At 41.7% G+C, this 72,089-nt stretch overlaps 1 protein-coding gene across 4 annotated transcripts; it reads right to left on the reverse strand.

Moving 5' to 3' along the window:
• Window positions 1-15,038: 15,038 nt before the first annotated feature.
• Window positions 15,039-40,300, reverse strand: slc39a10 (solute carrier family 39 member 10). Of its 4 annotated transcripts, XM_068329973.1 has the most exons (12): window positions 40,105-40,300; window positions 34,853-34,930; window positions 31,820-32,088; window positions 28,916-29,682; window positions 27,361-27,538; window positions 22,390-22,565; window positions 21,295-21,459; window positions 21,071-21,179; window positions 20,694-21,002; window positions 19,810-19,890; window positions 17,812-18,002; window positions 15,039-17,658 (listed from the first exon to the last, which is right to left on the reverse strand). In XM_068329973.1, the coding sequence occupies exons 4-12, from the start codon at window positions 29,657-29,659 to the stop codon at window positions 17,506-17,508; spliced, it is 2,106 nt and encodes a 701-aa protein (XP_068186074.1). In that variant the 5' UTR covers window positions 29,660-29,682; window positions 31,820-32,088; window positions 34,853-34,930; window positions 40,105-40,300; the 3' UTR covers window positions 15,039-17,505. The 4 variants fall into 4 exon arrangements, with proteins under 4 accessions (XP_068186074.1, XP_068186072.1, XP_068186073.1 ...); XM_068329971.1 differs by lacking the exon at window positions 31,820-32,088; XM_068329972.1 differs by lacking the exons at window positions 31,820-32,088; window positions 40,105-40,300 and adding an exon at window positions 37,333-37,401.
• Between the last annotated feature and the right edge of the window lie 31,789 nt (window positions 40,301-72,089).

A 72,089-nucleotide genomic window follows, 5' to 3' on the forward strand; every position in this document is an offset into this window, starting at 1 on the left:
TGGATGGATGGATGCTAACCCTGGCCCATACGCCAGTACCGCCTCAGCTGGCTTATTATCCAATTTGTCAACAACAAGAGTGTCAGCTTTAAGTACAACTGTCTAATGAACGAACCAAAAACCTACTGGCATCAAATAAAGGCTTTCTCTCCACTTGAACACTAATATTCACCATATAAGCTTTGGTAAAATGCAGTGACTTCAAACCTAATTTTAATGCACGACTGTGGATGGGATTGTGACTTAGACGATTAAGATACTACCATATGTGCCTCCATTAGACTAGAGTTCCTGAGAGACTGCTTACCTCCACACTACCTTCACCTCAGCATCCATCTGCTCATACGCACCAAGCTGGTATGAAGATGCACACACTGCAGACAAGTTCTGATTTACAACACCTGATGTTAAACCTGAAAATACAGTCAATATTGTTGGTTACTTAGTTAGGGGGATCCTAATCAATGCCCTGGTTGATAGTTCTTTTTCAGTTGTCTCTATGTTTGAATCTGCTTCTACAGAGCAAAGCGGACTGGCTTGGGTGTTTCTGTGGTGATCCTTGTTTCTGTCCTTCCTCTCCCTGAACAGATTGGGTCTGTTATGTACCCGACTAAAGAAACTTTGGCCAGTGCACAACATGCCTGACGAGGCACCACTAGGTCACATGCCAGGAGAACTAGAGTAGAAAATCTGAAACCTCTCCAAAAATTTGAATTCAATAAGCGCATTAATACGGATGGCTTTTAAAAACTGTAAATATGCTGACTTTCAGACTTGAAATGTTTGAGGAGGTAATATTTAAAAATCAGGTTCTAGTTACCACCACAAAAACCGAATAGCAGATCATTGCATCTTAAACCTCATTATATTAGGATCCTGAAGACTCCAAAGTCTACTGAGCAATGGCAAACAGAAGCAGACGTTGTGTTTGAGGAGCGAAAGCCGTTATAAGAGTGCAAATCTTGTATCAGTGTGTTTAATTTTCTTATTTACCATGAAAATCATTCAAAATCTTACTGTTTCTGTTGAGCAGACCTCTCCAAGTGTCCGACCAAAGGAGAGGCTTGTTATGGAGGACCACAAAAGATTTTATTCTCTTTGACATACAGCCAATGTATCTCGCAATGACACAAGATGAGAACATTAACACTGCAGCAAATGTTATGGGAACCACAGTTCAGGTCACACACTACTTACATTAAAATTCAATTTAAAGATGTTTGCCAGAATAATGTGGATGGCAAACCAAATTGAATTCACCCTCAGTATCAAAGACAGGGTGAAGGGTTACAGGAGATACCTGAGCGGGATGTGGAGAGAACAGCAAAGAGACTTACGGAGGAGTGAGGTGGATGAGAACAGCAGCAGGACGAAGAGGTTAAAGCTGGTTTTCACTGGTATTAGAGGTTTAACCTCAGATCTTCAGTCACTCTGCAGCTCAACAGGATGCCCCCCATTATTGTTTCTGCTGGTGTAGGAGAAAAATAAATTTGGAATGAAACAAATCTGGTAACTGGAGGTTGTTCAGAAGTATAGAGGTTTTAATTTATTCCTGCTTTTATTCGTTTATACGCATACTCCAAATAGCTCGAGTGTGGATGAGGGTCTTGACATAGAATCATGAAACAGAAAAAATCCAATGCTACCTCTGGTTTATCAGTTATGGGTATTAACTAAATGCAGACTGAATTCCATAGCAAAGCTAGCAATGTTCTTTTTATAAGAATGATCTAAATGGCTTCCTCTGATTCACTTATGACTTGAGAGCAGGTGAAGAAAAAGGATTTGTCTTGGTAATCTAACTAAGCGCCTTAGTTTTTTTTTAACCTCTGAAATAGGAAATGTATTAATCGGCTAATGCTGACGGCAGATTAGTGCCAATTAAAATGTATCTCGACATACTATATTTGTTCCTCGTGTTTAAAAAGAAGAGAAATTAAAATTCACCTGGAAGACAAAATTAATGCGAATTCCTCGTGGAGCTTGAATGATTTGAAAAATATCATCCAGCCAAGTTTTCTTTTTCTGCATGTTTTCACAAATGAGAAAAAAAGTCATTTAGATAAAGGCCCTGAAAAAAAGAATAGTTCCCTTGTTCCAAAGTTGGAGACAATTCTGAATATTTGTCTTCACAATTGTTAAAAAAAAATGCCAATGAGGTTTACTTATGCTCCAAACTCTGGGTGACTGCCATGTGCCTGCAGGCTAGCTAGCATCAAGCTAAGGGTGTAAAAAAAGTGCCGTTATTGAGCAGATTATAAATGATCACAAAGCAGCAGCAGAAAAGAAGGTGTGGTTTGGATCCACAGAATTTAGGTGTTGTATTTGGAAGATGGCAGCCTCCAAAACCGGTCGGATCTTGTGACCAAATGTTTGCAGCCGACAAACCAGTGTAGAACCCACAAGCAGAGTGAAAGAAAGAACTTCTCTTGTCAGGTGTGGATGATTTAAACAGCACAGCTCTCCATCTTTGAATGATAATGAAATCTAAACATCAAGTTTCATCTAATTAAATTGCTTTTGTTACCATTTTGTTTGTCACATCCACGCAATCTAGACACGGGAACAGCTGTTCAAGAGATGTGTGCTGCACATGCATGCAGCACACATGCTGTCATTCACACACACAGACACACACACACACACACACACACACACACACACACACACACACACACACACACACACACACACACAAACACAGACACACACACACACACACACACACACATGAGCGTGTGTGCACACCGTCTTTGATTTATAATCAGCAGAATCAGCCACAGCACTCCTATCTAATTAAACCTAGTTTGTTCCAGTTGTAAAATTCACATTTATTCAGTCTTGATGCAGGAACAGCTGTTCAGCCAGGTACACAAGTCCTCAGACACACACACACAAACACACTCCTGCTACACGGAGAATTCTCAAGAGGTCTTAAATAGGTGTATCCTCCTCAAAGCACCTGCCAACACACAGCTGGGATCGTCTCTATAAGCAGCCAGGGGAAAAGAATCCCAGAAAGTTCCACAAGCCCTTGCTCACTTCCTCTTGTACACTCGTCCCGCAAATTGATGAAATACACTAGTGTGACACAGAAGCCAGTGGCGTCCATGTTTATCACCTTCCTCATTCTCTAGTGCACATATATTATCTATGCGTCTGCATTATCACCCCATTCCATTACAGATTGCCCCTGTTTCAGGCTTAATTAAATTCCTCCATCTTGAAACAGCTCTATCCAATGAGACCCCCCCCCCCCAGGTACCTTGTCTTCTCCAGGAAGTGATCATAAAATTGAATTCTGCAGTGTTTTTTAAGGGATGAGAAAAATATCATGAGTTGTTTGTGTCAAATGTTTTTTTAGGTTTTCTTGATTGTTTGGTAGGTCGGTTGTTTATGTCTGTGGGTGGGTAGATCTCACAGAATGACCTCATGATCTTCCTCCTGGGTACTGAACCCAAATCATCCTTCCTTCTTTCCTGTCTCCCTCCCTGATGAGTTCACTGGATAAGTCAAACCAGTTTTGGAGACTGCTGGTGATTCGTTATCTGAGACTTGACAAGGTCAGTTCATGTGCAGTTTATTTGGTAGGATGTTCAATTTTAAGCCTTAAAAATTCTCCACAACCTCTAAGTTAGGCCTGTGCACTGTGTGCTCTATTTACGTCTACCAGAGATTATTCCTGCGGTGATGGAATTTGCTTCCAAGTAAACGGATCATCCTCCCATCAAACCACCGATCTTCAACCTGAGGAAGGCCTTTGCTGATAGCCACTGCTGCGCCCCCCCTCGCCCCCCACCATTTTGTTGGAAGGGTGTGGGGGGAATAAAAAAATACAGAAAAACGCTCCGCATCTCTGAAGCCTGCTGCGTGTGCAAACACAAAATGAAAGGAGAAATTGAATCCTTACAATTCTCCAGGCTCCGAAACACATCTTAAAAAGTATTTTAGCTTCCTCTCAGTCAAAGGCGGCTGCGTGAGTGTGTGTAAAGTGTGTGTTTAAGTGTGTGTGCACACGGCTGTTCTGATCGCTCAGGGCTTTACGGTTAACAAGCTGAACTCCCTCTCTCTGGACCAAGGCCGGGGTATGAAAGACACAGGTGTTAAAAAAAGGCTCCCGGGTGGTTCTGCAGAACCGCCACTTGGCCAAATTGTGAGGTCAGAACACACACGCATCCTGTCTGTCCTCCAGGTAGGAAAGGTATTAATGCGTGTCTTAAAGTATACTTATTTGACCCAGATGCCGACGAGTTATCCGTCTACTACTTTCACCATGGCGATGCTTCAGAAAGAAGGTGATCATAGAGGTCCTGAAGGGTCCTCTTGACGGACCCCACCTCCGATCCAGGTTCTTGTGTGTTTGTTTTCATATCTACAACTTTGGGTGTTCTTATCACCCCGCTGTGCATTTTGCAGCATGTTGTGGATCTAATTATTTTGTTAAGACCCCTCCCAGTCACCCCCCTCCCCAGCTCAGGCTGTGTTCACCATCGTATGGCTTCATCCAGGGGAGGGGGGCAGCTGAACACAATGTGTTTTACTTTACTTTCTCTCCTCTCAAGGATTATTTCTACATTTTTGTAATTATTTACTGGATGAAACTTGAAGTCAGTTGTCATGTTATGAAATGGTTATGTAAATGTTTGTGACTGAATCAAGCTGTTAACAATCACTGAACACCTTCCTACACATATTTAACATCTACGCCCGTTACTGAATCACTAGTTTCACAAGTGGTTTCCACTTCACTGAAATACCCACTTATACCGCCTATATCCAAAAACCCTTGTGACATTTTCCTACAAACAGGGGGTACTCCACTACCTGCTCATCTGCCACGTCTTCGAAGAAGTGGCAGCAATGAACTACTGAGGGTATCTTTTTTGAATGGAGTGACATTTTCTTCTTGTGTGACTTGCTGAATTTTTAAGTGAAATCTTCCTCCAGAAATGCCACGGTGGTCTACACCCCACCTTTTCACCTGCTTTTTCATCAGCATCTGCTTCAAGTCTGGCTCTTAGAGTGAATTGTATCAAGGCTTTCTGCTACACATTGTCCAGTTCACCTCCTCTTAAAGAATGCCTTCCTTTCACATTAGTCTTCTGTTGCTGTTTAAAATGCATGAGTTTCTGTTTCCTGAAGGAAGCGCTGTTTGGTGCCCTGGGACGATGCTCCCTTTCAGTTACACCTCAGAGATCATAGAGGAGCCTAGACGTCTGCAGGTTTGGACAATTCTAACTTTTGTTATTTAACGAGTGCATCAAGCTTACAATTGCTTGTTAAATGCTGCATAAATTGAGGTAAAAGCGTTGTATTTAGTCTTGATTATCTACAGGAGTGTTAAATTAATTAAACAATCAGAGTTTATTTCCATTTTAAAAGGGAATCTTGCCTCCAAATCTTTGTTCCAGTAATAACTCTATTTGCATATGTAGAATTACATCCATATTTCACTGAGGAGGAACACTTCCATTGTTATATGCATTGTGATGGATGCAGGTCACAATCAGCCCTCTGGTGAGTAGTATCTTGAAGATGACCACTCTCATTCATTGTGAATATATATTGTTGGTCCTATGCCATTCACAATGAATGAGAAATATAATGAGAAAATTATATTTAGATTACTTACTGGGATCATCTAGCTGCAGAAACTAAGGATGTCTCTGCTGTCTGTGTCATTTATGCACAAGACACTGCTTAACTTCATTGTTCATTCAAATCTCCCATGCGGCCTGAAAGCTGATTAATGTTTTGTTTCTCTGCAAACATAAAAAGTCTAACATGGCCCAAGTTCACTTTGCAAACATTGGAATCAAGCAGTTATTCTGAAAAATCCCAAAGAGATGCAATGAAATGTCTGTCTAGATGTAATAAAATAAATGTTTCAGGTGTCTGACAGGGGATTGAAAATTTAAGAGAGGATATGGATGTCAAAAGTGGCCTGTGCATCTTTAGCGTGTAATAGAGTATAGCTAACAGTTAACAGTATCTGCTCGTAATAATGTCAGTCAAGTGATTTAGGAATGATTGAAGAAATGAATAGATACTGAATTTCTTAGTAACTCTTTTACGAGTTGTGTAACTGAATGTTTTTGCGCCTTTGTTAACAACAGAAAATTGAATTTTCAGTTCTTTATTGGCAAAATCTTTTCTCCACAAACCAACTCATTATGACCGTATGCACAGCAGTAAGGGTTTTTTGTGTCATTGTAAGATTTGGAGAAGCATAAAAGTTTCACAAAGAAGCGATTTAAATACAAATATTGTCTTTTTTAAACACCCTCTGCAGTTCTCCATTTAGAACAGCAGTGCTGAAACAGTCAGTCCACCAATGCCCCCATCAGTTACCCCAAAGGTGCCTGGAGTGTCGTTTCCTTAAAAACTCAAGAAAAGTTACACTCCCTCTAATGTGTTTGTTTTTAAACTCAGCATATTAGAGGAGTTGCAGCTGCTCGCCGCTGTTGTCGAGCTACCTTTAAAAAGTCATTAGAAGATAAAATGTGTGTAACAAGGCACAGCAGGAAGCAACCATCAGTGAGCGTTGATGTATGTGTTAACACAAGTGCAATCCATGGCTGGCCCCATTGTATTTGGCATTTTGTTCTCCAGTGTTGCCCCCCCACATCTTTTATTCATGAAGTCACATTTACATAGTCATTATAATAAATGTCAGCAATCTAAGGAGCCGACTTGTTTTTCAATGGGTGTTATTACTGGGGATGCTTCCCGACGTTTGAGAATGACTACACTCCTCTTCCTCCCTGTTCTGCAGCACGATGGACACAGAGCCGACACCAGGTGGCCGACGCCCAACACACCCACGGATGTTTTTAGCTTGAACGCCAGCGCCGCTATCACTAGGGGTCTGACGTGTAAATCCACATGAACATGTGACGTTAGAATGACCAGGACCTGCAATAAGTAATGCATGCACATGCAAAACATAGGAGGTGATGCAGCTTGCCACTAGCTTGCTGCTAATCTTGAAAACAAAAGGACCAGAGTTTCAGGCAGGAATGCGAGCCTCTGTCACAAGGGTTAGGGCTAGGACCCCTATGCAGGACACCAGTGCAGAGGTTTCAGCCAGATTTAATCAACCAAAATCCAGGAAACACAAGAAAACTCAAGAAATCCAACAAACTAGAACCGTGGGGAAAGGAACAAAACGATCTGACACAGAACCAAAGGAGAACCCGGCTTAAAAAGCCTCAGGTTAATCAGTCTGATCAGGCACAGGTGTGGAGATGAGCAACAGGTGTGGAGACGAGGCTCCGCCCACAGGTTCAGCCCCGCCTCCTGCCACACCCCAGCCCAGCAGAGCAACATGACACAGACACGGAACAGCCTCAAGCCATGATGGCTCAGAGGTTTTCCACCACCAACAGACGGTAAATATCAGACATGAAACAGCATCGGCCTGATTTTCATTGGCACCATAACTTTCAGTGTTCCACACCTCGTGTCTGTTGATGGCACATACATCAGGGGTGACATTCTCACCTGCTAGATGAATGTCATGTCATGTCACATGGACACAAAGCACACATTAAACCTCACACCTCGGTTCTGAAATAACGACTCTAAGAAAAGCAGCCAGGATCAGTATTCATCCTGAGATTTTCCTGACTTTTTAGCATCCTTGCCAGCACTAAATAGTTTATGACCCTCCATTAAAATGCACTCTGCAACATTAATTAGAGAGGAAAAATAAAAATAAATATTTCAGTTGTTGAGAGACTTCAGACGGAACTAAGAAGAAACCCTTCTTATTAGGTTGTCCTCCTTTTGACAGCGATTGTACGACTCACGGTGACTTTGGCGAATCTGTGTGATCCTCCATCATTATCTCTCAGCTCTGCAGAGTTTGACTCAGTGAGCTTGATGAGCATTATATATCATCACTTCCTGGCTTTGGTTAATGTTGGCTGCGAATCAAATTGAAGCGATTTCACATCAAATCCTCCTTGAAGACAACGGGAGTACAGCTTCTCCTGCAAAGTGCATAGGAATATTTATTCTTCTGTGCATACATGTATTTACGGCAAGTTTTGTAGCTTTAACTCTCACTTGTAAAATATTTTTCATGCTTCCAAAACTTTTTATATCCCTCTGAGATTTAAACTTGACATTAAACAAATGTGAGAGATCTAAATATGGAATGAGACCAGACTCTTATGTATACACACCCTGGATTCTAAATCTTTCTATTTAATCTCTTTCTCAAACAAATATGCATTGCACATATGCTGTCACAAAGTATACCGATTTGACTGGATTCGAACAAATAAGAGATTATTTCCCACAGCTTTGCCATTTCTACACTTCTGGCGTCTGGCATGTATTGGTATAAACCCCTTCCCCAATGATTAATAATGGTTCCATTCATGTGTAGACTTCATTAGCTTCTAATTCGTTTTCATCAGTCTCAATGACTAATAAACAGGAAGAGGCTTCAAATGGAATGAAGCAGCTATTTGTCATTCCCCTACTGTAACCCCAATGCCATCAGCCAATGATTATCCATTACCGCTGGCTAGGGAATGAGTGTGAGACAGGTAAACGGTGCCTGTTGGACTCAGAGGGAGGTGCAGGAATCAGAGATTCGGGGGAATGATTATCTGCATGAGGGATTATTGGAATTATTGATAAGATTGTGTCAAATTTATGAGCAAGGGAAGCCTTCGGTGATGTAAGCCAGCCTGTGAAATGTCAAATTAGAAAAGGAAATGTAACATTAACATTGAGTGGCATGACTTATTTTGTGTCCTCCTCAAAAATGAAGTCATTCCAGCAAAACAGATGATGAAAGAAAAGCAAAGTGAAGTGTGAAGTCCTAACATCAGGCTCTGTCTGGGACCGAAATGCCACCAGATGCAAAGAGTCCTGAAAAAAGGGAATACCTAATTTGACAAGTCAAAGACAGCGAAAGATAATTTTCAGATGAACCGTCAACTGGCCTGTGCTTCAGTCCTGCCTCCCCTTCTTATCTGTCTTCTGCTGCTCTGCATCTCTGATCAGCGCCGCCCTTGAGGCGAAGATGCCAAATCCTCAGACGACGAGGTCTTTGAAGTGGAAGCTGTCATCCTCGGCGAGCGGCCCGGACACTTTGACACGGAGGCAATCAGAGCGTGAACTCAGCTCTGGCGGACGAGACGGGTCTCTTTAATGTCCCGGTCGGCTCTGAACATGTTCACATCTACAGTGTGGCCAAACGCTCTGAAATTACAGTAAAACTGTTTCTAATCTTATTTTAAATGAATATTAAGATCAAATGAGGGATCAATCAATCAATAATTCTACATTCCTGTTCAGTAAAAGCAATATTTTGGAACAGGAAGAACTCCTCTACTATATAGGGTTACAGGATTTCATCAGTGTAATCACACTCTGTGTAATATTTATGCAGTCATCTAACATCAAAAAGTCGACCAGTTAACAGTAATCCTTAAAGTTATGGCAATTAAACACAAAGCGTCGGCTTCCCCCTTCAGTCTACGGTATGCAGGTTGTTACTGTTGACAGGTTAAACACTGCAGTTTGTAAAAATACGACTCATTACTTCCTCTTAGAAAGTCTTGTGTTCTGGAACATCAGACAGACCTGAACCCACTCTGCAGTTCCATCGTGTCCTCGTCTGGCTTTCATTTCGACAGACTCAGGCTGTGGCGTGACACCTCCCGCCATGCTAACAGCTCATGGAGACTCCACTGAACGCGTGCTGCACGTCCGTGCTACGAGCTAAACGCTACATTCAACCTGCAGAAAGACTCACAATGCTGCTAATTAGCATGTTTAATGTTAACCAATTGGATAAAATGTCATTTTAGCATGAAATGCCACAAACAACATGCAGCAATCCTGTAAACCTCATCTCTGTACAGTTTCACAGTGATGCCAGTAAATAACATTCATTAAAGGCCACGACCACACAGGAAGGGAGGGAAAGCTGATCCGCTGTCAGGAATCCCTTCAGAGGCTGAAGACTAAACCTAACAGAAAAACACCACTGCAGGTCTGACCAGACCATTTCTCTCTGGACTCCAGCTCACCTCACAGGGAACGCTTTCATTCTATCGTAGGACCATGCCTGGAGGTTAGGGTCCTTCGGAGGGCAACATGGGTTCAATGCCCCTCGTAGCCCTATGCCATGTTTTCAACCCGATGTCTGTCATGTATTTTTTTGTTTTGGGCTGTCCTGTTAACTAAAGGCAAAAGTGGTTGAAACAAATAAACAAACAAACAAACAAATAAACAAACAAACAAACAAACAAACACTAGAAGAACATGGCCACATGAAAATATTCCTGACAGCCATTCAGGCAGCATAACTCCCATCAAATTCAGCCGGTGAGTGGGGATCAAACCGTGTTGACAGAACAACCCCAGAGCAACGCTACGAACAAGTTTGAAAATATGACCTGATATTCCTTCTGGAGTGATTTGAACGTTGAGTTGTGGCTGACAAAGGTGGTGACAAACAGATGTGAAGTTGTCTTAGCCTTTTCCTTCACCGCTTTGTGGGACAAGCGAGACTCAATGGTGAAGAAGATTTCCAAATAAAGTCATCATAGAGCCTGATTATAATTTTATTCAGTGTGTTTTTTTTAAAAATTGCAGTAAAAAAGTAAATCTAAACATTTTGAGATTCCACATCAGCAAACACACGACCCAGAACCAGGCTGCATGAGACTGACTACTTATGTAATTCATGTCGGCTGAAACAGAATGCCTTCTCACGATATACATGTGTGTAACACTGCACCCTAAGCAGACCACATTCAGAGACTGGACCCCCGCTCCCTTCACACCATTTACCAAACGCAGTCGGTGCTGGTTTCCCCCTCCTGTGATGCTGCAGCCACATGGGGGTGAAGTGGGGACAGCAGAGAGTCAGGAAGGGGAATGAGCAGGTCACCCCCCACCCCCCCACCACACACACACACACACACACACACACACACACACACACGCACACACACTACACACACACACACACACACACACACACACACACACACACACACACACACACACACACAGCAAAAAGGTTCCCATTATGTTTCTGTCATGCTGGAGTTTCTCTCATTTGATTCGCTGCTGGTGTTGGGTTTTTAAGTTTTCAAGCAGTGAAGATGCTAATCCCTGGGTTGTTGGGTAATTATGCGGCACGCGAGCGTGTTGGTGTGTTGGTTGATCCAAATCGAGTGGATGCAGAAGTTCTACTCTATTCTCACTTCTGTGGGAGGCTCCATCACTCACTTCCTGGAGTGACTAAATGTACATTTAATTCTGTAAAATGCATAACAAAGAAGCCTCTCAGAAGTGATCATTAATAAAAGAATCACAAAACAGGCAGCAGACGAACGGAGCTCAGCGACATTCAGTGGGACCCACACCCCCAGTTTGACAAGTGCTCTCCAGCAATTCTAGGTCTCGATACCTCATTATTTTATTCTTTTATCACAGTCTGACTCTCTCTTGTTAGTCAGTTTTTTGTAAACTATTTAAATTATGTCATTATGATGATCATATATTTGTTCCACTTATGCAGAAGGAAATGATGTCAATGAACGGTCTCAGTCTCGTCAAAAGGACCTGATAAATCTGCAGTGGGCTAAACGAACTGGTTCTGTCTTTGGCAGAAAAAAACTAGCAATGACCTCATGTGGCGCTTCAATGCAGGAAACACAGACACATGATCTCCTGTATCATGAGAGTGCAAAAGCAAACATCATCGTCTGAAAACAGTTCCTGTGTTTTTCCTTCTGTTTCTCATGGAAAAGCCCTGCGTTCCTCCTGTCGAGCGTTACTTCCTGGAGTGAAGAGAATTCCTTGTGTCCATTTCCCACGGGCTGAACTGAGAAGTCATGAGTTTCTCATCTGAGACCCACTTTGTTGACCTTTATTTATTTGGAAGTTAAACCATTTGACTTCTTGGCGTTGTCTAGGGTTGTCCTCAAGCACCATGCATGCAGGCTGGTGCTAAATTATTTCTGGGATGTAATTCATGGAGTTACATACACTTGGAATAATCCGTCCAGGAGTTCATCACTGTGATATTTACCAGGTGTTCCTTGCTGCAGGCCCTTTACATGCTTCCTCTAACACACATGTGAATTATAATTGTAATTGTGAGCATAGCCCATGTATTCATGTAAAGGCCGGGTGAATAGATGGATGTCCTTTAGAATTTCTTGAGTGAAAGAAGTCCAAATGAAAAACTGTTAGTGCAGAACTTTAAATGGGCTTGGCATTACATCATCCCACACAGAGTGTGTGTCTGTAGCCTCCTTAATATTAGGAGCCCCTCCACAAACAAAAAGTTTACAATTCCATCAAGGCCTGTCTCTGTGATGACTTCAGTGAACTTGGAAAAAGTTGGGCAAGCTCACAAAAATGATCAGCACCTCCTAAAAGAATGGACTGACATGGCTTTAAGCTGTGAGAGGGAACTTTAATCATCCTGCTGTGATGTATAGCTTAAAGCGCTAAATCCTCCTGGACACTAGTGATTAACTGACTGCCTGCATCTATGAATATAAATCTCTCTTTGTCCTGTTTGTTTACTCGGGTCAACGGCTGTACAGCTCATTCTGCAAAAAGTCATTTGTGGCTGCCAAGAGAGACAATTTGTTGAATTGTGAGGTTCGTAAGCACATTTGAATTTAGTCGATGTTGAGATGTGGATCAATGGATGACAATGTGGCCTGGCTGTTGTTGAACTGAACATCATAGATTAAGTACTGTAGCTGAAGCCCAGTACCCCTGCTTTACATTTTGATGGCTTTTTATAGCATTTTAATACGCCTTCCTTACAAAGATCGCAATGAAGTCCCGTCTTCAGGATGTCGGCCCACCTAGAAAAGGTTTTGTAGAACGGGCGACAGGAAGCACCCAGACCGGCTTGTTTTCTCTAACTTTGAGTGACAAAAATACAATCAACCTCAAGAGGATGATAGATTACTACCAGGGGAAGGTGGAGGAGATAAGGGTGCCTTTGGAAGGAAGGTAGTTTAATGCTAAAAGCTGGATCTTAAAATGGCTTTTGACTGGACAAAATTACCCCATTCAGCAAACAATCACCCAGTTTAATGAAGTAGAGAAAAGACACCAGTAAGATGGAGAGCAGCTTGAGGAGGGAAAGAGTCAGAGGGAGATTAAAGAAGAGGGTGAAGGGGATGAAAAGTGGGGTTTCAAAACAGAGGTGAAATGAGTGGAGGTGTGGAAGTGGAAAAACAACAATGACATGGCTGAATGAATATAATAGAAGCAGTAAAGTCCCTCCGCCATGTGATTCTGAGTCCTACCCAGCTGGGGCCCTACATGCCACAAGCTCAAGTCTACACAGAATTACTATTAGTAAAGAAGTAATTGCCATCAATTATGGGTTCAAAGCTTTTGAAAAAAAATCCAAATCATCCAAACCTCAGACAGGAATGTTGGAAGAGATAGAGTCTTTTTAGAATAATGGACTTTTAATGGAGACAGCTGGATAGCAAGACGGCTCTCGATCGAATTTGGGCTCGGTTCTGCAAAGGATGACCTCGTTTAATTTAGGAAGACAAAACACAGTAGAAAGATAAAGTTGTGTTTCAAAGCTGAGGGAGAAATTACCAATGGGCGGTCAGGTCGTGGGGACGGGCCAAGAATATTGAAATCCTCTAAAGGACCCTCTGGGATATTGACAAATATCCCTGCAGGCTAAAGAAGTCAGTCAGGCCTGAATCACAGCAGAACACAGTAGAAAACACTAAGGACAGATTCATGGATCATGGGTAAGAGGTGTGTGCCCCAGCCATCAGGCATACTGTCGGCTTGGATGTGATGAATAGCGCCACGACCCAGAAGAAATTTAAGAACTTTAAATTTAATTTATTCGATCTGCTGGTGAAGTCGATGTGAATCATCAAGGCATGAGAGCCGCGTCTAGACGGCAGGTTAACACAAGTTCTGACAAGCATTTTGACATCAGTTCAGTTGCTAGCAGAATCAAATAATTCTCATTGTAAGTTTTTTTTCTTTTACTGTCGTAGGGTTGGACTCGTTGATGTCAGGACATGGCACACTGTGCTGCCGAGCTCTTATTCAAAGTTTTAAAGTTTTAGGTCTATTGATTCTGCTTCTGTCAATCCCTCTGGGTGTCACAGACAAATCCCAGCTGTTTGTTCCCTCATCACAGAGCAGCGCTGAACACGTGTGACGCCATCATCCGTGTGGACCTGACACCGAGCAGCAGCATCCTGCCTCGTCCTTTCACTAATTAACTGAGCTTGATGTGATGTGGAGTGACGGACAGACCGTCAGGGAGAAGTGATCGGCTTCTTTTTTGAAAATTCTTTTTCTCTTCACTCATCATGAATAATGCAAGACTGACTTTTTAAATATTCACACGTTTCAAGCAAAGTTATGAACAGAATAAGTTTTTGACAAGAGCGGATATTCATTACTTTTGTGTGTACGTGCGTGTGTGTGTGTGTACGTGCGTGTGTGTGTGTGCTATTCCTGACTTTGAAATGCAAATCCTGACTAGATGATTACTTTTCTGGCTCCCACTCCACAAACTGTTTGTTTTTCAGACGCGTTTATCCCTTTTTAAAAGCCCGGACGGCCACTTCTCTGTTAAAGCTATTCTTTTACAGGTGCTAACTTGTAAGTTAATGTTTATTTGATGTATACAACATGGTGATGTTGTGACATTTCTTTAGTTGTCACATAATCAAAACATGCCATTCATTTTATGCTCAGAATTGCTCATTTTAATAACACATTTTTCTCATTTGGATCCCTTCTTCCACTTGTCAACCACTCTGAAAGGAAAACACACCAGTGGCCTCTGGCTGAAGGAGAGTTAATGTTTGACTCAAGCAAAGTTCTGATGACCTTATTTAACCCACTGTTGAGACATTCAATTTTTTTTAAATAAAGACCAAATTAAATATAGATATCTCTCAATTGAATAATCTTTTTTATGAGAAATTGTCATTTTTGTGAACTTAATAAAATATTTTGAAAATGATTACTAATGGTGAAATAATCTTGTTAACATTGTTGTCTCAGGACGTATTCCACTTGGCTGTGGTCAGATTATTTGGAACTAGGTTAAATTTCAGTTAACAGGCAGCTCTAACCACAGATCCTCCTGCAGCAGATGCATCTGGTCGGTTTGTGAATGCAGCACGTCATCAGCTCAGAACATTTGTTCAACCAATTCAAGCAGGAGACAAGTGAAGAGGAGGGGCAGTTCACCGACGGATGGTGAGCAGATGTACACCAGTACAGTGAAGACACGACCATCAGGCCTCGGGAGACTGAGAGTTTAATTTATGTTCATGATGGGAACAATGCACAGACAGGCAAAACAGCAAGGATGTCACATTTTGCATTTTAAATTTAGATTTTTAAACAAATACAACAAAGAAAAATTGACAAACAATCATGGACCTTCATTTAACAGACATTTTTTATACAACAAATAATGAAGAAACACTTTTTTGGGGGGCAAAATGTCAAAGATCTCATCAAACACCTGGCAGTAGAGTTTTGATTTAAATAAGTAAAACCGGACAGAAACGGTAACACTGTGTCAAAAATACCCTTATCTTAAAAAAACCCAAAAAAACCCCACAATGACAAAATCAATATTTTAGAAGACAAACGAATGCACCAAGATGATAATACATTCGGGTTTGTTTCACGTCAGTGTGCACCATCATTAAAAATGAAATGAACACAGTGATTGTAAAAAGAGAGCGGATGCTCCATCACCTGCATCGTTACACAAAAGGCCCACGACACCAGGTACACAACAAGCAGAGAGGCCCTCATCTTCTTACAGCTCATTCAGGAAGCAACCAAGGCTACGAGGATAAGGACAGAAAAATAAACGTACCCTTGATGCAATGCTGGCAGCGTTTCGTTCAGTGAGACACCGACTGACGAGCTGCAGCAGCTTAAAATGCAAAATGATGGATGTCACACAGTGACAGGTTTAAAGCAGCTACACACATTCTCTGTATGCGCCGGCAGCTGGCACAGGGCTAGCTAGCTTAGCATGTAAGCCAATGGAATGTTTGGGGTTGGGTATCAGCAGCCACTGGAAACCAACTGTTTGAGGACAGTCAGCAGTGACACAAATATTACAACAAAGTTTTGTCATTTCAAGTGGAGTGCCAGCACTGATATACTGCTCTGTTGTCCTTTTCTCGGTGTTTCATGATCAGGAACTAATTCAATCACAGAGCTACTAAAAAAACCTCATTTACCATAAACAATTAGCTTTTAGCGGCTCAATTACTGACATTATATTGACCTCATGTTTTTATAGTACATAAAAAAAGTCTGACAACTCAGCCTCATGCTGTAATTAAATGTCCACCTCAGGGCAGTCCAATTATACAAAGTACCTTTTAGGCACCTGAAGTAAATCTACACCATAACTCTCATATGTTTCCAATATGTGAATATGTAAATTTCATATGTTGCAGATGTTAATATGTATGTATATTATTTAACTATTTATGTTTGACCCCCCCCCCCTGCTGCCACGATCGCACAAATTTCCCCACTGTGGGACAATAAAGGTCTTTTATCTTATCTTATCTTATCTTTGGAGAGGACAACTAACTTTTCTGAGTTCACATTTTGAAGCAACTGATTCTTACAAAGAAATATACACCTGTACCAAGATGTGTTTTTATGCAGAAATTGTCAGACTCTCAAAAAAAAGATTTTGTGGCTTTACCTTATGAACAGAAACACCAGACAGCCTAAGCTCAGATTGTGAGATGAAACCGTTTGAGATTCCAAAACCAGAGCAGACATTCAAACAAACTGAACTAAATGGAGCAGGAGTTTTGACGGTCAAGTAAACACTTCCTGTTGTAACGCCTCTGCTGAGAATGTACGGTGACATTGTGAGGGCAAAGCAACATCAGCTGATGAGTTGTTTCCAGACGTGGCGACTAGCTAAAATGAGCTCTGGTCTCCGGTGGCGTGCAGAAAGGTGGAAGAAGGATGGATGACACACGTACCACGGATGTATGAAGCACAGACGATGGGGAAGGAGCACAGAGCACATAAGGTATGAGGTTGGGGGGTGGGGGTGTCACGAGGACAATACGCTACAACAGGGTGGTGACACCTGCCTCTGCAGAAACAAGTGTCCTGCAGCGCCTCACGATCTGCAGCTCTTTTCCCGATGGATTCAAACAAGCGTTTTCTGGCTGGACTCTTAATTCCACGCTTCGTGGAAAGCTGAGCGATCAGAACTGAGAGGCGACGGTTGGCGCCGAGCGGAAACGTCACAGGTCATGAGATAGGCGTCAACTAGCGCAGCTTTTGTCTGAAAAGGAGGCACGTGTGTAATGAAGACTCATCACGTTGCATGCAAGGCTGGGCCGTCACTTTACAGACAAAACATGTTAAGGCCAAAAAGAAAAAAATACTGATTCTACCAGCAATACTTCCCTACCCCCCCACATCCCACACCTTCTCCCACCGAGACTAAAAGCCAAATTCAAAAACGATTTGGTCTTCAAAGATGGCAATGAGCAACATGATGGCGAAGCCAGTCAGCATGCCCATGTTCTGCAGGAAGAAGTGCCCCAGCTGGCAGCGCTTGTGCTCCTCGCTGTCCCCGTGGAGCATTTCAGGCAGCTGTGAAAGAAACAAGGTGGGATCAGAGACCGACTTTCTTTAACAAGACCAGGGGAGCAGAGAGAAGACTAACGGCCCCTGAGAGGGACAAAAGAGCGCGACTTGAGCTGAATTATCTTGCTGGTGCTGTTGACAGTGGTGCGCCAAACCTACCATATCCACCAGAGCCACATAAAGGAACATCCCGGCTGTGATGGCGAAGATCCAGCTGGTGACATTGTGTGTGTACTGGCCCACAGCTGTGCCGATCACCATGCCAACATAGGCCATGAGGGCGGAGAGCACATTGTAGGCGATGGCCTGCTTCACCGTCATCCCCGCTTTCAGCAGCACAGCGAAGTCACCTGTCGGCCAGGTGGGAGAACAAACTCATTCAAACAGCATTCAAGTGTTGGTGCGCCTCCGGCCCCGTCACCAGGACCACGATGGGCTTTTATTTGCCTTTACCAGTCGATTCTGTGACAGCAGTCAACCCTTGGAGCAACTACCCCCTTAAATCTGTCATCAGTACCCATCTTTAAGTAGGCGAGAAGCTCGTTTGATGGAATATTTATTAAACACACTCCTCATGACTACAGATGCGCGCCTCAGCCTCTTTACCCTCTTCAATCACTGCCAGGCTAAATGTGGGAAGAGGCCCAAGTCTCAGCGGAAACGCCCTGGATTTAGAGAGCGATGAATACCGAGACGGGAGTGGCCTACATTTCCTGGACTGTGCAACAAGCGGACTCTTCTCCTTGCTAATTACCATGATTAGTATATAATCACTCCTCCCTCATCCATCGATCAATCCCAGAGAAAACAGGGGGGATGCTGAAGAGTGACAGTCAACACACCTCGCCTCAATGGTGTCTTTTTCCTCAATTAACTCCGTCGTTTCCTGTCTGCTTGGATCCAATCCGTCAGACACGCCTGCTGCCGCCTCATCTACCGCAATTACCACACCCATCACTGCCAATTAGCTTCACTCTGGGTGGTTAAAGAACTCTCATAATCATCTTTGCCATCCAGCTGCCAGTCGCCGAATGGCTTTTTGACTTCAAGAGAAGCCGAGATGTTCACTTCTCAAACTGCTGGGTTCATCTGACAAGCGTCCCCGCAGGGGCGAAGGCACGACAGCGAGCGGTCCCGAAGAACAGGCACCGAATCAACAGGAAATGCAAAATTGCGAATGGAGAAACTAATCTGGCAAATCTGCCTCCGACGTGACTTTCGCTGCAGTTAACCATCTGGAAAATCTAAGAGATGAGAGCTAAAATAGCATTTAAGGGGCAGCCCTGAGCTAACTTTAATACCTGTACTCTAAGTACTCTAAGTTGGCACTTAAAACAGCTACAACACCAACTTTTATGCTGCATTAGTTAAACTCAAATGGGTTTCATCCTCCAACAGAAGCTAATTTTTCCTCGTTTTCTCCTGAATTCCTACAGCCACAATAGTCCAGGACGCTGCCAGACAAACGTAGCAGGAGGGGCAGAGGGGGGTTATTTCTCACAGGCTCACACTCCGCTGTAATTGACACTAGTCTATTCATCAAGCACACAAACGAGGCGTAGAAGCTGCAGCGTGAAAAGCCACATCATTAGTGCTGATCTGCTGAGGATGGTCTTTTTCACCCCCCTCTCTAGCAACCTCTCACTCTCACTACAAGACAAACAGGCAGAGGTGCATGCGTTGCAGTCAAAAAAGAAAAAAAGCACAAGTTTAAATCCAAGTATTCACAGTTCTAACTAAACTGAATCAAAAATGTCCACGGAGGGAACGGATCTGAATGCAGATGAATGTGCCAGTAGCTGCGGCGTCTTGGTGCCTGACTGTAAGAACGACGCCTGCCAGGCAAAGACAGTCATCCCACCGCTGTCAGACAGAAGACATTTATCCGTAAGGAAAAGGAAGTGGGTTTGTTTTTTGAGGAAAGGCTGAGGCGATGACTACTGACACCAACGGGTTCTAACAGGGTCACAAGACCAACACGGATTAACATTTTTGGATCCAGAACATAAATGGTTTCGTAGGAAGCAGTGAATTAGACTGTGTTGTCATGAGCTGAACAAAACGTACACCCTGTACTTGTAGAATGAATGAAATGGTAGGGTCCAACGTGCAGTTTGTTTTGTCGAGGTTTTTCCTCATTTGAAGTGCTCCACTTACCGAGTTCATGAGGTAATTCATGGCAGAAAACAGCCACTGATGTGCTGATGCCTCCCGTCACGTTGGCACTAAACGCTGCGCCTACAGACACGACGGATACGGACCAGGTTAGGGAAAAATGGATGCTAGGAAGGAGAAACTACGAAACTACCACAAGTTTTATAAAAAATGATGGATAAGGACTGACAATTGTGGAATTAAACTCATGATTATAAATAATTTTAGAATATTTTTTTCCAGCTCTTCTCCACAGACAGTGATGTCACCCACACTAAAACTGTCAATTTCTGGAAATTTCATGAAGTTTTACTCCAGACTGAGTTAAAAAACTCTGAATGATATTAAAAAAACATTAATTATCCAGAGAAATTTCCAGCACATTCTAGTTAAACTGCAGCTTCTTGCTGAAAGTATGAATTTGTAATGAATCGTTAAAAATGTGGGAGTTTTGAACGTTTTATTCACGGGTGAACAGGAAACCTCTGAAATATGAAGGTTTGACATTTCTAAGAAGCTGAAGCCAAAACTGCAGCATGTGGTTGATGTGTTAGCCAAGTTTCCTGAAAAATTAATTAAGGATTCTTTTTTAGTTCTGCCCAGAACAAAAACAGATGAATATGTTCTATCTTTATAGGCTGTATTAAAACAGTATTAGCTCTTATCCAGTTGCACAATAATGTCTTAGTCAAACCAGCAAAAATAAGAACTAACTCAGAAAAACTTCTGAATGTTTTATATAGATACTATTTCTGAAAATATTTCTCCACTTGACAGGCAGCCGCTGGGTTTTCATTTGTTTCTGTGGAATGATTTTTCCTCTTTAAAACTTGCCTGAAGTGAACACAGTGCACACAAATCTCAACGATCTCAACAAATCCTCTTACCTATAGCAAGGCCGTCACTAAAATTATGCATGCCGTCGCCCATGATGACCATCCAGGCAATGCTGGCGATACCGGCATCCTTCATCTCCTGATCCGAGAGGCAGTTCCCCCCGTGTGAGTGGCCGTGGCCGTGAGAGTGGCCGTGATGCTTGGCCTTACGTCCGTTCTCTTTCTTGGTGGGTGACTGGTGGTCTTGTGGGCTTGTGAGCGCCAGAGGCGTGTTGTTGGTGGGACAATCGAGTGGCTGGAGCTCCGTTAGCTGTGTGTCGTTGTGACCGTTGTCGCAGGAGGTGGCGGTGCTGTTCGGGTCTGGAGCGGAGACATAACTCAGTGACGGTCGAGGAAACAAAGCGCTGCGGAGACGGAACACTTCTCACCTTCATTGAGGGGCTTCAGGTGTAACCACTCAGCATCTGAGCGACGATTCAACTTGTGATCTGACAACTTCCTGCCAATCTTGCCTTCCTCGCTCATTTTTTTCCTGCCCTGCAACCCCAAGACATAGTTTCATGTTCCACCCACAGCAATTCATTACAAGTACAAATTACAAATAACGGGCTTGCAGCAGCAAAGTTCTGCAGCGGGGTCACTTTTATCTCACCCTGTGGTCTTTGTAGTGCTTAAACATGCCGATACAGTGTTCGATGATGAAGAGGAGGTAGATGCCAGCCAGCGCCGTTAGGCCTTTCCACACTCCATCAAAGGCTGTTGCCAGATTTGTGTCATGGGTCTTCGCGGTCTCGCTGTGGTCGTGATGCCCTTGAGACTGTAGCCAGAAAGAGGAAGAGAGGCGAGAGGGAGGGACGGGTGTGAGGAGGGAGGATCACCAATTCGTCATTACATAGATTTTATTTCCTAGAGTCACAAAGATAAAGCCGCTTAGAGTCGGGAGAACAAACAGAAAGGGCAGCGTGTGGTTGATGATCACTCATAGTTATTTTACGGCACACACACACACACACACACACACACACACACACACACACACACACACACATTGACTTTGTGCCAGAAGATATTTACTGACACCTCGGCCGAGGTTTTGTATGACCGAGGAGATAAAACATCTAAAAGTAGGTCAGACGTCACCACTGGAAGGATTTCTAGTTCACCTGCAGCAACGCGTTCAGTTTCTTAACCAAAAGATTCAAGGTGTGCGACAAGCTGCGAGAAATCAGAATTACCTTGTTACATTAAAATCGCTTTATGTTAATCTTGGTCTTTCATCACAACTTGGTTGCTTTATTTTTCATTAGCATTATGCAAAAGCTACAGGATGGATTGGGTCAGCATCGTGAGGACACACAAAAGCCAAACCACCACTCCCACACACACTCACACCTACGGTCAATGTGGATTGATCGATTCACCTAAGCTTAATGTTTTTGGCGGTGACATAAAGCCAAAGCACCTGGATAGAACCCACGCAGACACGGGGAGAAAAGGAAGGAATCAAACCAGCGCTACCCACTACGCCACCGTCTAAAGCACCAGATCTAAGTATTATCCACTATTGGATAATAGTATTATCACCATCAATATCATCAGTAGTGTTATAACCAGTATTATCCACTATTGAACTGATTTACACAACACTTTGTCGGTCAAGGGTTCGGCAAACAAAAGATGTTGCAGGATTGTTCAAGTGTAGTGTGCATGTGATTAAATCGGTGTGGACAAACTGCGTCATACTCACGTGAGGCAGCAGATGAAGAAGAGCGTCGCCGCTGAGCGTTCCCACCGCCAGCGCCACCAGGAAGGTGAGCAGGAATTTAAAGCAGGACTGTTTCAGGATGGGTACGAGCACCACACCCAGTAGAGACAGCAGACTGATGATGGTGATGGACACGAACCCCCACAGCCAGACCCACGCTGGAGAAACAGGCAGAAAAAAGATGGGCATGGTTATATTTTATGATATTTACTGAACGGCGAAGGTCAAGAACTGAAACAACATCAAACATTTTAGAGATCAACTGCTGCTCCTCCGTCGTAGGAGTGTGTAAAAAAGATGGAGGATGTCAGATGAATGACGGCATAAACAGACTCGGCTTTAAATGGTTCTGCTACTGTTTGAAGACTTTCTTTCCCATCCTGTTCATACACGAAGGAAACTACTCTCCGTAGTGTCCTTGTGATGACACACAATGCCTAAAGCAAAGAATCTGAAGTGACATCTCAGCAGAATTCCATTCGCCTCATTTTTCATTCAGGACCGCAGACACGATGCGTGAAGCAGACAAGGAAAAAGTCAGACAGGTAGACTATCATTTAAACTGTCAGTCCACCTATCAGCCCAGGATTCACTTCAAAACGGCTCCAGACCCGAGTGGAGAAAAAACTTTGTGACTCCTTCATCATAGAGGACAAAGTCTTTAATGTTGTATGAAATTTGGTGTCACTCCAAAGCGGGCGACGTGTTTGCTAAAGCGAAGCCGGGTCCGTCTCTGCAGATAGTCTGAAGGACTTCTATTGACTAGAATGCAGTGTGCATGTCATATACATCGAGCAGACAGTTAGCTTCAGTGAAATGTGCTTGGATTTCTGGAAATAAAGCAGAAAAAAGGGCAGTAGATATCCGTCCGGAGCAAATTTATTTGGTAGGACCAAAGGGTCTGGATCTGGCAAGTATTTAAAAACAAAAGCTGGTATGAAGTCAGAAAGAAAATGATTAATAAGAGTGAAATCGGACCGGCAGACAGACTTGGTTTCTTCGTGTCTGATCGGCCCCAGGTGGCGTGAAGCGATGATCTGAAACGTCTTATTCCTGACAGCGTGGTCGTCACTGAGACTGAATCAAGCTGTTACTGTCCCATTACCCAGCTGTAGGATTAACGACAAAAAAAACAACAAAAAACCTCTCCCCAGGGGGCCATCTTTCCATCAGAAAACAGGAGGCTGGAGTTCCTCTGGGGGAAATATTTTAACCGAAGAGGAAGACCCTGATGCTTAAGAGCTGATCACACAGCCTCTCATTAGAACATTTAAACATTCGTTCCCCAAAAGATCCAAAGCATTAGGCGATTTGACAATGTTGTTCATCCATTCAAAATGTCCTATAGGTGTTCAATTTACATGTCACATCTGGCACTTCAAAGCTTGTTACACGGCTCAAGAAGAATCACTCGATCACACAACAAACTCAGAAGACAGGCCATTCCATTATCACCATCACTCATGACACACTGAACTTCAACCCAAACAAGAAGCAGCGTTTTAACACAGGATTTCCCAATTAGCATTTAAATGCAACACACACATTTTGGGATTTGTAACCGACATGACAAGAATCCACAGACCAAACGGTTTATTCCAGGGTAAAATGTGTCTGGCATTTAAGTTGGTAATTTCAAAACAATTGCTTGGAAATAATCATGCATTATAACCTTTAATGTGTATTTATGCAATACAGTTTAGACTAACGTCTCAAAGATTAGCTTTTCTCTGAGGACCAGAGAGAAGCTCTAGAAGACAACTACCTGGTCGGTGTTAGGGTTGCAAAAGCAGAGGGAGAATCAGTACCTCCTGTCATCACCATATTGAATCATCATCATCACAAGGTCTCTACACACTGACAGTAACGTCACACGGCCCAGTCTGTTCTGAATGTTCCATGCAGGTTGGGGAGACATCATCAGAAAAGGGCAAAGCTAGACAGGATGAATTAATTTTCTCACTGCAGACAGATTTTTCTTAACAACCTTCACATCTCGTTTTCATATCAGCATTTCTGTGTGGATCATTCAGGTAGAGGTGATTCCATTAGCTGCTTTCTTATTTATTTCTTTATTTTGCTTGAGACTGAACAGTGTGCAGCCCTCATGCAGTGCATCTTTTTCTATATCTCATTACCTTGATGCAGTCTTGGCTTTTTTTGTGTGTTTAGATATTGGGGGTGTGCAGGGGTTGCTACGAGGCGATGGAAAGAGGAGACGCAGGAGCAGGAGAGAGGAGGAGAAGACCCACTGGTCTGTAGCTTCTCTCCAATTAAGCATCCCCTGTGAGCCATGGCTTAGAAAAATGGCCCAGGGTGTCGCTTGGGCTCTCCTAATTGGTGCAGCACAAAAAGAGAGGAGTGGGAGCTAGAAAGAAACTAACTGCATACTTCCAGAGTTCCCCCATGGATGGCAGCAGGAGGTAAATGAGAGGCAGCGCCGTGGCGAGCGATGATGCCGATGGTTGAGTCAGGGTGCACCATTACAGACAATCAAATGTCTTACGTTTCCCACTAATGAGGAGCTGTTCTCGTTGTCTTAACGTTTTTGAGCTTTCTTCTTTGTCTGTTTCATAATTTTTACGCTTATTTCTATCTCAGTGGTGGTTCAATGCTGCTTGAGGCTCAAGTGATGCAGCTATCTCTACAGCAGTGTGTGTGTCCAACAAATATATAATGCTTTATAATCAAATACTTAAGAGAGGTCATGTCATTCAAAGTTCAAGAAGAATGTTAAACCTGAAACATGTGGTCATTAAAGTGGGCAGTCTCTGCTGTACAAGAAGATGAAACTGTTCCTTATTCTAGTGCCACAGACAACTAAGTGTGCTCGAGCTAGAAATCCAATAAATTCCACCTACCAGAATGCACTGCACCAGACCAATAAAAACCCCTGATAGTGGGACTGTGAGCTGGGCAGTGCTTGGGATTTCTTGAAACAAGACCTGAAAACAGCTCTAGGGTTCGATTCGAGTCAAGTTTTCACAATACAGGAAGCAATACGGCAGACGCTTCCTGATGGCTTTCTCTACATGGGTAAACGGGGCATTCAGGCACATACGTCCGAGCTAAAACATCTGCAGGAACAGAAACATGGTTCAGTCTATAATAGAGGGGCCTTATTCCATCCTGCAGTCACGTTTCCACAAGGTTCCCTTTAAGAACCGGCGTCGTTAATGGTTCAATTCCACGCTGAGGTTAACAACAGCAACATTCACTTTTGTAGTTCAAATATTTCTCCTCGTAAAAATGGCACTTTCTCCCTTTAATTAAAAATTAACGAGGAACATCATAAGACCTCACACTTGCCATGTTGTCCATTCTTTATGGTGACAGCTCCCACTTGGCCGCTTTAAATGAAAAACCCAAACCTAATTACACTTCAGGTACAATACAAAACATGAAATAACAAGGTGTAACTGTAGTGTGGAGAGACTGATTGTTGTAGAGCGTTCACAATACAATGTTCATCCCAGGGTGTTATCTGTTCCTGGAAATTTGCATTTACTTTATGCACACACACGCTTACACCGCATCACAACTAAGAATGCGAGCTGCTTGTGTGGTCCTCTGTTTCTTTGTGTGCAGAGGCTGTGATTACTGGTTGCGTTTTTGTACTTATATTTTATGGTTCTATCTCCTGACCCGTAACTCATTAACTTTGTGTTTAATAGCGGCTTTGTGATTTGCATTCTCATAAGCTAGAAACACTGTGGTGGTCCCTGAACGGGGTTTAACGCCGACCTTCATTTTACGGCCGGCCTCTTGTCTCTCTCAGGGTTTTTTCTCTTATTATTACTGCTAGAGAGATTTGAAACACAAGCTGAAAGACATGGCTAATAGAAGGTTACCGTTTTCATCATCAGTGAGACAGGTCCACAAAAGACTAATATTTCTCATTCTATTATTGCCGGTACATAATGGGGCCACTCATTTGGTGGCATTGCAACTAAACTGCTAGTAAAGTAATAGATTCTGAAGTCATGAGTGCAGCAGGCAGGTGATTAAATGATGCCGAGTTCAACTCAAGTCACGTGGTGCGTTTTTTGATTTGGACGTCTATCAACTAAAAGAATAACTCTTACTTCTTGGTCTATGAATAGAAGCATCAATTCTTCTAGAAGAAATTAAACTGTTGGTGTTTGAGCAACGTTTCAGAGTCTGGATAAATGTTAAAACCCCGTGACGAGGCTGCTTACACACTTAAAGTGTTATCAGGAATAAAAAGCAGTTATGAACCAAGGAGAAAAATGCGTCTCTGATTAGAAGACTGTGACACATTTCAGATGACCTTACAAAGCCAATGGCAAATATCCAAAACACGATATCAGCTGTGGAAAAGCTCCTGATTCTTTACCTACTATCACTAACTAACCACAGGCCGGATGCTTTCCTGGTTGTCAATGCATTAAAAGTGAGAAAATGCTGCAAAAAATGTAGGTTTAAGTGAATTATGATGGATATAATTCTTGGTTCATAGTTATTATTGCTAGGACTTGTAACTTGATTAGTTCAAATAAACCCTCTATTGCACAGTTCTGCCCAGAGACAGAACCATCTGGTCAACTATCCTGATGGCATCAAGCTGCAAACAGTAGTTTCCTTTTCATGAAGCGTTTCCTTTAGCCACCGGCCGCAGAAACAGGCAGACTGAACTGTTTTCACTACAAGCTATTATAACATGTTTTTATGGAAGTTTGACTATTATTATATGGTTTCTGAGGATTAAATGAAATGATGAGAGGAAAACTGCTTGTCCCCGCATGCCATATTCTTCCTGTCAGATGGAAAAACATATTTTCTTGGGTCTGGTAGAAAAGATCTCAAGTACTTTAGAATTATCTCTGACTAATATTGAAGGTGAAACTTGGTGAAATAATTTATTTCTATGTTTATTTTTTGGTGTCTTTCCAGTCAGAGCACTCTGGATCAATAAGAGGCCTGGGCTCTTACCAGAACTGGCAGGCTGCAGGGCTTCCTGCTCCACGTCCATTTGGTGGTAATGACGGATGCAGACGCGTCTGTCTATCTGGTAGAGCAGGGCAGGACACAGGTAGCTGAACTGGCCGGGGTTGATGGGCGAATCAGGATTCAGGCCATAGTAGGACAGGAGCTGAGTGAGGTTCAGGCACTGGAGAAAGAAGGTGATGGTTTAGGAGCAAACATGATATCTTACATTACATTTTGCAAAATGTCAACACTCCATACAAAAAACCCATCATTCCAGTATTAAATAAATGTGGCAGGATGCCACCTGTGAAACAAATCCAGCTGTGACATTTCCTCGCTCCTACTTATTCCACAGTCAACTGTCAACTGTATTATAAGAAAGTGGACGTGTGTGGAAACGTCAGCAACTCAGCCAGAAAGCGGTAGACCACGTAAACTGATGGATCGGGGTCAAAGGATGCTGAGGGGCATAGGCAAAGGGGTGGCTAACTTTCTGCAGAGTCAAACCTTCAGATTAGCTCAAGATGCAGTCGGATGCAGAGGTGTGAAGCCCACCGCGACCAGACTCCAGAGCTGTGGAGACAAGTTCTCTGGAGAGATAAATCGTCTTTCTCCGTCTGGCAATCTGATGGACGACTCCGGGTTTGTCGGTTGCCAAGAGAATGATACTAGTCGGACTGCATTGTGCCAAGTGTAAAATATGGTGGAGGGGGAATTATGGTGTGGGGTTGTTTATCAGGACCCGGGCTTGGCCCCTCAGTTCCAGTGAAAGGAACTCTGAATGCTTCAGTATACCAAGACATTGTGGACAATTCCATGCTCCCAACTTCGTGGGAATAGGTTGGAGCTGGCCCCTTCCTTTTTCACGACAGTGAACCAGGTCAGAAAGCATTTCCATAAAGACATGGATGACAGAGTCTGGTGTGGATCAACTTGACTGGCCTACACAGAGTCCTGATCTCAACATCTTTGGGTGGAGACTGACTCGCTGGTGACACCCACATACATTTCAAACATGTGATAGTTAGGATTTCAACATGTGAATGATGTGGTGGTGTCAAACAGCAGTCAACATTGATGCTGCCGCACACTGCTGTTTGACTCACACACAACGGACAGATGACCATTGCATTTTCTCATCAAGTCCTTTTTTCACTGCATTACCACAGACAGCCGTTGCACCACATCCTCTTTCACACGACATCACCAGAGGTGGAGAATCCTTCCTTTGACACAATGAGGTGTGGTGTGATCTTTTGTAGTGTACATATATGAGTCAAGTTTGCAAAAATAAATCACTTGAAGCCTCTGCTTGTATCTGAAATTCAAACTGAACTCAGCTTACGTAAACCCAAAGGTCTTATGGGGCTTTGGTTTGAACAAGAGACAAATTTGTTAGAGATGTTTAAAACAAAGCCTAAGAAACTTTCAACGGAGAGGCTAGACCTGGATAGGCTGGAGGTTTGGGTGACTAATTTAGTTATATTGCATGTTTTTTTGCATATTTTCTGACATGTCAAAGCTAGCTCTAAACTTTGTGAATTTAAGAACGTCCTACCTCCTCATGCTGATGATCCACACCTCCTGTGTGACCAAACAAGTCACGGGCTGGCAGAGTTGGTGTGGCTTGCCTTTCTGACGCCTCCCTCTTTTTTTTAGCAGAATGATTTTTACTATGATTACGACGATGTCCATGATGATCATGATCATGATCATGACGGTGATCATGATCTTCCAGCGCATCAGCAACCGGACTTGGAGTGGTCACTTCATCACATGGTGCGGGACTATGTTCCGCGTGTGGATGTGGATGGTCAGTCTTGTGGTGCGTATGACCGTGCTCATGTCTGTGTTCAGGCCCATGGTCTTCCTCAGTTGGTGAATGCGAATGAAGACCTTCCTTCATGTCGAGCAGGTCAAGGTGAGCTACATGGTCGTGACCCAAATTCTCGTGATTGGCATCCACCACCTTGACCTCACCCAACCCCAGGCTAAACAGAAGACTCTGAAATCCTTGGAAATCCAGCTGGCCTTTCTGGCCATAGCGCGTGAACAGCTGCTGGATGAAGAAGAGTTGCTCCTCCTCCAGAGAGTGATCTAGTGAACTGTTTGATTCTGGAAACGGAGAAGCTCCTTTCACATATGGAGCCTGTGAAATCTGCAGGTCGTTGTGGTCGTGGTTAGCGTCGCCACGTCTGTGGCGCTGATGGCTGTGCGTTTGCCCATGGGAGTGGTTGCACTGATGGAAGAGGAAGGTGAACACACACAGGAAGCAGAATTTGGTGTGCACTTGGACCTGCATTGTCCCCCCTCGCTTATGGTCCCCTGCAAAAACAGGAACATAAAAGACGCAGGTTTAAATCACGCTGATCGTCAAACAGATAATTAAATGGATTGTAGCCGCAAATATCAAGATGGAAACTGATAGCTACTCTTTCGTCAGTTGTCAGTAACCAGTATTATCATGTATTGGTTTGTTTTCATGGGAATTAAATTTGACACCCATTCCATTATTTAAACAAGCCAGTGAATTATGTTCTAGTCTTGTATTCAGCAAATAAAAGACTTTCTCATGATCACATCATTGGTTCTGTTTACCAGGTAAACTTGTCACACAAGTAAAATGTTTCGGGACCTGTTCAGTCAGTCAGTCAGTAGGGCTCTTGCGATGGGGGGGTGTCCCGTTCCTGTGCATTGAGCCAACCAGATGAGTCAGTTGTTTCCAGCGCTGGCAGTCTTGTACCAGCTGCTCTGCATCTTCCACAGCAGCTCCCGGTGGTCGGAGGTCGCCAGCAATGACGTCAAGCCATTGGTGGTGGTGGGGGGGGGGGCTTGCCTGGAGGTCGTTTCCAGCCTGCAGTCTTGGAGTCAAACTGGAGAATGGCTCTTGTTGGGTGATCAGGGGGAAGGCGGAGGACATGACCCAACTAGCGGGTACGATGTTGCGCGCCTGGCAAGAAGCCCTGGGCTGGGACGTGGGGGCTCTAAGCACTTTGTTGGAAACCCGCTGGGGCCACCTGATGTTTTTGATGGTTCTGAGAGCCCTGCTATCAAAACCATCTATACTGGCGGCCAGTGTCTTATTTAAGGGCCACGTTTTCGAGCCGTAGAGCAGGATGGAGAGGACGGCAGAGTTGTAAATTAGAACCTTCGTCTTGCGTGAGATGGTCTGGTGCCTCCAGAGTGGCTTCCAGAGAGACTGCAGAGCTGATGCTGCCAGAGCTCTTCTGCAGAGAATCTCTGGTTTGACGTCCCCATTGTCTGTCACTATGGACCCCACATACATAAAGCTTTTGACAGGCTCCACAAGGTCACCATCCAGCTGCAGGGGAGGTGGATCTGGTCTGTCATCAACATGTATGAATTTGCTTTTGGTCCAGCTCACTGGAAGACCAAGCTTCTCTGCCTCTCCTCTGTATATGTCCAGGGCGTCTCTCAGCTGGCTGTAGGATGAGCTGAGCAGGATGGTGTCGTCAGCATACTCCAGGTCAGTCAGGTGGTAGTTTCCGAGGGACATCCCAGGGACTCGCTCACAGACCCTGGACATCAGATGGTCAATGATGCAGTTAAAAAGGTCAGGAGTGGCCACACGGCCCTGGCGAACGCCACTGGAGATGGAGAACCAGTTGGAGTCTGTACCGTTGATACGGACACAGCTCTCTGCGTTGCTGTAGACCAGCTTGAGCAGGGCAACAATCTTAGGCGGTACTCCAAGGGTCTGTAGAATACTCCAGAGTGAAGCATGGCAGACAGTGTCAAAGGCAGCCTTCAGATCGATGAACCCGATGTATAGCTGGCGATCTTTGTGGAATTCATGGGTCTTCTCTATGAGCAGGTGAACGGCAGAGATGTGGTCTGTGGTGGAGCAGTTAGGCATGAAGCCAGCCTGCTGGAGACGACGGCGACTTCTGATGGCTGGGAGAGCATGGGTGAGCAAGATCCTGAAGAAGAGCTTACTGGGGATGGAGAGAAGTGTGATGCCTCTGTGGTTGCTGCAGACTAGCCTGCTTTCCTTATGTTTCCAGAAGGGTGGGATTACTCCTCTGGTCCAGTCACTGGGAAGTCTCTCTGTCTCCCACACATGGTTGAAGGTGTGGGTGAGCCACTCGACAAGACTGTCACCACCAGATTTTAGCATCTCAGCCGTTACTGCACAGATGCCAGGAGCTTTCCTGTTGTTAAGTTTTTTCAGAGCAGTTCTGACTTCCTCGGGTCTGTACTGCAGGGGTCGCTAGGGACTGAGGTGTTTGCAGCCACAATGATGGTGGGATCATTGGGGTGGAACTGTGCTGCAAAAAGAGGCTGAAGTGCTCTTTCCAGCGCGTGAGGCAGTCTGCTTCTGTTGTTATGATGTTGCCATCAGAGTCTTTAACCAGGAATGTCTTGATACGTGGGCCATTGCGAGCTTGGTACAGCAGAGTGAAGACACGGCTCATGTTATTGGTATTGGTCGTGGACTCACTTCTCTCTGTCCTCAGCTATGGCCACGTTGCGCTGGTGGTTCAGTCGCTGGTATTCGGTCAGATCGCCTTGGAGCCTGGCTTGGCGCAGCTGATCGATGATGTGGAGTGTCCTCTCCGATATCCAAGGCGCTTTGGGGGAGGATGGAGAGCATCCAAGGACATTATGAGCTGACTGGATGACACTATCCTTGAGGGTCTGCCAGTCACTCACTTCGTCAGTGGTCATGGCATCGAAGGTGCAGCGGATGGAGCAACTGAACTCAGTGATCTGTTCACGCAAAATTATTCATACTCCAGTCAAAAACCACAACATCAGCATGAAGCCATTTAGACAAACAACCCCATACCTCTGATACTAAGAATATACCTTAAAATAAATCTCAGTGAAACGAAGGTCTTTCATTTTCCTTTTTTCAAATCAATATTTACTTGGAATCATCATTTAAGGTGACTGACTTTTTTAACACAGATCAAAATTATTATCTTTGCTACAAGTCAAGATACAAAAATGAATTACTGACTGGATCCAAATAAGAGTAAAAAAACAGCAGTGTTTCTCAATGTGACAGTATATTGAGTGTAATAAGCCCACAGATCAAGCGTAATGTGAAAATTCCATTCCGGCCTCCTTTAGCTTAGCATAACAGCTGCAATAAATGAATCAGGTAGCCATCTTGAGGACAATAAGCCCTCTAATGAGAACTGGGCAGCAAATTGCTTGGTCCCCCCACCAGTTCCAAAAGCTTGAGGCAGCAATATAATTTTAGTCAAATGATTGTCATGAGGCCTCGCTCTACACCTCTAAGGGGTTAGTGCATGTAGAGTGGGGGTGAGGAAGAGCAAAGGCGGGGGTGGTTGGAGGAGAAACATACAGTATATGCCACAGAAACTGACCACACTCACAAAATACGCATCCACACACACACACACACACACACACACACACACACACACACACACACACACACACACACACACACACACACACACACACACACACACACGCCTAGGGCAGCTAGCTTATTAGCATATTTATACCTAATTTAGAAGAGGCAAGATGAGGGACATACTGTAGATTAGGTTAAATGTTAAAAAGTTAATGTTAAATGTTAAAATGAAAGAGAACAAAAGTTTGTCCAAACTGATAGCAACTAGGTCGCTGTGAGTTTGAAGAAACAACGAAAAGAAAATACACTAAACACCACCGACAAATTTATCTCTTGACAACCACAAGAGGCAAGAACCCTCGCAAGAAATATTCAGAAATGTCAATGGAATTAATAGAAATTACAGAATGTATGAATTTAAAGAATGATTAATTTTAATCAATCAATTAATCACAAAAGGATGCTTAAGGTCAAATATTCAAATCCTCAACTTTGTATTTGCTACAGCGCACTGGCATCATGCTCGGAGTGTCCCCAGCTTCTCGCCTTCACGTCAGCTGGGTTAGGCTCATGCAAAGCCCCTGATTTGTCGTAAGCAGAACAAGTGGTAGACAATGAATGAACTGTGTATCTGATCCCAGTGGAATAATTTACTAAGAATTCTTAACGTTGAATGTTTTACATTGTTAAACGACCAGTTAAACAGACATTCGATGCAAAATATTTAGTCAATCAATTAAGCATTTCAGACGTTTTTAAAGAATTTGAATTTTTTCAGCTTTTTAATATTTACTGCAAATGGGAAATTCTTCACACACACACACACACACACACACACACACACACAAAGGAACTTTAGACATGCAACAAATGGAGAGAGGGTTGAGTGATGTGCAGTCACGTGGTGGCGCCCTGGGGAGCAGTTTAACTTTTGAACTATGTGTTTGTAAAATGAAACATCGTTTTGATTGGTGTTTAATCATTTACATTAATTACAAATAACCAACAGATGAACTGATAATCATTACTTGTAGCCCTGGGAACGATTTTCAACAATCCTTGTAAAACAAGCAACTGGTCTACAGCTTGCTTCAAATCTTTAGTCGTCACACGACATCAGTTTACCGGTGAATGACTTCATTCACATAACCTGGTAAATAACATGTGTTAAAGCAGCATTAACCAGAGCTTTCAGGCATGCATCACATGATGTCATAAAACGTGAATTATTGTGACAAAATGTAGATAAGGACTACTTTTATCACAATAAACCACAGATAAAAAAATCTACTTTTTGAACAGCAATAAAACCAAAATATTTGACAAATCCATTATTTGAATAAAAGACAGTTAATTCAGGCTGACTTCATTGTTATTGGTTGTCTTCAGTGAACAAACGCTGGACTACTTACCACTGTGCCCTGCAATGACTCGACTCACAGTGGCTCAGGTCTGACTGATGGCGTTCTGACCGGAGCGGCAGACCTTCAGTGTGGTTATAAGCCTATTTCACAGCGGTTGATGAGACACTGTTTATAAACACGAGATTATAAGTGACCTATGTACCTTGCAGCAGATAGGCTGGGGCAAGAGCAAGACCTACATTTAAGAGCACTCCCTTTGAGGAGGCACAAAGCCTGGTGTGTTTCTTACTAGAGATCTTGAGCAAAACAAAAGAATCTCTTATTGCTGTGACAGACATCGCAACTTTAAAAGTAAGCATTTCAAAACCACTTGAAATCACTTGAAGCAACTCTTGATAACTTTGTGTTTGGTAATACTGTAAACATATACAGTATATACACAATTATTTACATTAATGCAATGTAATAAATGACAATAACAATGCCCTCTGGAACTGGTTTCATTGAACAAGATATTACCGCAACCTGAAGATATTTTCATGTCTGAACTTCTAACAAATACAGTAACTGCATGGTTCCCAGTTCATTTCTATCAAATTATTAAAAAATATTGAGGCAACATCTAATAAAAAGAGATTCAACTGTGGCCTTATCAACCCCCCAACAGTGCCCCCCCCCCCACACACACAACTTTTGAACCCTTGATGTCATCACAATTACTTTCAGATCCCAAACAAAAGCCAATAATCCCATCAGACGATCTGACGATAACTTCACTCACCGTAATACACTTCTTTCCCCTCCAGTCTGGATGCTACAGTATGCAGGGCTTTTACCAACACTTCTGAAAGGAGGTGCTCTGGAAAAACAAATATTACAGAGTACAGACAAGTGAAGTTCAGGCTCATAGGGAAAAGGAGGTAAATAATTTTTGTCACTAGTGAAAAAACAGCAACATGTCTTCGCAGGAAGATGGAAACTATAACACGATACCCAATTTCCAAAAAAACGCAGTGTGAAGGCTCTATCCATTTAAATAAGACTATACAAGTGGTGAAGAGACTTCCTTTTACAAACCTTGACAATTATAAAAATTAAAAAAGCTTCTTCTGTCCTGCTGTTATCTGACACTGTACAGTGTGACACTCTAATGATGAACTGTCTTGCAAATATACAACGGGTTGATTTTAATCAGTTTAATCTTGTAGGATAAAACTACTCCTTGGTTGGGACTGTATCATTCTGAATACTCTCAAACATATCCGATACATGAAAGGCAGAGTGATTTCCTTCACAACAGAAGGAATGTTGTTATTTCTATGGATGGGCCTTAAGCTGCTTCATATGATCCTCACACGACCATCATACAGACCCGTCCCATCTCAGTATGAAGCTGCTGGGAGGATGGAGGGGAGCAGAATAACAGTTTCTGAAATGGTGAATGTTTTGTTCCTGCATAAACAGAAATAAAATGTGTTTTATTTCTGTCTTCCTTTATTTACTATGTTTTTTAACATCACTGTGTAACTAAAACCATGTAAGATATGTCCAATAAAATAATAGCTTTTCTAATTAGCGTGAGAAATGCTTGGTTTTAACTAATGTAAGACAATTTCTCCAGTTAAGTCTGACTTACTGCTAATCATATAATTTGCACTGAAATGTCATGCCTTCCAAATATAAATAACCTGAACAACCTTTACATGGCGGTGAAGTTTATATTTGGCACCTTTATTTACTTATTTATTACAGTTTTCAGAGCATTTTCTTTGAGACCAGTGAACTATTGTAAAAGGAAACCTCACGCCAGGAACATAATCTCATTTGGAATTAGACAAACACAGTAGGGATAAAATCTTATCTGCCTGTCTAAAAGAGTGGAAGGACAAACACGCCACTTAAAGTGGGACTTTTCAATGTAATGCCTAGAGTAACACTGACATAAGAATAAATAATACTACACTAACCATTTGCATTTTACTCATCGGTGTTGCCAGTGCCTTCAATCGGCATTGGTGACGCTACGCAGTTAGACATCACCCACCTGGCAAACGGAGTGTGACATCTTTACGACCTCATTACAAGAGGCAGGTAGAGGCTGAAAGCCATGTTTACAGGCATCGTGGTGTCATTACGCCAGACAACAACCAACTGACACAAAACTTAAACAGCAATCATGGCAGTCATTTGGACAAGTCACACCAGACCGGTCATCCAATTACAAGCAGATATACAATGGAAGTTGTTATGAAGTGTGTGTCTGTTCTACTGCACAGCTCCTGACTCAAGCACCCGTGGAAAGCCTTTAAACACCAGCCTGGTAGTGGTGCTCATTATAGCTGACTCAGCGCAAGCAAAGAGACACCTTCCGTTCGGGCCGAGCTGATCCTTGCTCGCTTATCAAATCAACATGCCAAGCTTTCACCTACCATCGCCTTGTTATACTAAATTTATGTGCACTTGTTTCATTTCAGTTCAGCAAAGACGTACCCACTGACAGTTTTGCCGGAATTTACAGGAGTGTTACTTTCTTTCCTCTCAAAATACAGACGGGGGGAGGCAAACAAAGAGGTACACAAGTTGACAGCTTGTTGAGCTACCATAATACCAGCATAAACTCCTCCACAACATTTGTTTATAAAACTAATTTGTCAAAAACCAATAATGGACAAAACTTTTTTTTAAAAAGCACTGAAACATTGAGTATTCCTGCATTTCAAGGGGTTTTAAAATGATCATTGAAATGTAAAACACAACCAGTGTTGTCAGTTTTGTACCTTAAAGCTGAGTACTTAATCAAATAGCTTCTCATGAAAATAACAAAAAGTAAACTGGGTATTGAGAGAACAAACATTGTGCTGGCTCCAGACATGAGCTAAAAGCAGCAAATTAATCCCTACTTGAAAATATTCTTGGGTGGCATAAAAAAAAAAAAGTTATGTTGCTGAGCAACATACCCTGCAGTATGAAATTAGTCTACTGGTTATGATGACACATGCAGGTGAAAGTGATATGGGGACAAAAACCACACCAAGGTCAATTAAGTCATGTTAACTCTGTGGACAGAAGGTGGAATTCTCTGAATAGAATCAAGAAGCTGCAGAGCAGAGAAGGCTGCTGTGAAGAAACAGGTGTGTGGCAGATGCTGTGAACGTGTGTTCACCATCGCGTGAAAAAGCTAAACACCACAACGCCAGACTAGACACAGGAAATCAGCTACTCTCTCTGCGGAACAAAGAAAGAGACAGAGGTGATGCTTACCACAAATACACAGCGATCACACCAGCGGCCTCACAAGTAACAGGTTGAATGTTTACAGGCTGATTCCAGTGACTTAAGTGATTTGCAGAGTAAGGTGGGGAGGGAATATGTGTCCGCATGTTTGAGCAGTCAGGGAGCTGTGTCAAAGATCAACCACCTGACTGGCTACTCATGGTGTAATCTTACATCTGCTGGTGGGACGTTGTACCTTTTTTTCCAGCAGCTTCAAATGTGAAACTTCTTTTGAAAAGTCCCACAGTTCTCATTTTGTAGGACATCCTTGCTAATTGTGCAGATATATCTTAAGCCCATCCTCCTACACGTGTGACCAGCTACACTTTGGAGTCTTTAGATAAAGAGAAGTTATTTGCCATATGTGTTCAGTCGACAGTGTTGATCATCTAAAGGCAATCTTCATCATGGACAACACAAGGGCAAACAATTGAGTGGCACGTCTCAATGGAGCTCATGGTTGGAAAATATTGCTATGTCTGTTACTTTGGCAAATTCCAGCTTCAGTGAGGATGAAGAACAAAAAAATCCAAACAAATTTCAATATAAAAGTTGCAGGGAAACACCGCCAATTACTTTAAGCCCTCCCCCAAAAACATAAGTTATATTGCAAAAATAGTTTTCAAAATGTGTTACCCCACACGTTGGGAGACAGTGGTTGACTTTAAATATTTTGTACTCAGACACGAACTCTTCCACTAGCACAGTTCCCATCTTTTAACTGATCGTCATGTTTGCAGCACAGAGTTCTGAGAATTTTTCTGGCAGTGTAAAAACCCCCAAAACAAATTACAGTTAATCAATGAAGATTTGTTTGCAACAAACACAGTAAGTCCACTTTAGATGTTGTGCAAACACAATTTCCATGTTGGAATTTGACATCAAGTATTACAAAGCTGACTAAGATAAAGCATTAAGCTCCCATCTCACCAAGTTTATTCCTTCACAAAAAAAAGATCCCATCAATTTATGGGATAAAAGTGCAATGTTTAGTCAATGTACCATTCAAAACATTGACTTAACAACTGTTTTGCTCATGTCAATCATTTTTTCAGGCAGAAACTCATTTGATGGTTTCAGGTTCTTACGCGAAATAACTTAATTTCTCGTAATTTCTAAAGTAAATGAAAAAACGTCATTACTGATATACAGAAAACAGCAACGCAACTTTGCATTACTTTATCACTATCACACACAAGTCAGCACAAATCATGTGTACACCATAATCCACTTTAGAAATTTTATTGCAATATGCACAGGGAATTTACACTAAAAGTATGGGAACACAAAATAATGGTAACAGATTGGTATTAACCAGGGATAGGCATCACCAAATTCCACCACAGATATAAACTCCAAAGCTATAAAGTAACATAAAAAGCACTTGCAAAAAATAAAAATGTTTAGATTGAAGTGTATGCGGCACGGTGGCGCAGTGGTTAGCGCTGCTGCCTCACAACACGGCGGAGTTCGCATGCTCCCCTGTGTCTGCGTGGGTTCTCTCCGGGTTCTCCGGCTTCCTCCCACCTCCAAAAAGCATGCGCTTCAGGTTAATTGGCCGGTCCCAAATTGACCATAGGAGTGAGTGTGTGTGTGAGTGGTTGTTCGTTTCTATGTGGCTCCGCGGTACACTGGCGTCGTGCCCGGAGTGTCCCCCGCCTCACGCCCTGAGACTGCCAGGATAGGCACTGGTTACCCCGCGACCTGTGTTAGCGGATTAAGCGGGTTGGAAGATGAATGAATGAATGTATTCATTGTTTTAACCAGTTCACTTAATCTTGACAGAAATAAAGACAAAATGTTCACCAAATCTTTCTACTCTTAAACAAAAATGAATCAGGAGATTCATCAGATATGTAATATATTGATTTATGCACTGTATAAGCAATCATCTATACATAGGGTTGATATTGTCATGTCATTATATGATATAAATATGTATTATATATAATGATTGGATTTCTGTAGTACTTAAATTACCACTTGTACCGTTATTTTTAATTGCCTCATTGCCACAGCAGCTTGACGCCACAGAATACAACTTTCTGAAAACACCTGACCTCGTAATCCCGTTGTACCATCTGTATAGTGACAAATAAAGACCTTTAATCTCAATCTTTAATCAGATGTGTAGTCACGAATCTTTAGGGGCTACAAATGTACTTCTTTCACCGTGGATGTCTTTATGTTGGCTTTAATGCGCAAACAGGGCTGAACGTCCACTCCCTACACCGTCCGCCGGCTCCAGCCCCCTGGTGGTCCTGCCGGCAGTGTTCCGTGGCCCCACGCGGTCCACGGCGCTAACGGGAGCTGCCGCCCACCCGTCTGGCCGCACGTGGTGAGCACAAAGAAACACAGGACAGGTTCGCCCGTCACGGAACGCACCTTCACGTCAGCGTTCAGACGGACATAACTAAACCGGACGGAACCTCCAGCTTGTGTCCAGTCGTCATTGTCCAACTCGACCCCTGATTACTAGCGCAAAGCTAACGTCTACCGTCTCCCACGGTAGCCCGGAGGCTAATGCTACAGCCGGGATGTGGAATTGTAAGCAACAATTCAATCAGCTAACCCTAGCTAGCTGGCGCCTCAGATGAAATCAGCATTCTGCCCATAATGGATTAACAGTAGGCAGGGATGTGTGAAATCCCAAAGCAACTGTGATCGACAGTGGTTAAAGACATCCACTGGAGGCAGCGAGCGACACCCGGGTCCATGTTGTGGGAGTGAAGACTAACAAATGGGTTTTTATATAGTTACCTCACTCGAGTGCCGTGTGCATCTCCTCTCCGCTCGGTACAAAAAACCCCCGTCTGAACAGCGTAAAGGCGGGACAGCCAGTTCATTTACTAACGCATTTTGCGAACATTACGTAGACTCTGCCCATTGACTAATGCTGGCGCTGCGCTATCCACGCAGTGCGGTGGGAGGGCTCTGACGTATGTCTCCGCCACAGTGTCTGAGCAGTCACGTGACCAATTGCGGAAGCGCTAACAGGGGAAGACAGATTACAGTACATGAGTATTCAAGTACAGCAGAGCAGGGAAACAGACATATTCGGCCAAAGTTCCGCTTTTAAATAGGTCAGAGGTTTTCTCTGAGACACTAGGTGATTCGGTTTAGCCCACTCCTATCGTATCTATGTATCATATCTATTTGAAACTATTAAAACACGTGAATAGCAATTATCTGTTTTTTTGTGTTATTCAGGGATCTAAACATATGAGTTGACAGATGGAATATATTGAAAACATGTTCGTCATCTTTTATATTGTATTTGTTTTGCAGATGTAATGTTTTCTATTATATTTAGTGAATGATTAACACAATATTTGTTATGAGCTGAGTAGGTCACAAAGGGCATCTGCAGGATTTTGTCTTCTTTACATGTAATGTGACTTTAAGGATGATTCTGACACTTAGTCAAAATATTTGCAGTTTTTAGTGCAAAGCATGCTAAATAATTCTCAAAATGATTCAATTAGGTAGTTTTACGCAATGTGTATGGCCACAGAGTGCCACACTTATAGCTGCCGTGCTTGGGTACTATTATTCTTATTAATATTTTTAAGAATATTATTATTTCCTTTCCCTATGTCTTAATTTTCTTCAGTGTATATTTCCCCCTGTTTCTGTCTGTTCTTATAATTACTGTGTCTGAATGCTACTGTAACATTTAAATCTCCCAGTTTGGGATAAATAAAGTATATCTGTTAGTATTTTTTCACCATAAACATAGATTTCACATCTCATCAATCAGTTGAAGTAATAAAGGAATTTAATAAAATAAGCACTTTACAGACACTTCCTTGAGGGTAGGATGGGGATTGAGGACCTGACCTAGTATTTTCATTATTTTTGGCAATGAAAATACATGGAAAATAGTTCTTAATAACAAACACTCCATCCCATGTTCTGAAAATTCATTCATTGCCATATGAAGCATGATAGTAGAGAAACCTCTCTAGACCACTGACTTTCCATTCCTGTGTGGATGTGTGTTGAGGTGAGCGTCAGGCACTTTGATGGGCTGAGAGGACACACAGGTAATTTCTGTCGGCATTGCACCACCTGGGTCCACTTCCCGGCTCCTCCCGCTGCAGCGTGCTCGTCCCATTCCAGCTGTCTCTCCTGAACACAGGCAGATTAATATCAAGTGATTGGCAGCTATGTTCTCACTTAGCACTCCAGTCATGGTGCCCCGGGGTCTCTGCCAGTCGTAAAGCAATAGTGGAAGAACCATTGTAGCTTTCACTGTCATTTAGCCAGTGCCCAGCAGACAGAGGAAGAAAAGTGCCAACGGCTGCATTGAATTATGAGCTCCACTCAGCCCAGGCCATATATACAACCCGGCACAGGGAGTAATTTCCTGCTAAAATGCCTCTTGCTGCAGATCACAGAGGTAATATTTCCTGCACTGCAACTAGAGTGGTTATGGTCCACAGGCAATATACCTGACGCAGCTTTTGCCTCCAAATCAACGACAGCCGTGAAAGATGAAGTGCTGGCTCGTGTTTGAATTAGCCCTTTAATCGCAGTGTGGTTAAAGCGGTGTGATGTTTTTTAATGAGGACAACAAGTTTGACTTTATGTATTGGTGTGAGGCCATAAGAACTCCACCAGCTATCATGTGCATAAATTACATAACATACATAACACCTGTAAGTTAAATTTAGGTTGTCCATCTGTTATTGGAGATGTGCATTGGTGTGTGTGTGTGTGTGTGTGTGTGTGTGTGTGTGTGTGTGTGTGTGTGTGTGTGTGTGTGTGTGTGTGGTGTGTGTGTTCCTAGTTGAATTTTTGCTGATACAAGGCAGGATTGGCTCTACAGCAGATTGGCTAGTGGTTCATTCTCTAGGGCAGTGCTTTAAATGTGTAGATGATGGAGAAAGATGACTGAACTTGCTACAGTGGTTTTCCCTCAGGTTCACTTTACTGACATAAATTATAACACACATATACTACTCCAATCGCCAACCATCACCCCCCTCCCCTATTGTGGAATGATGTAAGCAGATGGAAAGAGTCAAACAGGCTCCAATACGATAGTTGGTTTATATGAATATCCAGTGACCAATATGCTTCACTACAGTATTAATGTAAAGAATGGGCGTGTGTTCTATGATTTTATTTCACTATTATTAGACAGCAGTCTCAATCCAAAGTGGATTTAGTATATCTTTTATTATACATCAAAATGTAAAGACATACTCCTGCTCTTTGTTTCTGCATGATACAAAGAGAGAAGGATTCTGTATTATGGTGACACAGCCAACACGTTTAATGTTACGCTTTTAAATATCTTTATATTACATTTACCTGTATAGAACAGAGTTCCATTTAGTTTGTTATACCAGAAATACTTTAAATGTGTCTCCTGTACAAGTATTATGACTGAACTTTCCTTTATGTGTTGGAGCGTCATCAGTGTTGAAATTCCAGCAGTGAAACTAGAAAAGAGACTCTTGATGCACATCTTTTCTTGTTAACTCCTTGAACAGGTACAGAAGGTAAAGTTTATGAATTCAATCTATTGCTCCTTCACACTAATTTCTTTTCATGGTCAAGAGTTCAAAATATTTCTTTCAAGACAGATCTCATCCTTTTCTGAGCACAAACGTTCTCTTTTGGCTCCTGACTACCATGACATTCTCTTATACTATTTCGATGCTTCTCTTGTCAGCAGCAGGTATGTTTCCATTTCTCCAGCTTTAGGATCTTACCAACAAAGAATCGACCACATTAAAGGCTCTCAGCAGAAAATCAGTATTTCAAAATCAGCATTCCAAACTCAACGCATTCTGGGGCCCACACAGCAAACTATGTTTTTTATCTGATTTTAATTATATGAAAAAAATGAATTGATCGTGGTATACTGTGGGGAGTGCTTCGGGAGTCTGGGGTTCGGGGCCCTTTGCTGAGGGCCGTCCGGTCCCTGTATGACTGAAGCTAACGCTTGGTTCACATTGCCGGCAGTAAGTAAGACCTGTTCCAGGTGCATGTTGTGGGATGAGGATCAGCACCTCTAAATCTGAGGCCATGGTTCTCGACCAGAAAAGGGTGGTGTGCCCTCTTCAGGTCGTTGGAGGGTCTTTGCCCCAAGTGGAGGAGTTTAAGTATCTTGGGGTCTTGTTCAGGAGTGAGGGAAGGATGGAACGTGAGTTTGACAGACGGATCGGTGCAGCTTCTGCAGTGATGCAGTCGCTGTAGGTCTGTGGTGGTGAAGAAGGAGCTGAGTCTCAAGATGAAGCTCTGGATTTACTGGTCAATCTACGTTCCTATTCTCACCTATGGTCAGGAGCTTTGGGTCATGACCGAAAGGACAAGATCCCAGGTACAAGCGGTTGAAATGAGTTTCCTCCGTAGAGTGGGGGGGCTACCCTTAGAGATAGGGTGAGGAGCTCAGTCACCAGGGAGGAGCTTGGAGTAGACCCACTACTCCTCCGCCTCCAGCGGAGCCAGCTGAGGTGGCTTGGGCATCTGTTCCGGATGCCTCCTGGACGCCTCCCTGGGGAGGTGTTCCAGGCACGTCCTACCAGGAGGAGACCTCGCGGAAGACCTAGGACACGCTGGAGGGACTATGTCTCTGGGCTGGACTGGGAACACCTCGGGCTCCCCCCAGAGGAGCTGGAGGAGGTGTCTGGGGAAAGGGAAGTATGGGCATCCTTGCTGAGACTGTTGTCCCTGTGACCCGGCCCGAATGTGCTGTTGAAAATGGATGGATGGAACATGGTGCTTTTATTATGTTCTTGCAGAAGAGAATTCCTTTAACCTTTGTGCATCCCAGTTGTTTCAGTAATAAAATAAGTCTGATGCAGTACGATCATTATTTTCATTGCTCCTCATGTGGTGCCACTTTGCACAATTCTTCATGCATCGAATCATCTTATTCCTCACTCCACTGGATACGTGTCAAGAGACATGCTCCTCCTGCAGCTGGAATAGGACCCTGTTCATTCATTGATACTGATGACTCTGTTTTATCATAAATTAGTTTCATTTTTATTTTGTGAGAAAATCTCAGTAAATCCAGAGTCAACACTTACTAGTATACCACTGCCGTGATTTTTATGTGTAGAAATGCTGACGGGAATAGTGTATTATGTTGTCCTGACATGTTATTGTGCTGCTGATGGCAGCATAGTAACATGTAAGAAAAGTTGACATAAATTATGCTCTCTGTTAATCTCTACTGTGTAAAATGAGCTAAGGTGAGGTTTTAGCTCTCCTACAAAAGCAGCAGTGAGTGTTTTAAAGACACCTCAGCATTTAACATTAATGAAACTCTTTCCCTGACTTACGTTGTTTCAGCGAACAAACACGTGTAAATGTTCAGGTGGAGAAGACCTCTACTGCTTGACTGAACTTATGACTATTCCACCAGGAAAGAGATAGAAAAGAGCGGTAGATGAGAAAAAGCACAATGAAGATTATTTCCATTATTTTCAAGTATTGAGAAGAAAGAGGAGAGTAAATGGATGGCTCAACAAGATTCAGACATTTCTTCACCCAGTCTTCTCCTGATCAACTGAATTGATCAACGTAATCAATCTTTAAGAACAACGCTGTCAATCCCTTATGTCACACTATTGATTTGGGTATCAGATTTCCACATGCTCTCCTGAGGTCAACAACACAGCTTGTCTCTTAACTTGGAGGACCTGCAGTTAAGCACTCATTCATTCAAGAGAACATTTCTACTCACTGCTGCCCACCCCATTCTCCCAATCCTTCCATCACTTGACCCTTTTTTGAGACCTGACTATCCTTGAAGAACACAAAGAAAAATTTATGAAGACCTGTCACTCAGATGAAGCATTCATTGTTTTGGTCCATTTCCTTCATCGTCTAAACACTTGCTGTGCTTCTTTGGTTCCTTCTTTTTTTTTTTTTGTTTAAATCATGTTTTCTTTCCTTTTCTACTCTTGTCCTTCCTTCCTCTTCATTTGTAATATGCCCCAAGACCAAATACCTACAGAGATACAGAGTCATTGCTTGAGATGCACACACACTTCAGCAGGTTTTTAAAAACACTGAGGTGCACACTGTATATGTTGTAAAGTTACCGTATTACACCATCTTTTACAGTCACAGATTGCTCAAAGCACATTTTGAGACATGCAAATGTGATTACACTACCCAGACATTATGATTTATGAGTTCATTTCAACATTTGTTATGGAAAAAGTTTGTCTTGTGCTTCTGCCGAGTCTTCAATCCAACATCCCAAATCTGTTTGCCATGTGCCATCGGTTTAATTTGAAAGATCACTATCACACATAAGCTTTGTTGCTGTTATTCCATGTTTCAATCTTCAGCTGCCAAGGAACCAGCAAGTAAAATGTAAGGACTCAAGGGAATCGTATCAAATCTGAGGGTATGAGGTCGATGAGTCTGTAAATGTCAAAGGTCAATTTGATGGAGCTCAACCTTCGTTTAACACATAACAGCATATATTAAAGAATGGCAGCTGAACACAGAATTTTACTCAGGCAGCTTTAACACACCCCGGCTCTCGTCTATACTCAGCTGCGATAGGCGTACTATGCAAGGAGGAAATGGCTGTAGATTAGACAATTAAGGCTGTCTCATCTACAATAAAGTGGATGGATGGATGGATGGATAGTCATACATGACATTGAAATACATTATGTAACACTTGAATGTAATGACTTTCACAGCCATAATAGTCAAATGTACACATCTCCTTAGGATGAGGCAGTGATTGAATCTTTTACATCATCATGAAGCTATTTCTTGACAGCAATCCTTTCTGTATCTTTTCTGCAACTGCAGATTTTCTCAGATTTGTCTGATAATACAGCTTTCTTTTTGTACAATGTGTTGCTCTGTTGCAGACAGGCAAGTTTATTTGCTGGAAACACTGACCGCCTCTTTTAACATGTGCTCAAGATTAAATTGGGCGAGGTCGTTTTATGTACGGAGCTCATAGCCCCTTCCATGTGACCCGTTGGCATGGTTGTGCCACACACACAGTCAGGTGTACTGGTGCCAGATCATGGGTATGCTGAGCCTCTCATGTTTCTCTTTCAGTGATAACAAGACTGCAGGACGTCATGGAAACATTTCTTCAAATAAGCCATGAAACCAGAAATGACCAGTCTTACAGTATATTATGCTGTTGCAGAGTTGGTATTCCTTTACCTCTGGGCGCAGCTAGATAAACAGCAACACACTCTTATCTATTTCATTGTTAAGCAGCTCATTGACAATATTGTGATATCCTGCTCCAGAAAATGCTGAAACAAAAACACTTCCTGTTACTTCATTTTGACAACACGTTTCTAAATGAGGTTTTAAATTCATGCCTTTAAGGCCGCATTTGAATGTGTGACGCTCAGTGTTCTTTATGGACCAAATACTCCATTAGACTCCTGTGACAGTCTGTAGTTAATGTGGGATGTGCATACCAAATTATATTTCATAGTTTCCTATTGTCATGTAACAATGTTATAACCCAGCCTTTCCCAAACATGAGTTCCTTTTTTTGGTGGGTCTGAATCTGGCAAAACAATGCATATAAATTCTATGATCTTTAGATTGATGAATGTTTTTATACTGTACTGATCCCTGTAGGGAAATGATTTTTACACCATTATATATCACACACATGTATACAGGCCTTTAAACACGCGCGCGCGCACACACACACACACACACACACACACACACACACACACACACACAATCATTATTTTGACTGTGGAACAATCCTTTGTGTTACATTACAAGGTATAGCCTGTGTGCTGCCATGCTGGATGAATAACCAAAAGGAAAAATGAAAGTGTGTTTCAATAATTGTCTGTTGACTGCTATTCACAGTGAGGAGAGCTGGGGAGACTCCAATACAGGGAAGATATTTATCTCACTCATGAAGTCATTAACCTTTCAATCACCTGCCTGCAGTACATTGGCTGCTGACTTCACAAAGCTACCTCCAGCCTCGTGTTGAGATATTACCTGGATGTTAATGGAATAAACAGTTTCGAAACTAGCAATCCCTTGAAGCCCACGCTAATTCATTTTCTTAGCGTCTGGTTGTTTGTGTGTGTAAATGGATCAAGTAATACAACAATAAGTACGAGAAAACAATTAGATTCTCCTCTGTTGTTCTGATCTGTTTGCCAAGACCTCCACCTTCTTCTGTGTTTTGGGGTTTTTTCTGGAGGTAATGTTTCAAATCTATTTCTGTGAGAATTGACTAATATTCAAACTATTTCTTTCTACTTCTTTTGCACCCTTACCTCTCCATTTTTTTTAAATTTCTGTCACAGACCACATTTTTCTCAAGTTCTAATGTTGCTTGAAGCAGAACGCTACCGAAGCTAATGTCCAATCTATTTTGATGGTGCTTGTTCTGATAATATCTTATTTGTTTATTTTGAATGGAAATAATAACCACAGGTTTAATTAGAAATCGGAAGATATAATAAATTCATACTTAATTATATGGTCATAAAAACCCCAATGTCTAACACAGTCCTAAAGTAAACTCAAGAACGGATGGAAGCTAGCAATGCTCCCTGCTGAATGCAGTGATCAAAATGTACTTCCACAATAACAGCCTAAATTACAAATCAGTCCCAAGAAAATCATCGGTTTGATGACCTGCAGTCAGACTCATAAATCTACTCTGCCAACCCATTTTTCATCTGATCTTTGCAGTCTTATATTTTTGGTTTAAATCAAGTCCTCATCCAATCCTGGTTTATGATCTTCCTATTGGATATCAGTGCAGCTCTAAAGACGAGAAACTCTTTAACATACTGTGTATATACTAAACCATGTCTGAAGATGGCAGTTTTGCCAACCTGGTTTTAACAGCCCCTTTATATCTGTGCTAGACATAATCCCTGTCCTGACAGTCAGCACTAAAATAAAGAAAGTCAAAGAGAGTTCACAATGTAATTTGTATGCCAGCCCTGAGCAGCAGCTGCCTTGGCTTATGCCTGCGGCAGCCAGTGCCAGAGTATCCTTCAAAGGAAATCCTGCTTCATCACTGTTGGGAAAGTAAAATCAACAATAAAACAACAAAGTTGCTTCAAAACTCCTGAAACAGTGTGTAGCACTTTCCCAGTATGCCTGATGACATTTGGATAGGAGGCAAAGGGCGTTTTGTTGGAGTTCATTAGTCTAAAATACACAGTAAAGCCAGATAATTACAGTTATTCATTCGAAAGGTCAAGTGGATCTCATGTAATTACTGAATGACGGGTCAAATTTTGAGTCTACTGGAAGTGACTGAGGAAAAGAATAGAAAGTTAAGAGGTCCTTAAACACAAATGTGCAGTGGAAGCCAATTTTACAATGATGATCTGGTTTAAAGGCATTGTAGTTGTTCTTGTTACACAGACTTAAGAACTAAAAACTTTACAGTACGCCAACACCTTAGCCAACACTGGCACTATAGTTCAGTAAAGAGTGTGATTTCATTTACAACTTTATGTAAATATTAAGTGTAGTTACAATTAAATACTAATTACAATTTTATCGCTAATCATCTGCTAGGTAACAAGTCATGTGTTGGAAGGGTAAATAGTGAGTTTAGCCATTTATCCTCTGTTCATAAGATGATATGTTGCTTCTGAAGCTGCATAAGCCTCACAGATGGATCTTTACACCTTCTGATGATATAATTTATAGATCTCCACATTTACCATAGTGGAGTGATAGAAAATATGTAAATGTTGGATGTTACAGAACACATTGATACACAGATTTGTCTCCACCATAAAGGAAATTAACCATGGTTTCAGATTTGGTCCAAAATCTGGTCTTAAAGCAAGAATAATCAAATATGAAACTAATTACTACATCTATGAAACATAATAGAGCAGGAGAGACTGCTGAGTCAGGCCATCCTGGACAAAGAAAATAAATACACTGATCCATATAATGAACTCATGTCTTTATATGCACTGTTCTGAAAACAGAGTGCTTTTGTTTGGATGAATTTCTGTGCACAATCACATTCTTGTGTCTTAGTTTGACAGAAGACTGGAAAACTCCAGACATAACAGAATTAAACTCTGAAGCTCTGAAACATGCGATTTCTAATCCGCTCTGACCGAGTTTAAGATTTATTGGAAGGATCAGCTGCTTTCCTCCAACAATTTCAATAGTATTGTATGTACCTGAACATTTGTTTAGCTCAGATCCTTCTGCAGATTGACAGACTGACAACAGTCATGTATTCAGCTGCCTGGTGCCACACAGCACAGTTCTGTCTGTTAGGTGGACAAATCCAGTTCAACGATTGCATATTTGTCTATTCTCATATCAAGTTCTCCCGTGTGCAAGTACAGTGATAAAGAGCAGAGTTCCTCTCTGCTCCTCCTGTCTGATCTCCTCTCTGCTCCTCCTCTCTGCTCCTCCTGTCTGATCTCCTCTCTGCTCCTCCTGTCTGATCTCCTCTCTGCTCCTCCTGTTTGCTCCTCCTGTCTGATCTCCTCTCTGCTCCTCCTCTCTGCTCCTACTGTCTCATCTCCTCTCTGCTCCTCCTGTCTGCTCCTCCTCTCTGCTCCTCCTGTTTGCTCCTCCTGTCTGATCTCCTCTCTGCTCCTCCTCTCTGCTCCTCCTGTCTCATCTCCTCTCTGCTCCTCCTGTCTGCTCCTCCTCTCTGCTCCTCCTGTTTGCTCCTCCTGTCTGATCTCCTCTCTGCTCTTCCTCTCTGCTCCTCCTGTCTGATCTCCTCTCTGCTCCTCCTCCTCTCTGACCATCTCTTTCCTAATCTTCTCCACTACACTGATCTCCTCTCTGCTCCACTGGGTCTTGGGCTGGGGACCGGTTCAAGAGGCATGTGGACCAAAAGTTTATCGAGTGTGAACTGGATTTGGAGAGTGCCACTTTGCCTCCTGAGCACTGCCAACGTGCCCATGAGCAAAGCACCCCCCCCACAAGTTGCTGCCTGCCACTCTTCCATTATCCTCTGTATTTGCATGCCTACAGGTCCCGTTTGTGTGTGTGTGTGTGTGTGTGTGTGTGTGTGTGTGTGTGTGTGTGTGTGTGTGTGTGTGTGTGTTTGTGTGTGTGTTCTCCCTCCTTTCCAATCTTTCTTTCCCTCTCTCTTCCTCTCAGTAACGTCGACTGGTCAAGGCAGACATCCATCCTCCAGGAGCTGGGGTCTGCTCGAGGTTTCTGCCTGTTAAAAAGACGTTTTCCTTGCTACTGTTTGCTCCTGGAGAATTCTTTTGGGTTTCTGTAAATAGGCTTGAGAGACGGATGTAGACCACCTCGATATGTAAGGTGCTATGGGTGTACTTCTGTCATGATTTGGCATTATATGAATAAAATCTGATTTCATTTGATTCGATTCGATAGAAAAGGTGTTAAGGTTAGGGTTAGGGTTAGCCCGGGCCTCCAGGTGTCAAGAATGATTGGTTGGTTTGCTGGAGTTTAACTTTTCTACTCCGTGAAGAGAACTTTCAGATTTGAAGACCATTATTCCACATCTATAGAGGCTCCTATTTAAAAGCTCAATATTAAGTGAACTAGTAGTCGGGTTCTTTGTGTGGTGTCTCCCACTAGTTTCTTCATATCCTCTGCTTTCTTGTCTACAGACCTGCCTAAGGCTGTTTTGTCACCTATTCTGACGTGTTGTTTGCAGGAGAAAGAAGCAGATAGCATTAAGAAAAACAGAACAATTTTTTTTCCAGCATTTCTTGGGTTACAACTCCAAACTTCATAACTAGTAAGCACTTAATTTAGGATCTATGCCTATTTATGGGGGATCTTTTTGTAAGTCGTCGCTTTTATCTTGAATATATTAAATATGAAACGCTAAATTTTGCCTCTTTTTTGCCTGGTTCCGTTTCTTTTTCTGTGTCATTAACTGCCAAGAAAGCTGTGGAGTCAGAGAGCACAGAGAACTTTTTCCAGCCACTTCCCACCGTAGGATTGTACGGTACCTTACATTGCAAATTGTGACACCTTCCAGCACAGCTGTGTCAAAAAAGACAACAAGTCATCGGTCCTCACGTAAAAAGCATAGCTGTTCACTGAGTGTGCTGTTGTTTAATGGGAAAACAGTTCACACAGGTTTACTTCATCAATAGAATGGAGCTTATACAGCTTCAGGCAGTGTTTTTAATTCAAGTAACAGAAAAGGCAACCTCTAACACTCCTTCTGAGGGATTCTTTGCTCTCTTGATGAAACGTTTTTTCTTTTGAGCATGTGATGGAGCAGAAGCAACCCTGTATACTGCCAAGGTGGTGCATAATAAGTATATGGATATTTTGTCTGCATGGAGGTAATAAGCTGTCATCATCAACACAGTTGCTGGAGCATTGACGTGTTCCATTACATTATCCTCAAGGAGAGGAGTGTTCTTGAAAGTTGTCATCCCAGACAGAAGTGCAGGGTAAAGGAAACAAACATTAAACACAGTTTGACAATGATAATCATTGATGTAACTTTCGTCCATTCAGAATTTGGCGCTAGAAAATGTATCACCATCTTCCAAAAGGTGCAACCTTCGTATCTTTTTTTTAATTGATACCAATCTATTGATTCATAAATATTCCATCATCAGAACATGTTACAACCCTGGAAACGGCACCCCATGAATATTGAGTCATTATGGACTAATTGGTTCCATTTTTGAAGTTACTCCCAACACTGAATATTCACATCACATCCTCTCAGATCACAGCTCTTCATTTTTGTGGCAGAACATGAACCAGGACACTTGAGCTTGATAAACTGAATCCTGATGGATGCATACTCAGTTCATGAAAGAACAATTCCAGCATGGGAGCAAAGGAAGGCAGAGAGAATGTTTCTACAACCCACAATATGTTTGGGTCCCTTGCGACATAACTCTTCTCTGCAGAGAGTAAGCCATGGAACCATTTTGGGTCAGAATGAATAAATAATGAAACACAGAGTGAAGCAGGAGCAAGCTGGATAAATATTTCATCCTCCCAGCCCTGTGGTGTGACCTAAAATTTGGACTGCAATAACACACTGGTAAATTAAAATAAAAATCAATTCAGTTGTTCTCAGTAGGGCGGATATTATTTCTGCTGCGGTGTGTTCTGGTTCAAGGTGTGGAGAAAGGTTTTCTACAGTGACTATTACGCTCACTTCAAATTTAATGTGACAGTTTTTAGGCTGCTTGGGGGGCAGTTTCACCTGTGGTCATTGCTTGAATGAAGTTAGCGGGTGCTCATGTCTCTTCACAGGGGATGCTAATTTTTACACAAATGAATCAACGCTGCTGAGGTAACTTCAACACATAGATTAAAGTGACCTTTGAGTCGCTTTGAGGTTTTATGAAAAACTCTGATTAATTAATGGATCTTTTGTTCCTTTAAACCATCATATCTATTGTTGCATTTGTGATCTACATTAATAGTGTAGGTTTGCAAAAATGTTCTTTTTGGATGGTGAGTCTATCATCTAGCTCTTAATGTCACACAAAAATTCAAGTGTTATAAGTGATGACAGGAGAAAACTAAAGCACATCCTTTCAGAAGAACAAAAATATTATGAGAAACCCCTGGTGACTATGCCAAATGGTTTTTACACAACTTTGTGGAGGGTTTGGGCATAGATTCATCAGACTGAGCTGAATCGTGGAGGTTAGTTCATTGTGGGGAAGGGACTCTACTCTCTTGATTGCCATGCCACCATCAGGTCACCCTGCATCTTCACAGAACAGAACATCGCTGACCTCTGATAGACCCACAGGATCTCCAGCATCATATTCAGCCTGTTAAAATGAATCAGGGTTATGACCTGTCAGCTGTCATTATGGTCCTCCAGTCTGGAGACATTTTAATGTCATTCTTTATGTCAATTTCATCAGGTGCACAAAATCACTCTATTGATTTATTTTTATTTATTATTTTTTACTTATTTAAAGCCTGTCATGCTGTGGAGTTTAAATGATGGTAGCCTGACATAAAGACAGGTTTATATTGTTCTGTATTATTCAGGCCATGAGTAATGTCTCTCAAGATGAGATGACAACAAATAAGAGACAAGATGCTGAGCAAAGAAAAGCTGTAAAACTGAATCTGCACTGTCGGGATAATAAATTTTGATGCTACGCACCAACACCTCATCTGTCAGAAAGATGATATTGACTTCAAATAGATTTTGAAATGATTGAAAGCATGAAAAGGTAATCAGTCATACAGATGTCATCAGTTCTATGTGCAAGAACTGAGATATGTTTCATGTGCTGAACAGAGGATGGAGCTCTGCATGTTTCAATCGACAATCTGACAGCAAGGTCTTCAAACAGGTCGACGAGCTGAGAATAATTTCAGACGCAAAGAAAAACAAGTTAATTCAGAAATCTGAAGTTGAATCTTTCATTCATCTGTTTTCTGTAACTGATTATGAGGGGGAGTGAGACTCTGATATAACACATAGAATAGAAAACAACCATTTCCCCTGATAACATGAGCAACGTCAGTGTTATCATCATTTGTTATAGTTATCAGGTCTTGAAAATATTGTTTCCTCAGATATTATTGAAACTAAATGAAGACTGACAGTTGAGTGATGAAAGTTGATAGACTGGAAACAAACAGAATCATATTCAAAATTTCATTAGAAAATAATTTGTCATTTTTTTTAGTTTTCGACAATAAAACATGTGGACCACAAATTTGGTCAAAACATTTGAGTAGCATTTAACTAGAATGGAGAGGATCTGGTCAAGGTTAGAATGTGGTTAGTTAATGGGAAAGATGTCGCTTTGTAAACAGGATGTTATGTTGTTGTCATAGTAACTCAATGCCGTTAGTAACACAGTATATTATATATACAAGAAACAAGCAAAATCCCAAAATCACTAAGAGCCCAACAAGCCCAGAAGAGTTGGTAACAATCTGGCAGTGAACAAAAGGAGAAGCCGGATTAAAAAGCTTCAGGCTCATCAGCCTGATGAGGCTCAGGCGTGGGGACGAGGCACAGGTGTGGACACGAGACTCCGCCCACCAGTTCGGCCCTGCCTCCTGCCACACCCCAGCACTGGAGATCAACAACACAAATACAGAACCATGACAATTATCAGTTTTTCTAAAAACTTGAAGTTCCCTTCTCGGCTGTGTTGTAAAACTTTGACATACTCGGTGCCACGGAGGCCTTGTGCGAGGGTTCCTTTAGATTCTGTCTCTTGGTCATTAACAAACAGTATTGTAAAATTTAAATATTTATCTTCCAAACCATCCCCTTATTAATTCCTCTAATGCTATTGAAAAGCTTTCTTTATTTATTAAAGATGAGGCTTCTGGGCTCTTTCTGCTCAGACCAGGCGCAGACAGAACAGTGACTCTGTGTGATACTGATGGAAGAGCTTCGCTATCAGCACGAGACCACCATGCTATTAATTCATGCTTCCTAATGTGGTACTATTGTTTGCAGGTCACTCCTTTGTCTGGCAAATGTGAAACGTCTCCAAAATCTACAGTGCAGGGGAGGACTCAATTCTCAAGCCTAATTAATAGTCCAAAGCTGTGGCACCATCTAATTATGAAGCTCATCCATCAACTGTAACAAGGGCTGTCATCAATATTTAGTTGGTCATAAAGCCGGCCCACACTGCTTTATATGCTAAGCGAGACGCCACAGAGAATTTGCAAGTTCCCAATCTCGACACTAACGGCTTTCCATAATTTGATGAATGATGTATTAAACCGAGGTGGGAACCTTAAGAAGTGGAGGAAAGATTTGGAGGATGTAAACTACAGCTGCAACCTGCTATTTACTTTTAAAGCTTGGAAGCTGAGCAAAGTGGGGGGGGGGTGTCGTTGGAATGCAAAGGCCACCTCTGTTTGTTTACCTGTTGATTATAATGAGATAACTGATAACTGAGAATAAGGTGAACGACAGCTGGCAGCTATCACTTTATACGTTATGTTCTCATCCGTTGGTGGTTCAGCATTGCCCTCAAAAATTTACCAAACTGAAAGTTGCGTTTCATCAGGAGGATCTGGGTACATAATACACCCTATGAGATATCCAAATGTCCAGTCCTTGATTGACTTGAGTTGTTCAGCATTTCCTTTAACTACTCAGGAAATCTTGCATGGGTTTGAGAGCTGTGCTGCTCTGGAAGCGATGGTTGCAGGCCTGTACGTTTGACGTTGGGTTGAGCTTGACTGAATTTTTACCCGTCACACCACAGGACAGATTTAAACTTCACTTCATCTAAAATGAGCTTGGGCCAAGTGATGGCAGATCTGTCCTGTGAACAGCTTTGAATGGGAAAGCGATAGAAATGTTCAGAGCTTAAGGAAGTGTTCCTGAGGCCAAACGGTGATGTGCGCTACAGAATGGTATCTCTAGAGTCAGAGGGATGGAGATCACAATCATCCATTATTGGTTTTCAGTCTTGTCCTTGGTGTACGGAGATCTCTTCACGTTATTTAATGATATTGTGACTGTAGGTGATGAAATCCACATGTTCTATTCTTCTCTAGTATCAGAGACATTCTTAAATTGTTGAACTTGCATTCTGAATGCAAATAATGACCAATGTAATGTTATCGAATCTTTTTCAAAGTCACTGCATATTCCTATAAGTACATAAACAAACTAATAAAAAAAGAAAGTGTCACCTCTGAAATGGAGGTAATAATGAGACTGATCCTCCCACATCTCTCATTGATCATGATTCCAAACATTCTGTCTCGGGTGGTGGAAATTCCTCCTTACATTGCTGCTGCTAATGAAGTCATTATTTTGCCTGCATCAGATTTGGTAGCGTGTGGTTGATGGCTTCATTAGACAACAAATTGCCGTTGTAGTCCTGTGCATTGCACTTTACTTGTCCTGTATTGGCTATATTTCATCCTCTGCAATTGATGAACGTATTAAATCATGTGGGAAACAGATTATCCCCAGCTAAAGACATGGAATACTTTTATTGCACAATGTGATTCACTGCAACAAACTGGAACTGTGCCTACACTTTAGCACCGTATAGGCACACTGCCAGTGCTGATACGTGTCTTGTGCCAGAAAACAAGCGGGAAAAAGAAAAAAGAATCTTTGTCCTCCAGCCTGGTCTTTGTGGGACAACTCTTCAAAGAAAAAATCTTCCGTGAAAGAATTTCTCTGGTCAAGACAGCTCAGTGTCAAGCTGGCCACAATGTTGGAATGTGTCCCAAAGCGTAATCAGCACTGATGTACTCCCCTGAATGACGATTGTGTTTGAGCATTTAAATGTTCAGGAATCAATAATTATCAATTGCCACATTGATGCAACATTTTTGTTTATCTCACTGACTCTTTTAAAAAATATTCATAAAGTGGAAGAAAAGGAACAACATTAAAGTAAACTATCAGTGAATTTTAAACTAGAAACTCCATCAAGACGAAAAAAAATGTCTGTTTATCAAATTCTGGTTAAGAGATGACATATTCCACATGACTGTACCCCGATCAAAATGGTACTTTCTAAATCCATCTCCATTAATATTGAAATACTTTGTCCTTAAATCCATCCCAGTCCTTCCAGAAAACTTTTGGAGCAGCTTAACCCTCTCAACAAATGTTAAAAACTCATTATATCAAATGAATAGTTAATGAAATAGCAGCTAAATGTTCAAATATGTTCACCACTATGTAAATTTGGTGCTAACGTTTGCTACCAACAATGAACTCAATATTCAGCAATTTCAATATTCTTTAGTATTTAAACATGAGGTAATTGATATGGTCTTCAAAAGTGTAGAGAAATCACGACAAAGATGGAAGAATCCCTTTGGTAGCAGTTTAATTGTCAATACTCATCATTCTTTTCATGACAATCAAATCCTTTTAGCCTCAAAACAGATTTGAAAAATTATGAGACACCTTCAGTTTGCAAATCACGCAACAAATCCTGAAGATTTTATTTTCCAATCTGTCACGGACTTAATATGCAGAATGGCTTCTTTCATAATACTCTTAAATTACATATGAGCTTCTTGATCGTTAATGTCAGTAAGCTTGAAGGGAAACTTTACTTTAATAGATTGTTGGGCTTTGTAATACAAAGATGAGATAAAATATTTTATAAGAAACTGCATTCTAGAGTATGAAAAACACCCCAAAAACAGTTTCTCTGTGACATGTTTAAAATAAAAATGAATGCTGCTATTTAAATACTCATTGTCACATTTTACTTACACCTTCTGCACATCATGGAGCCGAAGGTGTAGCTCGCTTCAGCGTGCAGTCATTTCGCAGCGTTCCAGCAAGAATTATGATACGATCTTTAAAATATGGGCCTGAGCCTGTTGTGTCGTGTGCAGCCATGCACTCATCTTCACGGTTTAGCAGGCGATGCCTCACAGCTAACGCCGTGTGCAGCCTTAATGTTTAATTCATGCCTGTGTGTGTTTGACTGATTCAATTCCAGGTGAGTCTGTGACAACCGCCGTCACTATAATGGAGTTGGAGGGGGTTCTGTGGCAATAAAAATGATAATTAAATGACAGAGGCCGCATTGAGCAAATAACTGTAAAGCTTGAGGGGTGAGTCGAGTGCCAATTGCTGCATTAGGAGTTGAGCTTTGTTGATGTTGTGATGTTATCTTAAATGAGGGGGCTATAAAAGCAGGGAATCAGGGAAAAAAGAGGTCCTTGTTAAGCCCCCTTAAATCAAGACTGGTCTGGCTGTCCAGTAAACAAAGTAGCTTGAGACGATGTGGCCAGTAAATTCCTTAACTATTAAATCTATTAGTGGCATCGATGAGGTCATGGAACAATGTCAGCCCTGTCAGTTAACACTGGGTCGGAAGGACGAGCCAACATTATCTGTGTTCGACATTTCCAAGCCGCAAGTCCCCTTGTGTTCTTTATGTGAAAAGAGTTCACAGTTTCCATTAACTCAAAGGCAATTTGTTTCAAATGTCATCTTTGAAAAGTTGCATTGTACAGAATTAATATGAAATCAGGCTCATCTGTCATTTCCACTCCGCGATCCTTTGACCCCACGTCAGATGGGATGCAGAAAAGAATGATTTTAAATGGATGTTGGAAACACTTAAGAAGTTATTTTGTTTTAATTGACTAATATGATCACATTCTGCATTTCCCCATGACCTGCGCTGCTGTCTTATTTCATTTATTCACACAAAGGAAATGTCTACCCTGGGGGGACAATGTAAATCAAAAGACCAGGATAATATTTCTTTATGAAATACACACAGCACTAACATTTACCGTTTGCATATAACATGATTAAGTGTCCGAATCCAAAAGTACTTTTACCAGCGCATTTTGCAGACTGGAACCGAAGCAGTGACAGATGTGGAACTAATATTTAAACTTCCCCTTGAGCGTCGAGCGTCACCGTTACACAGAAGTTAGGATGAAACTCTTTGCTTAGATTAACTGGTTTTAGTCACGCATCTTTTTATACCCTTTGGGTGATGTTGCACCTAAAATTAGATTAGTCTTCCGTGTATTTGATGGGTAATTTTATTATGTGATTAGAGATTTGAGACATCCAAGCCCAGCTGTGGTGTAGCGTGGCATAAATGACTGTATTAAGAAAGTGCTGTGGAAGCAACTCAATACCAAAACGTGATTTGTTTTTTGTGGTTTTTGTGAGACAGACTGAGGTAGGAATCAGAATTAAAGGTAATGTGTCCTCAAAACCCTAATAACATATAACAATAATATAATAATATAATAAAAATAAGTAAATGTGTGACCTTCATGGTTATTTTAACTTCACTGGAGTTTAAATACTGGTTGTAGCCAATCAGACGTGCGGGAGCCTCATGAGCAGGAGGTGAAACCACGCCAAACCTCCAAGTTTAATTGCCAAGGCCTGGACGAATAAGAATCTATACAAGCGTTCCAGTTCTTTGATAGCAATAACAACAACTGTGCAGTGTGATGTACTACAAACAGGGCCTGCAGAGACCCCCACCCAGAGACTGGAGATTGCATCAAGTCAAAGCGAACCTCATTGATGTATTGATTTATTCCTGAAACCTGACCTTGTTGGTAGTTTTTGTTTCCAGACTGAACCAAAATGCTCCTTGATCTTACGCTTGTTGGAAAACCTCGTCACCGACAGACGTTCAGTGTGTGTTTTGTGGTTCAGTTTCTACTGTATGTTGACCACCTGGAAGTCTCTGCTGTCAGCACCAGGCCACACTTCAGCAGAGAAGAGACACAGGGTCATTTACTTGTGTCGGTGTAAGATTAATGAGAACGCCACTTAGCATTTTGAGTTAGCATTGTCACACTGGACAAAGTTTTTTCTTTTAAATTTCATGATTTGTGTCGCACCTTTGAGGCCATGATATTACTGGAGATGAGCGATTACGGAGAACAAGCTCAAATCGATGGGTAATGAAGACCGATCAATCACTGGCGGTGAAGGTGAGAGTATGTGACAACAGAGAGAGCTCTTCTGGTTCCTGGCATCAGTTTGATTAATACCTTGTCTCGCTGTGCATGTGCCTGGGATTCCCATAATGCATTGGAGGCCACTGTCTGGAGACCTAATTTTCTTCAGCCTCAACACCCCAATCTATGCTCCTGCCGCTTTGTGTGATGATGCCTCCCAGCTGACCAAGGAAGTAGTGTGACCTTTATTAGTGTTGCCATGGTGATTAATCGCAAAGTCAAAACTGAACTAATAGATTTTTTTTGGCAGCACATTTTTATTGCCCTTGGTGTGACTCACACTTTTTAAAACAATCATTTGAATGAGTAAATCCACTTTATGCCATACGTACGTGCCAATCAGATTCCTAGCAGCACATCTGTTCTGGTCACATGATGTCTCACAGTTCAGCCTCTGCAGGTGAAAACCAGATGCAGTGTGAACAAAAGATAAGAGGGAACTTTATGAGAACCCTGAAGGGGATTAGTCCAGTGCAGCACGGATGACGTGCAGCATAACGGAAATACGCAAGAGGATTTAAACGAACAATAAACGTCACCGAGACAATAAATACATTCATTAGATGCAACAGTTTGGCTGCATGAACTGCTAATCCCTGATTACACATTCAACAGATTAATTTATGTTGCTTTAAGACTTTCAAAATATCATTTAGAATTTATGTATACAGATATTTGCAGGAGTAATTACATATTTTATAATATGTGAAATCAAAGGAGGGAGGGATGCAGTGAATCAGCTGCTGTGAGAGAACATTATTCATCAGAAGAAAGAAGAAGTAATGGAGGTTCTTGGTTTTTTTTCTGCAATCATTAAAACAGATGACGCAGTCGATTGACCAACTGATCCAGCAGCCTTTATAATAGCTGACCAAACCATCTCTTTCAAGACAAACAGTTTGACTTTGATCATTCAGCCTGAACAGGTTTCTCCTCATCATATATCATATTTAACATATTTAATTTTAGAAAACGTAGATGATGAATAATGACTGTGACTGACATTTTCCACTGTAATTATTGTCATTATGAAATAATCTCGTATAATAATCCTTTAATTATTTTCTGAGTGGCCAAAAATATTTAATATTGACAGTAACTGTCAGTTACAAACCCATTGTTAAAAACATTTGATGTTTACTTTAGATTGAGTTATAGCATTTGGGCAGAGGTTGAACTCAAATGCATGTTTTGTCTGATTGTTTCATCAAAACTCCTTTTTGATGAAATGTTTTGGAAGGATGAACAGACGGCTGGAAATGACTAGTTAGATTTCTTTGAGGCAGTTTGGATCTAGGATTCTTTTTCCAATTCTGTTAACCTTGTAAGTGTAAATATGGCATCAAATAAAACACTGAAGGTCTTGATGAAGGTCTCAGTGTTTTCAGATGATTAAAAAATGTTTGGATGCTTTTACTTCATATGGAATCTTTTATTCATCAGATTTTATGTGGATACATGTTTAACAATGCTTTAGGTTTTATGAAAATAATAACAATGAATATTTATTGTCAGCTTCTATTTTGGCTTTGTGTGCAACTGTTTTTCAGATTTTCTGAATTTTAATAGCTATTTCTCTGAGTTGTGTGCTCTCTGTGTGCTTTCTCCTTCAGGTATATTTTTATATTTATGACCAAACACTTTAGCATGTACACCCAACCGTGATAGGAAACACACATCAAGCTTATGACGTTTGATTCACATAAACTCAATTCCCTTTTTATAGTGAACAGAAAACAAACATTTCAGAACTGCTGCCATTATACTTCACTCCAGACAAGCATGATCAATAATGGCAGCACTTACTGTCAAAACAAGCTCCTGGGCTTATTTTGAGGCTCAAGGGAAATTTGTTTAAAGTATCTTTAGAAAAAAAATTAAGTTTCAGCCTCGGGCTTAAAGTGGCTGAATATAAAATTATTGAAATAGTGGGTATAGATCTTTACGAGTGGTCTTTATTGCCTTCCCTCTGCTCTTTAAAGGCCGCAACAAGTGCACACAAGCAAAGCCTGGATTAGTGGGTAATGGTTGACATCAATATGACTCTAATGTCATTTTGTGATGCATCCCGGTCGTTATGGGCCTGGCAAAGAGTGGTCCTCTGCTCGCTGTAATGACTGGGATGTCAGGAAAACAAATGTTATTACGCAGCAACATTAAATATAGTTGTTATTTCTGTGACTGAAGTGGGAGAAGAGAACAGTCAGCTGAGTTCTGATTTTTAATTTCTTTCCATGGGATGAAAGCAGATGGCTTGCTGTGTGTCTTCAGCAGCACAGAACGATTCAGCTCTGTAACAGAAACAGATGCTCTCATTGAAGTCTGGATCGATTCTTTCTGTAGCTATCGTGAAAATGTAGCTGAATATAATTCTTGTGTGCACGTTTCAATGCTGCATGTACTTCCTGAGAAAAAGATGGAACATTATTGGGCAAAGCTCTAGGGAGCAGCTGTAGCAGATGAAGTTGGAATAACGGGTTTTGCCAGTTCTACATATCACAGGGTGTACACAGAAAGTATCTCCAGCACAGTGTAGGAACAACATCATACTGTAAAGGCAGACCACCACCAAGCCTGTGAAAACACATTCATGGCTAGTTGGCTTTCTTGGTCCATGCCCCACTGTAACGTCGGGTAAGAAAATCTTGAAAAGTGGCTACAGTATGTCCCAATGTTCTGAAAAAAAAAGATCCTGAATCTGTAACAAAATGTAACGCTGCATCCTGTTGGAGGAAATCCATCAGTCGTTTCTGTGTAATCCCTCTGATCGATCACTTGACTGGCTGACAAAAGGAAAACACATAATCCTCTTGGTGGAGGTAATACTAGAGTTTTGCAACACAGTACACATTTATTCAAGGGACAATGGAACAATTTATACATAAATCATTGTCACAGTTTCACAGTGGTGGCGATGCACACAGGAGCTGAAGCTAACGGAAATAATGGGATGCCAAGCAGTTTTCAGGGAATGACTCTGTTCTGCATGTTTTCAGTATTAAATCACATGCATTCATCTTGTTTTGTGTCCATGCTTTTTCTTTTTTTTTAATGACAAGGAAATCCCAATTTCAATTAATGTGCCAACATCTTTGGTTGATGACATCACATTAATTCATCACTGCTGCTGCCTAAAACAGTACAGCATCTGAGTAGAGGTCTGCTGTTATGTAACAGGGAACGCAAATAGTTTATCAGTCTTTATCAATGCATTACAAAAAGTGTTGCTCAACGCATATTGTATGTGTATATATATATTATATATGTTAGACATTGCACCTGAAAAAAGCGTGCGCTTCAGGTTGATTGGCCGGTCCCAAATTGACCATAGGAGTGAGTGTGTGTTGTGACTGATTGTTTGTTTCTATGTGGCTCCGCGGTACACTGGCGTCGTGCCTGGAGTGTCCCCCACCTCACGCCCTGAGACTGCCAGGATAGGCACTGGCTACCCTGCGACCTGCGTTAGCGGATTAAGCGGGTTGGAAGATGGATGGATGGATGGATGGATGGATGGATGGATGGACATTGCACCAGATGGTGGTGATGCATGGTAGAAGCATGGTAGAAAAAGTTGTGTGAAAAAAATAAAACCTGAAGAGACACAGAGACCTAGCCCACTGGCAGCATAGGGCAGGGTCATCAGATGTCATCAATTATTTACCGTGAAATGGGTAATAATATGAACACATGTTTATGCACATCGCTGATTCCTTTTATGTGACTGACACTTGTATTTTCCGTGTTTATTGTCTGAGGTCTGCCTCAGCAGAAGGTCAGGCACGGCTCTCCACCAGCGCCTTCCGTAACGTGTGGTGCTTTTACTAGCTTTAAAAAAAATGGTTTCACTTGTTATTCACATGGACATCGCCTCTCTGGGGGCTCCGGAGGATTTAGGGTAATGAGAGAAATTGGCCGTCGGTGTCCTCTAACTCGGCTTATCCTCCATCAGTGCTGCATGAGATGGCTTTCTGCATAATGAGAAATTTAGCAGTGAAGCAGGAGTAATGTCTCAATCTGTCCTTCTCTGAGCATCACATATTACCACTACATAACTGTTTTTCTCCTTATGTCAAATATGCTAACCATAATTAAAACAGGCGTATTCATCAAAAATGCTCTTCATTATATTTTGCCTTTTGATGGCGCATTTTCTCGGAGAAATCTTGTTGAGCTTCTTTGTTGGTTTTTTGGATGCTGGATTTCTTTCCTCAAGTAAGCACAAACTGTGTCTTGATGATGTCCATGTATTCCTTTGAGATTTTATCCATGCAGAGTTTAAAATGACCCTGAAAATATTAAATATATGACAAATGAGACATTAATGGAATATTATTCTGAAGAAATGTCAACGTCCTCATTGCTAACACTGGTCTGCAGTGCTCTACACCAAATCAAGCAGGAAAAAAAGAATTGGAGTCTGTATCTCTGGAATTCCCTCCACACAGCTACTTATTCTATATGAACAGGGTTTCTGTAAGAGCTGATTGATGATGACGGTACATTTGTAACACTCAGTCAACCTGAGCAGTCAACACGTGGTTGTTGAAGGAGCACGTGTTAGAGATACTTCCAGTATAGAGAAATCCTCACTTAAATAACTTATTTATGCTTGTCCATGGAATGTCTATGGTGTATGATCTATACAATGAGTATTTCCTGCTTCTGATTTTATAGTGAGATTTTGAAGAGATAAATGGCTTTTATTCATTTCAATGTATCATTGGTATGCATCATGAGCAAATCAATAACGGCAAAACAGGCCAGCAGAAATAGAATACAGAGAGGACGAGGTGTCGTCATTTCCTGTTAATATTGGAATTGTAATAAATATGAAAATTTGATGTAGTCACCCGAATATATTTTATTAATGTTAATGTGGGTTTTCACTGCCTTTTACAGAGAGAAGAACTGAGGGGACAGAATGCAAAGGGAACTAGAACCAAGACAGTCAGAGACTGAACATCCCACGACTTACCCTGACCTGCTTTCAGGGCAGGTCAGGATCAAAGCTTCGGGGTAGGTCAAAGCTATGCACTAGATTTGATCATCGATCAAAGCTTGTGCACAGGTAGATCAAAGCACCGGCTTTGATCTATGGTCCTTCTCCCTCGTCTTTCTATCTTATCCGGTTCCTGAGTGTACAAAAGTTTAAATTTGACCTTGACCTAATTTTCTCAAGGTCAAGGTCATCATCTAATTTTCATCCCTGTGCTGCCTGAGTCATGTGCTTTTTGTTTCATCTTTCTATCTGCAGTGGTTGCAAAGATGTTTGGTGGACCAACGGACAAACGGACGAATGAACACATGAACACATGAACACATGAACACATGAACACTGACAGTTACAACACACCCCCTCTGGATGATGTATAAATAGGAGAACATCTGAGGAGAGGAAACTGGGACAAGGCTATCCTTACAGATGAGTGAGTACACTCATCCGTTTTCTTTTGAAAAGTGACAGTATGATGCAGAAACGAATGGATGCATCTGTCCCGTCACCTGACAGGATACCCAACCGCTACCCCTACCCGTCAGCCCTGTTCTCCCACATCAGTCCTTTTCTGTTCATTGAAAGGTTCAGTGACATGGTTTTACATCAGATTATTTCTGTTCAAATAAAAGATTATGTTTCTTCTTTTTAGCCACAATGTGCTTTGTGTGCTCAGGCAGTTAGTCTCAGTCCTCCCAACCTCCGATCCTGCCACAAAGGCTGTAAAACATGATGATGAAGGCGGTAGGACAAGCCAAAAGCTTTGGTGTATCAAAGAATACTCCCAGCATGGCAAAATCTCACAAAAAGAAACAATATATTGCATATTTCTTCCACCAGATGAAGTGATTGACTCACAACCCAGAAAGCCACGGGGCAGATCTTCAGACAGCGGGGGTGGAAAATCTGATTGGATGAAAGTGAGAACATTATTATATAAAAGAATAAAAAAGAATGTTTATATTTTATGTGATGAATTCCTGAAGCCACAGAGCTGAAAAGAGTCCATGAACTCACAGAAAGTTAGACGATTTGACTCCCATTAAAATCAAACGTCAACCTTTTCAGACTCCAGTTTGTACATGTTTTAAAAAACAAGATAACATTGTGAGCCTCAACTAATGGTGTGATGCCACACTGTTTATTATTCAAGTCAAATTCCAGAATGAACAGGATAATTAAGCCAAGCATTTCATCTTTCTGGCTATAACTACTGTATCCATTGCTAGAAATTCTAACATTGGCTTCTTGGCTTCCAGCATTACTGAAAGTTGTACTAGTTCATAAAAGTCCTGTACTGTAGTGTTGTGTACTGTTCTGTACTGACAATATATCAAATTATTTTTATTGTATTGCAATTGCTTTAAATTTGGAAACTAAAACTTTACCGTGTTTCTTGCTAAACACAATCTAATGTGAATTAAGATGAGAGGACACGTCTAGGTGATTAACCTCACGTCAGTGTGACCACAAAACTGTTTTCTTTCCTCATCACAAGCCTCTGTTCTTCGGTTTCTTCATCATCAAACGCATTCTGTTGCGAACAACAGTGACGGCGCTCATCAAGCTGGGCTGAATGTAGGTTAGATGGATACCCACTTCTGTTTTGAAAACCTCAGGCCCCTTGTTAATGCATCTCTCCTGTAAAATATGGATCATTGCTCATTAGTAATAATGAAACACAAATATTCCCAGATGCTTGACATCTCACCCTGGAGATCCATCCTCACTGCTTCCTGCAGCTTAATAACACTAATGTTCATAGCATACTTTTTGCAGTGTGACATTGGAAACTGTTACTCTGCACAGATACAAGGATAATTTCTCTCACCTTTCCAGCTTTTTTGTTTCATGGTGGTGAAAGTCACGCTTTGAGTGGCTACGAGAACAGGCTTCAAAGAGGAGAGAAAATGAGGAGGAAGAAAAAGAAATGCATCATTAGGATTTCCTTACACTGTCCTTGCTGCTAATTATATACAGTAAGAAGCCTCTCAGGAGAATGAGGTGTTGCTTCATGTCAAAGAACTTCGTTGTCATTTTTTTCTGCCTGTTTGTTGATGATGTGGATAATGAGCCACCTGTCTTGGTGGAGTCCTGCAATATTTCACTCAGTATTTCATTTGCAGGAGCAGAGGGAATAAAGTGCTCAATGTGGTATGAACAGAAAGGCAGATTCCTTTATCACTAACTTCACTTCAAAATTACAACTTGTTATTTATATATATGTATATATATATATATATATATATATATATATATATATATATATATATATATATATATATATATTGTAATTGTCAGTGTTCGTCCGTTCGCTCGTTCGACTTTCAGGTAGTATTGAAAGTATTTTGGAGATGTTTGTCAAAGCTTGTTGCAGATGAGGATGACATTCAAACTGCATTTATAATATAGGTTCTGAAGAAAAACGAGAGCCATATTGGCACTTGGAGGGCAATTTATTGACCAACCAACCCTATTTGTACATGCCTTTCTATTCTACTCAGACGAGCGAGGAGACTGGACAGAAAATGCAAAATGCAAATGTGAACTTTGCAGAAAAACCAACTTTGATGCCCGGGTCTCCTTGGTTGACTAGGAAGAGACAAAAGAGACAGTGGATGTGCGTTGGTGTCTGACAGCAGACACTATTTTTGTTTCAGTGGGTGGTCAGGTAGTTTTGTGTCACCTGTACTGGGAGATAATACAAATGAGGTCATGCAAACTCTTTGGGTCACTGAACAGCATTTTAAATTTGGTGGTGCCTGCGTAGGTTTGTGTGTGTGTGTGTGTGTGTGTGTGTGTGTGTGTGTGTGTGTGTTTGGAGAATATACTGTATATGGCATGAGACATTTTAAGTAATTCTGTTGTTATAAATATGATACCACAATGAAGCCTAGATAAAACATACTATTACTGTATATGTTGACCATTTGCTTCTTAAAGCAGACGTTTGAAGTATTTCTATCATTTAAAACTCACACCAAAGCTTTTCAGATTAAGTTAGCAGATAGCATTTATGTTGGTTGAGAAAAAAACAAAACCTGACTGGACTTTTCTTCACCTGATGGACTGAAACCCGTTTGTAAATGGATTAATGTTCTTTGCTGTTTATCTCACAGCTAGATGTGTAAATAGGACGCTGCTTGTAAAAAATGACCAGATGTTGATATGCCAGAGCCTCAGATGGCCAAATGGAATGAGTTATCTCAGATATTATTGAAAAAAATCCCCACAGGTGGAGGCATTAAATATTTGCTGTTGTGTGTTTCTGAAATTACTACTTGGGAATGCCAAGTAAGGGACAATTTACTTTGAATAATGACTACAAAAGAGGAAGGAGCAGAAAAGCCTACATGAACAAACAGTTACTGAGAATTTCAACATTCCATTCTCAGCATTTTAATGATTAATTTATGGTTTCATTAGAACAGCTATAGTTGAACCAGTTTTAATTGAATCCTTACAGAGTCAGTGAGAAGCAGCCGCTCCAATCATGTGAATGGGTTATCACGGCTGATCAGTGATTAGTTAGTTTAGTGGACCTAGCAAACCTACTATCAGTTTTTACCTAGCTAAATGAGCGTTGTTGACCTGATTGGAATAAATTTGTTAAAACTGAGATTGATCGATTCATTGCGAAGTTTTATTTTATCTTTGCTAATTTAGATTAGGATCACATGACTGTGGTTAGAATGATTCATCCTATTTAAGACCTACCCTTAACTTATCACACCAAGTCGCAGAAGCTGTAAATCATGATGACACAGAGATTATGATCTGAAGAGATTCACAGTAGGAAGATTAGTGTTGTGTGTGTTGACTGATGTGTATGCTTTGTGTTCTCATGTGGTATTGAAATGGGGTCGAGGGGAGGGAGGGTTGGGATGGAGGATAAGCTTTGCTGTGGACACGACATTACAAGTTCATTCCACCAGGGTAAGGTCAAAACAGGACACCCTCAGAGAGGAGGTCGAACCTCCATTGGACTCCTCAGGCTGGACCCTGATTAGATGAATTCCTGTTTTAAACCAAAAGTGAAACGCTTCTGTGGGTGTGCTGTCGGAGGGGTTTGGGAATAGTGTAACTAAAACACATATTTTTTGTGTCTTAAAATATCTGCTTTAAGTCGCAACAGCAGAAGCTTTTCTACCAGGCTTTTATTTTGAAATCCTTCATTATCAGGGATTAGTAAAGACATTAAGCATCAAAGTCTACTTTCAATTGTGAAATCACGTTTAAATTTAAAGGGTTTCGACTGATGTTTTTTTGAATACGTGAAGCAGTCACATTTTCAAAATAAACCTCTCATGAAGCCAAATGTTTCAATGTCATCTTTCAACTCTCTCTTGTTGCTGTTAATTTGTTAAATGATTTGTTTGTATATCCATGGGATGTGTATATCCATGGTATGTGTATATCCATGGGATGTGTATATCCATTGGATGTGTATATCCATGGGGTGTGTATATCATCACTAAGGCTTCACAATTTCAACCTGTTCAGGAGAAATATTAAACTGAATGCTTGATATTAAACCAATTAATTCAGAAAATAGTCAATCAATGATCTTAATTGTCTTTTTGTCCTCTTTACTTCTCCCATTTCTTTAACTCTGTATGCAGCAGCATCCTTCTAGCAGAAAGACTATGAAGTCACTTTCACCCTCCCACATACCTTCTTTGAGCTGCATACACAAGCCATGGAGCTGCTTTCTAGTGCTATCAACCCTATTCTCTTATGCTTATGTACTTACAGTGTGTGCAGTCACATTCTTTGTCATACTCCCTGACAAATTCTAAAAGCCCACTATTGTGCCCTCAATCTCCTGTTCATCAGGTTTGGATCAAGAAATCGTGACTTTTTCATGATGTCACCATGGAGGATGAAGGAAAGCCGCAGATGAATTGCAAATGATGCAAGTGTTTCAGACAGACACAGAAACAGAAAGAGAAACAAATATGATTGATTGCGTGAGTATTACATGATGATGTGTGTGATTCCACTCTCAGGTTTGATCTGCTGGGAGTGGGAAGTGATTCCTGGGTGCCTCCTGAGGTTTGAATGAATACCCATCTTTTGTTGCAGTGATGGGAGAGAGAAAACAATGATGAGAAAGAAATAGAGGATCAGAATGACAGACAAAAGGCACAGACATACAGCGACGAATGTCAGGATTTCAAAATGGTTTTACAAAACATAGTTGTCACCATGTGTCACCGTTTCTGTCACGGTGTACGGCGTCAAAGTGTGCAACTAAAGTGATCATTGTGCGTGTCAGCATGGGGGTCTTGAGTCTTCTGTATGATGGATACTTCGGGTGCTAACAGCCGGATCATGTAGGTCTAATGCATGCTCTTACTGTACTTTGGTATTTACTGAGATGTTGTTATTGATTTTCACATGTATCGCACACTCACAGTGGCACTAAACAGCAAACTAAAAGAGACATAAAAACACTTCACTGCAGTAAATCCATCGTGCTCATGGACAGAAATGGAAGCCAGGCCATAAACGGACTGAGTTCAACTGTCAGTCAGACAACAGTCAACCAGAGATGTATCCAGAGCTCAGAACCTCTCCTCGACTGGAGATGCTCATCCTCATAGACGTGAATGTGAACGTGAATGGTTGCTTGTTTCTCTTGTGTTCACCCTGTGATGAGCTGCTGGATTGTTTAAGACAGGCCACATTGGTACATGAGTCAGTCAGTCATTCATATACTGCAGGCAGGGGCATGCAGGCTATCCCTAATTCATATTGATGATGTGTGTAACAATATGACTGCAGCCTGCCAGCAGTAGATGTGATGCAGTAATTCCCAAATCTTCCTCCCTCCACCTCATTAGGAGATTTTTCTTTATTTATCTGAATGTGGTCTTGTGTTAGGATGCCAAAAACACAGCGGATGTAGACTTTCTGGAAAGAAAATCTTTAAAACTCCATAATGCTTGAAAAGTTTGTTCTAGTTTCCTGAATTTGTCTTTAGAGGAGCTCAGGAAAACTCAGCAATGAGAATTCTAAAAATGCCATTCATGCCAGGCTTAGTGAAATACAGTTTCACCAGACTTCAGATGATGCAATGATTAGCAGTTCACTCATGGTGTAAGAAGTGCATTCATACTGCCATGGCAACTCAAGCTGTACTAATATACCACGGTGACAGAAATATGTACAGTAACATTAAGTGGTGTTAATGATCAGCGCTGTGACAGTAACTCTGTGACAGACAGTTTGAAATATCACCAATAATATCAGTGTCCTCTGGACGGGCTGGAGCTGTGTGTGCAAGACTACTGCAATACTACAAAGAATATATCAGTGTCATTGCAGTATCTCGTTGTTTTAATACATGCATCCTCTGGTGTGCAGGCACACTTTGAAAATTCAGTTTAAAAACAAGTCACAAATAAATGCAAAGGAATGCAAAAATATTTGTGTAAATCCAGTGACCTTTAAATTCCATAAGAGTCAAGCACCAAGTAAATTATGCCAACCTTGCTCCTGTTGGTTTTTGGTTGAAATTCCGATCATGGTTTTAATACAAGTCTAATTCTATAGCAGAGAAGAGCAGCCGACTGGTATAGATCTCTCTTCTCCTCTCCTGCAGAGGGCGCTGTGGTTCTGTTCATTTTGCTCCTGTATGGCACACTGATGGCCCGTTGAGGTGAAACGCCCGGCTGCTGCTCAAATGATGGAATCTAGTCTTGTTACATAAAAGCTTTATATTTTTAAGATCGAAGCAGCTGCTACAAAAAGCACATCACAGATTTTACATAATATAGCGTGGATAGCAACGTCACACAGATGCAATTCATACACGTGTCATGAAACCATCTTGAGGTTGAAGGTATATTCCCCAGTAATTTGTCTGAAATAATAAATGAATTGTACAGAAACTTCATTTACATACAGTGAGTAGACATTTCTTAGGAATATTGTATTGCCCATTTTCAGCAGCCTTGTATTTTTTTCATTGTGTTATAAACATTTATAAACTCTTTCTACAGGTTGCAAAGTTTGGATGTGCTGTTGAATTGAAAAAATACGCAGTAACTCTTCAGACATAATATTTTTGTGTGTATAATGATCGACATGGGATCATCACGGAACAGGTTGTATGAAATAGAAATTCTCATTTCATTGGAGGAACAATGAAATCAGCTGTATGATGTTGATTCAGGCGCTGCATGGACAGTCATGTCTGTGTTCCTTGTCAGGAAATTGTTTTATTCGTACAGCATGCTTCTGTCCATTGGCTGGGGGCTGCGTGTGACCCCGGTGAACGTGCATGATAAAACTGTCGTTTGCTCTTTCACTGATAAAGTGTAAATGCACATCCTCTAGAGTCGATGGCAGTGGTGCTGTC

The sequence above is a fragment of the Antennarius striatus genome, chromosome 12 (genome assembly GCF_040054535.1).
Source record: "Antennarius striatus isolate MH-2024 chromosome 12, ASM4005453v1, whole genome shotgun sequence".
NCBI lineage: Eukaryota > Metazoa > Chordata > Actinopteri > Lophiiformes > Antennariidae > Antennarius > Antennarius striatus.

Coding starts and splice junctions, on each gene's coding strand:
- slc39a10 (XM_068329971.1), bottom strand. CDS start 29,659: ATGCAGGTCCAAGTGCACACCAAATTCTGCTTCCTGTGTGTGTTCACC. Junction 22,566..27,360: donor CCTGCAGCCTGCCAGTTCTG/GTAAGAGCCCAG, acceptor CTGTTTCTCCAG/CGTGGGTCTGGCTGTGGGGG. Junction 17,659..17,811: donor ATGTGGCTCTGGTGGATATG/GTAGGTTTGGCG, acceptor TTTCTTTCACAG/CTGCCTGAAATGCTCCACGG.